Below are 66126 nucleotides of genomic sequence, written 5' to 3'. Positions count from 1 at the left end.
GGCATGCTATTATAGAGTGGCACCGCTACATAGCCAAGGACAAACAAGCGCGTGGCCTGGTCCCCGTCTGGCTTTAAGGCGGGATCTTAAAGATGTCATCATGGAATGAAAGAGTGTGGCCTGGTTCACACCCTCTACTGAGGCCACGTTTAGTGAGCCAATCAGGAGAGAAGCTGGATTATATGAAGAAGACTCCAGCATCAGGATCGGAGGAAGGCTTGTGAACAACCTGCAATACGCAGGTGACCCAACCTGGCTTGCTGAAAAGTGAGGAGGACTTGGAGCACTTGCTGATGAAGATCGAGGATGGCAGCCTTCAGTGTGGATGATGACTCAATGCAAAGAAGACCAAAGTCCTGACAATGACCGGTAGATAATCTCATGATAAATGGAGAAATGTTGAAGTTTTCAAAGATTTTGTCTCGCTTGGGTCTGTGGTAGTCATATAATTGCTTGTCAATTTCAGAGGATTAAGAGTAAAGGGATGGAATGAATCTAGCCTGTCAATCAGGTCATAGTCATGGAGGTCCCTGTGCGGGCATGGCCTTGTCCTGAGAATTCTGGGAAATCTGGTATTTCCTCTTTGGAGATGGGAGACAAGCCCTTTCTCTGCTCACTGCCTGGGAGACATTGCAGTTGACAAGACACATGGAGCTACCCAGTGCCCTGAGCTGGAGAAGCCACATGGAGACCTCTGCCGGCGCTGAGATGCTTACACTGCCACTGGATCCACAAGATTTCCCACCCTCTGGCCTGTGATCTTCCTGCATTCAGCGACATTGAATGTGCTTCGTGAGTCTGAAGAGGACTTTATAGATTGATATGGGACATATGGGCTAATCTTGGACTTATGCACTTGATCTGGGCTGCGCTGGGATGGTTTCTCAATATTCCATTGTTCTTGTGTATAAAACTCTTATTCACATATGAGTGTCTATGAATTTGTTTCTCTAGTCCATCCAGACTCACACAGGGTGCGTGATCTACGCTCATGGAAACAGCAGTCAAGAGATCAAATGGCACATTGCATTAGGTCAATGTGCTGCACGCGGCCTCTTTAAAGTGTTGAAAGCAAGGACGTCACTTTGAGGACTAAGGTGTGCCTGACCCAGGCCAGGGCGTTTTCAATGACCTCAGAGGCGTGTGAAAGTTGGACACTGAATCAGAGTGAAGATCTGACGTGTTTGAAGTATGGTGCTGGGGGCCCCCCAAAACCCAAACAGATCTGCCTTGGAGGAAGGACAGTGGAATGCTCCTTGGGGGCAAGGCTGGCGAGACTTGTGCCTGGAGAAGGCCATTGAGAAGGACTGGCACGGTGGCTTCAGTGATGGGCTCAAACCTAGGCACTATTGTGAGGATGGCACAGGACAGGGTGGCATTTCGTGCTGCTGTGCACAGACAGGGATGCTATGAGTCAGAAGTGACCGATGACATGTAATAATAACGACAGGGAAGTCAGGTCTTACGTCCACCCAATTCCTCCTCAAACGAAGACTAGAGCCACAGGTGCAAGAAATCCAGAGTGATAATAATCTCACATATGGGTTATGGCTGAGAGGCCTATATGAATTGGCTACAACAGCTTGCAAGAACACACCCACAAAGCCACCAGCCATTTCAGCTCCTAAGGCATCTTCACAAGGTGCCTGGAGGCTTTGGGGGTGGGGGTTGTTTAATGGACTATTTCCCTTAGTGACAATCATGGCCCTGCGAGCTGTGGTGCAGGTCCAGGGCCCAGCCCGGTTCCCTCCTGGCCTGCCTTCTGTTCATCTCTGCCTCAGTCTGAGATTTGGTGGTGTCCAGAACAGGCTGATCGCCCTTGAAGATAGGCTGATCTACCTTGTCTCCCTCATTCCTCAGCCCCGACTGCCAGGCTGGAGATGCAAGTCCCTCACTGGTCTGATTTGGCAATTGGTAGATTGGCCCTCTAGGTAGGGAAAAGAGGCAGCTGGTGAACCAGGCCCGGAGGAGGATTTTCAGGGAGGGGGGAGATGTTGAGTGAGTTTAGGAAGTGAAGAACACTAGTGGCGGGCGGGAGGAAGAAGGGATTTAGCTGTGTCACCAACTGGCTGCCAGGTGAGATGGCTTGTCCCCTATCCCCGTCTCAGTTTCTGTATCAATAAAATAGATCAATAAACCATGAATGGAAAATCAATCACTTTGACTACATTAAAATGAGAAACCCAAATCAGGTCAGTTTTCATACCAGAGGGGCCCAATCATCCTATCAGAAAGATACCCTTATTAGAAACAAGAATCACTTTGTAAGAAGCACTTTACACATTTCTAGGCTTTCTAGTTTTATAATTATGTTTAAGGATGCTCCAAATAGCAATCATATCGCTTAACATTTTTAGTTATTTATTTATTGTGGGGGCTTGACATTTTCAAACTTGTGCTGAGCATCTCAGATCCTATCTAGACTGTTCGGGTCTTGCTGGCGATGCAGGTTCTGCTGAGTGAGAACCTCTAGTCTTTGTGCGTGGAGGCTGTGGAAGCGAAGGAAATGGGGGCAGAGAAGAGGGCAAGAGGGAAACACAACAGGGTAAGAACAAGTGGGGAGTCAGTCTGTAACCTCCCTTGTCCATCTGTTCACCGGTCATCATCCATCCATCTATCCATCCACCCGGCGCCTACTAGTCAATCTGTCCACCATAGATATCAGTTCTTCTATCTGGCTGTTCATCATCAGATCAATTCATCTATGTCTTCCATCCATCCATCCATCCATCCATCCATCCATCCATCCATCTGCCTCTTAATCCATGCACCCAGCCATTAATCCATTCATAGACTTCCATCCATCTACCTCTTCCACCCCCTCCACTTATCTATCCATCCATTCATCCACCTCTTCTTCCACTCCATTCCTTCATCCTTCTCCACCATATATCTATCCACCATACATCCATCCGCTCATCAATCCATACATCTACCCAACTTTTCACCTATTCATCTTCCCACCTGTGCAGCTCCCATTCCAGAAAACAACATATTCACTGACTGCTGGCATCAGGCCCTCCACCAAGCCCAGGGGTTGGCATGTTCTTCAGATGCCTGTGATGTGACAGGCTCCTCCCTCTGAGCAGCTCCGTGCGGGATAGTGTGGCAACTCAGAATTGGGTACAAACAGTGCCCAGGACTGTGCACATGCAGCGGAGAGGGCTCAGTGTTAGTGTGGTGGCTGGAGGAGGCCTTCTAGAACAGGCTGCGCTTGAGGGGAGCTTTGAAAGAGAAAGCAGTTTTAGACAGAGAGAGAGGTGAGAAGGGTGTTCTGAGAAGAAAGAGGTGGGCAAAGGCAGGGGCAGAACCAGAGAGCCGGGAGCCATCGCTTGGTTGAGGTGGAAGCAGGGTGCCAGTGGTGGCCCCAGCTGTGAGCTCCCAGGCTCCCTAGGGCCAGCGCCCAGGCAGCCATTCCTGGCCCTGCCCCTAAGCCTGACTTCCAGCAGGCACTGGGAGAGCCCAAGGTTCATGCCAGGTCATTGATTCCATGACCAGTTTGTGATGAGATACATAAGTGGTACTATATGTTTAGAGACATTGATATCAATTGGATGACTCAATTGAGTTATTCTCAATTGTATTTCTGTTAAATAATCATTTTAAAAACCGAGGCTTATCTTTTCCCCTTCGATTTCTACTGTGAATTCATCCTGATGGTATTGTACATGCATGTCTGTCGTGGTAGATGGAAAATAAAGTACAAACAAAAATGGGCCCTTCGTTTAAAGAGTGTGAGACACGGTGGCTTCTAACACAGCTCGACCCACATGCTATTGGCCAAGGTAACTTCAGGGCCACGTGTCTGTGGAGGGAGCAAGGCAAGCCTATTGTCCCCCCTTTCTAGGGTGACAGGCTCCACATTCTCCCAGAATGTCAATGGCAGGGCTGAGATTTGAACCCAGGGCTGATACCACATCAGAGAGTTTCCCCTGAGCTTCTGCACAGGCTGGTTGAGCTAGGTGACAGGGTGGGGACAGGGGGTCAAAGAGAGAAAGAGCAAAGGAGGGGTGGCAGCTGGGGACCAGGACCTGTCCTACCGTGCCCAGTGGTGCTCACTCAGGGCATTGGCACAGGGCAGTCGGGCATCCCGAGGAGAGCAGCCGGAGCGTCAGTCTGGCTCTCCCAGGCAGTTCTGGGAGAAGCCAGACCCAACCCCTGGGACTTTGGAAGAGACATAGGGTGAATCTAGGTCCAGGTGCAGCCTTTCTGAACCCCTCTTTTCGCCTCCTTCAGTATCCCCAATCAACCTGCCCTGAGGCCAGGGATTACTCCAAGTCCCAGGGATTTGTGTGTCCAGAGCCTGCTCAAAACAGCCAGTAAAACCTCTGGTCTCCACCAGGCCCTCGGCGGACATCAGAACACCCTCCATCACTCCCTCGCCTCTTGTCTCTCGGGGAGGCCAGAGGAACGGAAGTTATCATCTGTCCATGTCACCAGTGATGGAACAGGCTCAGAGGAGCCAGGTCACCTGCCCGAGACCACAGCACACGTCATCCGTGTCTCTGATTCCAGAATCTGTACTCTCACCGCCATTGAGTCAACTCCATCATGGCGAGTCTGCAGGACAGACAACTGCCGCTGTGAGTTTTTCCTAGACTGAATCATTACGGGAGTTGAAAGCCTGTCATTCGTCCTTCGAGTGGCTGGTGGTTTGGAACTGCTGACCTTGAAGTTAGCAGCTCCCTACTCCACCAGGGCTCCTTACGTTCTGATTAGCAAGGCTACATGGAAAGAACCCTGCTTGGTTCGGTAGAGGGGCAGCGAAAGAGAGGAAGGCCTTCGAGGAGACAGATCGACGCCACGATGGGCCCAAGCTCAGGAAGGGTCGTGAGGAGGGTGCAGGACCGGGCGGTGTTTTGTTCTGTTGCTGTGGGTCGGAACCAACTGACTGGCACCTAACAACAGCTGGTGGTGTGGCGGGTTAAGCCTTTGGCTGCTCAGGGAAGGCTCGGCAGTTCCATCTACTGGTCACTCTGGGGGAGAAAGAGGCGGCTGTCTGCTCTGGTCAAGATCTGCAGTGTCAGAAACCCCAGGGAACAGGTCTGCCCTGTCCCGTAGGTCACGATGAGTCCGAAGGGTTTCGATGGCTGTGCATTAGGTTGAACAGCAGAGAGGAAGCCATCTCTTTGGCAGGGCCGAGCCGGGCCAGGTGGTGGGCAGGCTCAGGTGTCAAGGAAGAAAGAAGGGGAGGGCAGCAAGATCCCCTGCCCACGATCCTCCCATCCCCAGCCCTCTGGCTGCTTCCTGCGCAGCCCTGGAATCCAGCACATCTGGGAGCGACCGGAAGGACTGTCAGGGCAGTGGGCCTTTCCCCACCTCTTCTGGTGGACAGGTATTTTTGGAGCACCACTTGACCAAAGCCATTTAAGCCCAAAATGTCGATATCTTCTGGTCCAAATTCACGTCTAGGAATTTGTTCTACAAAAGTATTTCCAGAAGAGTCCAAAGGTGTCCAGGATGTTCCCTGAAGTAGCGTAGTGTCCATCCTGCTGAAACACAACCCGGCCCCCCAGTGCTTATTACACTGAAAAGGAGCTGAGTAGGCTTCACCGGTCCCGACAGTGGAATCCTATGTAACTATGAACAGAGCCTCGTCTGTAAAATGCGGATGGCCCTGCCACTGCTTCTGAGGGAGGATGAAGTCGGCCAATAGCATGAAGTGTTTAGGTGGTGAATGTTATTAGCCACGGTCATCTTTCTAGGTATGGATCCAGAGAAAGGAACCGAAATGCCAAACTGACTCACAGCGCCCCTAGAGGACAGGGTAGAACTGTTATTGTGGGTTTCTTCTGTTATTATGGGAGTAGAAAGCCTCCTTTTTCGCCCTCAAAGCGGCTGGTGGGTTCAAACTGCTGACCTTGTAATGAGCAACCCAACTCCTAGCCCACTCCCCACCAGGGTTCCTTACAGAGAAAGAGCAAAGATGAAGAAAAAAAAAGAAATTGCAAATTTCATTTTAAAAAGAAAACGCAATTAAAAAAAAAAAGAACATTGCTGAATCGTACGCCCAGCGTGAGACCATTTAGGTGGAACGTGAGGACAAGAACGATTCGTGCCTGTGATGAGAATTGTATGAGCCCCTAATAAATTGTTAAAATTAAAAAAAAAAAAAAGAACGATTCGTGCAGGAGCAGATGAACGCGTGGACATCGCACGGTTACATTGGTGACCTTTGGGGGTAAGAGATCAGATGAACTTGCCTTGGAAACTTGTGTACATTTTAATAAGCTATAATATCTGCAGATTACTTTTGAAATCAGAAGAGAAAAAAAAACCCTCCCCCCCAAAGGGAAGAGGAAATACAGGTGGATTCACCCTCTAGTGACTTCTCTCTGCCTACGGACCAGGGACGTGGACAGCCCACTGTCCCGCAGACTGTGTTGGAACGCAGATTGTTGCAGATGCAGTTAGGTTAAAATTTAACGCCTTATCATCGGATCCATTTTAAATTCATTCTAGTTTTTAATATTTTTCTGCTTTCTTTTCAATTAAGGGTTTTTATCTGTTTTACTTTGTTCTTCTTGGCCATCTTTATTTAAAGATGCTTTTCTGACTCTGAAACCCAGGAGCGGTCAATCTACAGAGGCAGGGACTGGATGAATGGTTCCTTGGGGGGACGGCAGGGGGTAGAATGGGGAGCTCATAACGATGAGTCCAAGAATGAAGACAATGTTTCAGTTTGGTTGTGGTGACAACTGTACAACTCGGCTTGATGTGATGGAACTACTGAATTGTATGATGAGTGAGGGGGTGGGGGGGTCAAGAAAATAAGAGGAGCTGATGATTTTGTTACCATCCTGGCTGCAAGGGGAGCTTCCAGATGAAGACGGACAACACTGAAAGCCTGGCCACTTACCCCCACCCCCCATTAGCCAAGGAGCCCCTAAGGAGGAAGAGGGCCCCTTGCCTGGCAGCACCTCCTGCCTGGCAGCACTGCTTGCTTGGCTAGAAGGTGGCAGTGCAGCCAAGGGCGGGTCCAGGAGACGCCTCCTGTCGATGTTACCATGAACTAGAGCTGACTTGACGGCCAACGGCCACAAGCACAGCAGCTGCAGGTGGGAGCCGGTCCCCCCTTGAGGAGGACTCCCAAGTCAGAGATCAAAGCTGGTCAAAGACATCCCCCCACAGAAGGGTTTCAAGAAAGGGATGATTCAACCAGGGTGCAGTATAGCACCCACGAAGCACCCTTCATTCCTCTAATTCCTGAATGCTGCCGCCCCTCCACTACCATGACCCACTTCTACCTTACAAATCCAGCTAGACTGGAGTGCGCACAATGGTACAGATCAGAGCTCTCGGCACATGGAATTCAGGACAGATAAAACCCTCAGGAACAGCAGTGGGAGGAGCCATATCATGAGGGTAGGGGGATGGAGGGGGTGGAGGGTGGGGAGAAAGGGGGAACCCATCACAAGGCTGCCAACATAGCACCCCCTCCAAGGGGGACGAATAACAGAAAGGTGGGAAAAGGGAGACAATGAGCAGTGTGAGACATGAAAAACAACAACAATATATAATTGATCAAGGATCCACGAAGGAGGGAGGGAGGGTGGGAGGAAGGGGAATCAAAGAGTTGCTGATAGCAAGGGCTCAAGTAGAAGGAAAATGTTTTGGAAGTGTTGATGGCAACCGAGGTATACATGTGCTTATGCCAAATTGAATGATGGATTGTCATAAGGTTTGTTAAGCGCCCCCCAATAAAACGACTAATAATTTTTTTTAACTGGCCAAAGAATAGACCAGGCTCTCTATGTGGCTGAGTAGACCAGAGCCTGTCCATCAGCGGTCCCTCTGGGGGTGGAGGCCCTGCCACTTGTCCTCACAGGACCTCAAGTGCACCCCTCTAGCACAGGCACCTCTGGGTGTGCCGTGGACAGCCAATGACAGCCAGAGGCCGGTGTTTCGCCAAGATGGCTGTCATGCCAAAAGTCTTCCATACAAGCGACGCCAGCCAATGGTGGCCCTTTACCAAGCACCCTCAGTGTGCCAGGCTTGGCACATAGGGCATCACTGAGCCATCCCCCACCCCCCCCCTCGTCACAGTGGTGCTCACGACCCCCCCTCTGGAGCACTTTTGGCTCAGAGTGTTGTGTGCTTGTGTTTCCACACGGTGGGCACCTGCTGAGAGGCAGGACAGTCACTCCATGTTGCCCATGTCATGAACCCCACTCAGTCCGCTGGCAGAGCCCAAGTGTGTCTGTCTACTGAGCTGCTCAGAGGACTCAAAGGCTGACCCACGACTCTTCTCCTCTCACAGAGTCCAGGCTGGGACAAGGTGACAGGCATGACACTCGAGGCTGAGCTGAAGAGCAGATACCAGGACGCAGGGGCAGCTGGCCCCGAGTGGACACTCTTTGGGTACCTGCTGAATCAACGGGTGACCCGTAAGTCCCACCCCCTGGGCTCTCTGGGAGGGGATTCGAGGATTAGGGTCCCTGCTGGGGGCTCTTCTCTGTGACATGGGAAACTGGACATGTCAGAACAAGAATGAGGAAGGCAAAACCTCATGTGACTCAGATGGGAAAATGGGGGCTTGGGTTGCCCCGCTGGGGTCTCCCGAGAGAAGGAAGCAGAAGAGGTGAAACAGACAAGGCCGTGACCGTCTGTCTGTTCCCCAGAGGAGCACACGGAGGCCCACAGGGCAAGAGCTTGTGTGCTCCCGGGGATCCCAACGTGCTAGGCTGGGGTCTGTGGGTACTTCCGGAGAGCTGGTCATGCGAGAGTAGGCTTGGGGGGGCTCCTGGGGGGTAGAATAACTGTCAAGGGCATGGGTCCAGCTGTATCCTTCTTCCTTGGATCCCCTGGGCAGGTTTTAATCGCCAACCTTGAGGTCAGTTGTCAAGTACTAACGGTTTGCACCACCCAGGGCGCTGGGCTGATCATAAAACTCACTAAAACAAACAAGTAAAATGAAATAAACTCACTGCCATTAACTAGAGACGAACTCACAGCGGTGGAACTGCCCTGTGAGTTTCTGAGATTGAAACTCTTTTTTGGAAGTAGAAAGCCTCCTCTTTCTCCTGAGGAGCGGCTGATGGTTTTGAACTGCTGACCTTGCGGTTAGCAGCCCAACATGTAACTACTATGCCACCGAGTCTCCTAATAGATCCCTGATAAATGTGAGTTTCCTTCCCAGGCTTCCTCCCGCACAACCTGTTCTTCCAAAGTGCCTCCCTTCCCGGCCATCACTCTGGCTATGACATGTGTTAGAGATAGACCCACAGAGGTGACATGTAGGACCCAGGAGAGGGGACAGCCACCTCCACCGGGGGACTGAGGATGGAGAACACACTCACTTACTGCCACTGAGTCGATGCCAACCCATAGTCACCCTGGAGGCGGTGCCCGATGAGGGGACAAGAGGGGATCTTAGGTGAGATGAAGGTGGATGTGGTTTACCAGACCACAGACCTTGGTTGGGGGTGTCGGGGGGGGGGGGTTGTTACTGTGCTCAGAGCATCCTAACCCACTGCCATCAAGTCGATCTTTCCCAAGTCACAGCGGCCGCTCGAGGACAGAGCACCGCTCTCCTGAGGGGTCTCATGACTCTAAATCATGGATGAGGCAGACAGCCATAGCTTTCTCCCACCGAGTGACGAGTGGATTTGAACCACCGATTTTGCTCATAGCAACCCAACCCCTACCGAAGCACCCTGGTGTCCCATTTTAACTTGCCCCATCTCCAAACCAGTGACCCAGGCGTACACATGTGCCTGCCACCGAGGGAGGCCAGGCCCAGAGAAGGGACGTGATGCCCAAGGTTGCCCACCCAGGCCCATAGAGGCACCCGGGGGGCCCCCAAGCCCAGCGCAGGCCTCCTCTCCAAGACACAAAGCGGGGGTGGGGGTGGGGGCAGAAGCTGGAAGCAAGTCCTGGTCTTGCCCGGGTAAGAACACCTGGTCTTTCCCGGGTAAGAACGCCTGGTCTTGCCCGGGTAAGACCACAGGAAGTGTTCTTCCTCTCTGGCCCTGATCTGTATACAGGCCGAGTGCACTGGGCTTCCCAGCTCCACCCTGGCATTGGGCGTCTCCTTGGCCCATCTCAGGTGCTTCCAGAAAAAGGCCCTCCCCTCCAGCACCCTGGCCCCTCCTGGTCCACAGCGGTCCCCAGACCACCTTTCAACCCTCTGCCCAGCCAGGGCCCCCAGGGGTCAGAGGGGAGCTGTCAGTGGATTAGGGGGGGTGGGCTCTGGGTCAAGACTCCCTGGGGTCTGAGCATGCCTCCTCACCCCAGAGGAGCTGAGACTGAGTGAGGGGTGGCAGGGGGACACGTGCACGCACACACACACACACACACACACACAGTATTAACTCCATCTGCCTAGCTCCCACTGGCTCGCAGAGCCTGTGTCCCGCAGGGGCAGATTAGCTCCCTTTGGGCTGGCATATGTACCCCCCCTCCCCGCCCCTGCCCTCTCCATCCCGTATCCCCAGACCCTCACCTGGACTCGGCGCTGCGGGTGGGCTCCGCTGGGCGACAGGGCCCTGATGCTCTCCAGTCACGTTCCCACGCCGGCCACACAGGACTCCGGCTGCCTTAAGCTGCGGACTGGTGTGAAAACGGCAGAGCTCAGGCCCCGCCCGCCCATTCCCTGGCCGTCCTTTGCCCCTTGACCCTGTGCCTCCTTCTCTCCTTGGCACGTGGGTGGCGGCTGCTCAGCCGGCTGGCGGCTGGTGGCGCAGCCTTGGCCCAGGCCGTGGGCTCAAGCGCCTGCCAATCCTGGCCTGGGACCCACTCATGCCCGCTCACCTTTAACCCCTCTGCCCCCACCCTCCGGGGGCTGGGTGGGGGGGTGGGGTGGGGCGTCCCCAAACCAGCAGTGGGCTGGGTTCGGGAAGGGAGGAACGTCAGCAGGGGCTGGGTTCCCTCATAGAGCTGAGGGCCCTCTTCAAATCTCATCCTAGCGGCTAGCCCCTGAGTTCCTGGGCTCCCTTGAGACCACCCCACTGGCTCACCGAACCCCACTCATCCCCTGGTAGTCAGCCAACCCCGGCGCCCACCCCCACAGCAGTACTACTCATCCCCTGATGGCCAGCCCCCAGCCCCGCACACTCACTGGTGGTCAGCAGGGGCTTCCTCCGACAGTTAGAGACTGATTTCCCACCCTGCCCTCCACTTTCCCAAAACAGTCTGTTTCCTGCGGCTTCTTCCGACCTGCCCCACCTCTTACCAGACCCCCTGCAGGGTAGTCCCCCTCCCTTGGACCCTCATCTTGCTTTCCACAAGTGCCTACTCCCCTCAGAAGATTTTCTTCAACCTTAGCCCCAATTCCCTCCAGGAACCCCTTTTTCCGAACCCCCTTTCCAGAGTCTGACTCACAAGTCTCAGCCATCTCTCAGACCCTCTCTGTTCTTGACCTAGCTTCCAGTTCTGGACCCAGTTTGCCCCTGCTGTGCCTCCTAACCTCCCCCCCCAACACCCCCCACTGCCTCCAGGAACCCCCTCCAGCGCCTCTCAGTGCTGCATCCTAACACCCCCCCCCCGACTCTTACAGTTGCCCTCAGACACGCTGGGACACCCACAACACAGCCACCCCGGGTGAGGAAGGACAGGGTTTGTCCAACGCTGGCTGCAGTCCACACACCACATTCACAACACCCAGCAGTGATGTTTCTGCCCCTCCCCTCGGGGTTTCACCTGGGAAGAGGAATTCAGGCCCCTCGAGACTGGCTGCCAGCCCCGAGGGGCTGTGTGAGGTACAGCAGAAGGAAGAACTGCCACAGCTAGCTACCTAGCATAGGGCAGACGGTCCGGTCCCGGGTGGCCTTCCTTTGAGTGTACTGCCAGAGGCAGGCAGTAGAGTAGCCATGGGACCCCTGCCCAGGGCAATACTCAGGACCCTCTGCTGCCAGCGAGGGGGATGCCCAGGGGGTCTAGACAGGAAGTGTCTGGACTTTCACATGTCATAAGTCTCTGGAAACCAAGTCTGTCTGCAGAGGAGGGAAGGGACACGCAGGATCAAAAAAGGCGGCATAGTCCTTCAGCAAGCCTCAAGCTTAAGCAGAACTGGTCTGCAAGGCAGAGGGCTACCTGAAGCCAAGACAGGAGAGGGATGGAGCTGCAGGATAAACTGGGGACTCATCAGAGCTCCTGGGGTCTGGAGGTCAAGTTGAAAAGGAATGACAATGGAAGAGGTCATGGAGGACCTCAACTGTCAAACAAAGAAAGGCAGACTTCACATGGGGAAGACAGGGCGCCATCCAAGAGCATCCAGCAAGGTCAAGGCCTTCGGATTTGTGGGGGCTTCTCAGCCCCCACAAGGGGAAACATTTCAGGGACGGCATCTGCTCTGGGCCAGGATGGTGACACCGATTGAGAGGGTGATGGAGGACTTGCAGAGCTTGAAGGAACTGCTGGTGTTGATTCTGGAGCTCCAGAGGACTGAGGCATGGCTCAGCTCTGGATCCAGCCTCAGAACAACCCAGAGCCCGGTAACTTGCTTGTAAATGTTAGCAGAATGGCACAGGAAGGATTTGGGGACAAGAAGGAGCCTTCAGGGATGGGAAAGATGGAGGAGTGAACGAAAGCTCTCCTGGGTTGAAGCTAAGCACCTGGTGGGAAGCATTTGAAGCACTAGCTGAGGAAGATCAAGGATTGTAACCTTCAGTGTGGATTATGACTCAATGCAAAGAAGACCCAAATCCTCCCAACTGGACCCATAGGTACCATCATGATCAATGGAGAACAGATTGAAGTTGTCAAGGATTGGGTCTTGCTTGGATCAATGCTCATGGAAGCAGCAGTCAAGAGAACAGAAGATGCATTGTCTTTGGTCAATCTTCCGCACAAGACCTCGTCAGAGTGGTGAACAGCAAAGCTGTGACTTTGAGGACTCAGGTGTGCCTGACCCAAGCCACGGTGTCTCCTACGCATGTGATAGTTGGACACTGAATACGCAAGGCCGGAGAAGAATCCACAAGGAAGGCTGGAGAAGAAGCATTTGAATTGTGGTTCTGGTGAAGAATCTTGAAACGTAGCCGTCCGTCAACTGTCAAAAGGACTAATCAACCTCTCTTGGAGGAAGTACAGCCAGCGTGCTCTTTGGAGGCAAGGACAGTGAGACTTCATCTCACTTGCTTTGGACATGGTGTCAGGAGAAGCCCAGTCCCTGGAGAGGGACCTCATTCTCGGGAAAGTCGAAGGGCAGCAGAAGAGAGGAAACCTCTCAATGAGATGGATTGACAGGCCTGCAAGCGCAGACACAACTGTGAGCATGCGCAGGACCCGGGAGTGTTTCGTTCTGTTGTACGTAGGATTACTACGGGTTGTAACTGACTCAACGACACCTCACAACAACAGCACCTGGCAGGAAGCTGCCCCTCTAAGCCAAATAAAGGGATAGCAGGGAAGACTGCACAACTGTGGGACACTGGGAGTGGAAGGAGTTACCCGGGAAGGGGCGGTCCAGGTGCTCGTGTGGCAGATGGCATTGGAGAGCACTTGGCTGCTGTCTTGAGCCTGGATTGATGCGTATGAGCATGATCACGATGTGGCAGGAGCACTTCCCCTCGCAGGAAGACACGTTGGCAGAAGCTAGCGCCTTCTCTTGTTACAAAAGGTTCAAAGGCAGCAAATAAACAAACCAACAATCTACTATTCAGACATCGATGTAAAAGATCATACAACCATGGTTTTAACTAAAGAAGGGAACGCCACACGTTTTTGGAAGGCTAAAATGGAAAAGACTGACCATTCTAAGTGTTGATGGGATGTGGGACAACTGGAACCCTCAGACACGACTGGTGGGGGTTTTGTTCAAACAGGTCTTCAGAAATGATTTCTTAACAATGTTCAACATATACCTACCGTATAACCCAGCCATGCCATTCCTAGGCATTTACCCAAGAGAATTAGACGGCCATGTCCACGTAATGACTGACATGCACACAGATGTTTGCAGCAGCTGGATCTGTAAGACTCCAAATAGAAGCAAGCTGAATGCCCATCAACAGCCGAACGGGTAGACAGTTCTTGGCATATCGATACTACTTGGCGATAAAACGTACTATACAGACAACAGGTGGGAGAACATGTTGAAAGATCAAAACAATCATGTGGCGTGAAAGAGTCCAGAGGAAAAGGGAGTGGACGCTGGTGTGATCCATTGGTAGAAAGCAGAGCAGTGGCTGGCTGAGGATGCGGGGAGGAAGGTCGGTGGGAGCTGGAGGGAACGGTTACAAAAGCCATAAAGAGACTTGATGCGGTGGTGGATATATTCATTGTCTTGGTTTCATGGGCGTAATCCTGTGCCCAAACTCCCGAAATTGAACAATTTAAATATGTGCGGTTTATTATACATCGGTTACAGTTTAATAAAGCTACTTTTAAAGGGAATGATCACCCCTACATTCAGGAATGTGCTTGGTTACTTTAAGCAGGGTCCGATCAGAGCTTGCAGAGGAACACCGGGGTAGAGGAAGAGGAATTTCTAGGGCTGGGTCATGGCGTACATTGGTGCTCATTATAAATACATACATAAACAGTCACATGTGGGCTAATTATACGTTTATTTTTAACAAAGAATTATGATTAATCGACTAGTATATGCCTGCGGTCCGGGTTTGTTGGGGAAGGAGGAAGGGAACTAGGGCAACAGGATCTCCGTGGGCAAAAGAGTAAATCGGACCCTTACCTCACACCATATATAAAAAAGAGTGCAGAATGGACCCAAGACTTAAATCGAAGACCTAAACCGTGTCGCTGAGAAGAAAATTCTCAGAAGAAAACATAGGAATACACATCTTTGTAACCTAGGGTTAGGGAATTGTTCGTTAGATAACACATCTAAAAGACTGCAAGTGAAAGAAAGAAAATTGATATATTGGATCTCATTAAAATGTAGTGTGTCTGGAGAGCAAATGTTTTGAGAATGATGAGGGCAACGAATGTGCAAATGTGCTTTGCACAATGGATGTATGTATGGATTGTGATAAGAGTTGTATGAGCCCATAATAAAATGATTTTTTAATGTAAAAAAAATGTAGTGTGTCTGACTCTCTGTTCTCCATCATCTTGTGACTGTGGTTGTCTTCTGTCCTTGACATTTCTTCTCATAAGACTTTCAGGATCAAGAGATTCCTGACCAAGAAACAAAAGCAGAATCACCCCATTTCCCAATGAGTTCAAATGAAAACTGGTCATAAGATGAAGCGCAAAAAAAAAAAAAAAAAAAAGATCAAGCACAATTTCAAGAGCAGGCATTGGAGAAGGACCAGGCTGGGTCTGATAGAAGGCCTCTGTGTGGTAGAACACGGCATGTACCTGGGTGCCCTAGATTCTGTTATGCTGAGTTCAAGACTCACCACCATCTGATCAATTGAACCCCTATTGACAAACATCTGATTTCTTCCTTGGCTTTTATGCTTCCACCCTTAGAGGTTGACATCTAATAAATATGTGAGATCTTTGGTTAAAATTACATTAAATTAAAATCATTTATCTTCAAAGGATACCATTAAGAAATAAAAAAAAATAACTAATCGAATGGGAAATATCTCTCTCTATATATAAATGATAAATATGATAAACTAGTTTCCAGAATACATTTAAAAAACTTTACAATTCAACAATAAAGGGCAAATAACTCGATGGAACAAAAATAAAGTAACAGACTCTGAATAAACATTTCTCTAAAGGCATACAAATGATCAGTACGCTCAAGAGAAGATGCCCAACTTTATTAGCCATCAGAGAAATGGAACTAAAATTCATAAGGCTTAAAATGACAACTTTATGTGTATTTTACCCCCCTCCACACACACACAACCTACCACTTCACACCCGCTAAAGTGATTATAATAAGAAATCATGTTGTTGTCAGGTGCCAGTCAATTGGCTCTGAATCCTATCTACGCTGTGTCCTCCCTGTCTAGTCCCACACCATCCTCACGATCATCGCTACGTTTGAGCCCGTTGTTGCAGCCACTGTCTCAATCCACTTCATGGAAGGTCTTCCTCTTTGCTGCCAGCCTACTAATTTACCACGCATGATGTCCTTCCCCAGGGACTTAGTCTCTCCTGACAACACGTTCAAAGTCTGTGAGACCAAGTCTTGCCGTCCTCACTTCTAAGGAGCTCTCTAGAAGGCTCCACTTCTTCCAAGCCAGAAGCCAGTCTACGCACTTTCAATATTCTTCTCCAGCACTTTAATTCAAATGCATCCATTCTGCTCTCGTCTTCTTTATCCAGTGTCCAACTTTCACCTGCATAGGAGGCGATGGAACGTACCTCACGCTTTGGGTCAGGCGCACCTGAGTCCTCAAAGTGACGTCCTGGCTCTTCTCTCTATAGAGAGGACAGAGGCTGCGGGTTTGCCCAACACAAACCCAAAGGACAGGTAACGGCAGATGTTGGCAAGAAAGCTGGGGCCCCAAAACATTACTGGTGGGAAAGTCACATGGTGCAGAGGCTTTGGGAAACATTCTAGAAGTTATCCAGAAGGTTGAACATAAAAAAAAAAAGTTCAACATAAAGTTAACCTACATCAAAGTCATTGCCGACTTGAGTTCATTCTGGCTCACAGAATAGCACTGCCCCGTAGAATTCACAAGGCACTCATGTGTCCTTTGGACATGTCGCCAGAAGAGACCCGTCCCTGCTGAAGGTCATCATGTTTGCTAGAGGGTTAGTGAGAAAGGAGAAGTCCCTGCCACGATGGACTGTCTCAGTGGCTGTGACCGTGAGCTCAGACATCGGGACAATTGCATGGTGAGGGTGGCGCAGGACAGGGCAGTGGTGTGTTCTGTTGTACGTAAGGTCACCGTGAGTCGGAACTGACTCCACTGCACCTGACTACAGCCACGGAGCTTTTGGTTAGCGGCTGAACCCTTAGCCACTGGGTCGGCGGAAATTCTGAATGCTCCCCTACGACTTAGCTAGTCCGCCTGTAGGTATCCACCCGCAAGAAATGAAAGCCTCTATTTCCATAGGTAAATCTATCGAGGTTGTAACTCAATTGATCGTTTCTTAGGGTTCTGGCAGGGGAGGTCGCGGGGGAAATGGGGAGCCACTAACAGTGAGGACAAGAATGAAGATTCCAAAATTGATTAAGGTGACAACTGCCCAACTCCTTTGAATATAATTAAGTCAATGAATTGTGCGATATGTGAATTATAAGCCATTAAAGTGCATAAATAAGACGCCTGTGTTTATCCAAAATGAGTACCCTCATTTTCATAGTAGCCTGATTCATAATAGCCCAAAGCGGAAACAACCCCACCACGATGAACGTGATGAACAAATAAGCACACTGTGGTATATCCATTCAGTGGACTATTACGTGGCCATGAAAAGAAATAAAATGAGAAGTTCTACAACATCTCCAAACAATATGAAGTATGAGAACGTGCGAGGGGGAAAGTCCGTTTTCTTTCCGCTCCATTTTGGCAAAGCTGTAAGGAGCCCTGGTGGCTTAGTAGAGTTGGCTGCTAACTGCAAGGTCAGCAGTTCAAAACCACAGGCTGCCCCTTGGGAGAAAGATGAGGCTTTCTACTCCCGGAAAGAGTTACAGTCTCCGGAAACTCACAGGGGCCGTTCTACCCTGTCCTAGGGGGGTCGCCATGGGTCACTGGGGTTGTTTGTGTGTGACTTGCAAATTGACCAGGGTCTCTGTGGTTGGGTGTTGTTGTTGCTGAATAAGATGCCATTGTATGGAGACGCGCCTGTTATCTTTCCCATTGCTGCCACAGTTGGGTTGCTTCCGGTTCTGTGGGTTTGCTGCTGTTCCTGTCCATGAGAATGCCTGTGTCTGAATTTGAGAATCCCTGGGTGTTCGTACTGGAGGGTGTTTGCTTCCATTGCTGCTGTGGCAAAACCACAGCACAACCAGAGCCCCAAACATCACAAACCTCTTGCCTCGTGGTCTTGGACGTCCCAAGTCCAAAGCGGGTCTCCATGGGGTGAAATCAATAGACGCTACGTAAGCATGCGCGACTTGGATAAATAACGGCTCCAGGCTTGCTCTCCACCCGAGCTACCCGTATCTTGATTTCAGCCTAATGAGACCGGCTCCTCCCTCTGGAAATCTCTCTCCCAGGTGGACATCGCTCTCTCTAGAGCACGGGGTGGGCAGGCAAACTGCGGCTGGCAAGCCACATGGGGCTCTTTTGGTTCGTCCATGTGACTCTGAAGTAAAATTGGAAAAAAAATTAAAGGATATTGTTCAGAAAATAGTGATTTCATTTGTGTGTGAAAATACATTTATGACTCTCGAATAATTTTTAAATTGTGAGGGACAGGATTGGCTCTTCCATCTCAAACGTTTGCTGGCCCCTGATCTCTCTCTCTTCTCAGATTCTCTGAATTTGACCGTCCAGTTTCCCACTATAAAAAAAGCCTTGTTGGGGGGCGGTGGGGGGAAGAGGAGCTGACACCAAGGGCTCAATAGAAAATGTCTAGAAAATAATGAAGGCAACATATGTACAAATGTGCTTGATACAATTGATGTATGGATTGTTGCAAGAGCTGTAAGAGCAACCAATAAAATGTTTTCTTTTTTTAAGAGCCTTTGGTTAAGTTGACTCAGCATCTTGTCCCCATCTGAAGATCCTTCATTTAATCCAGTTTGCAACGTTTCTTTGGCCACCTAAGGTTAAGGACCCGGACCTCTTTGGGGGGGCATTACTTTGTCTCAATATGTACACGTTTGAATGTACCCCTTTGTCAAACTGCTCTCCAGCATAAATCTTCTCTCCCCGCAGCACTGTGTAAAGCGGTGGTTCTCAACCTTCCTCATGCCGCGACCCTTTCATACAGTTCCGCGTGTTGCCCTGATCCCCCCTGACCCCCCAACCGTAACATTATTTTCGTTGCTACTTTATCACTGTCATTTTGCTACTGTGATGAATCCTCTGTAAGTATGTAAATAGCTGATAGGCAGGATGTATTTTCATTGTTACAAATTGAACATCATTAAAGCATCGTGATGAATCACAAAAACAGTATGCAATTATGTATCGCGAAATATTTCTAATGACAAATTAATTTTGTCTTGAAGCATGGTGTAGCATGGGTAACAGTCTTCATGCTGGGTACTCATAGGTGGGCGGTAGGTAGGTAGGTAGGTGGGTATCTGCATGTGGGCAGACCCGCCTGGAGACAGATAGAGGAGAGGTGTCTCCGTTCCTAAGACCATGTTTCCATCTGTGTTTTCCGATGGTCTTAAGTGATCCCTGTGAAGGGGTCATTTAACAAACCCCCCCAAAGGGGTCGCGACCCACCATTTGAGAAGGCTGGTCCCAGCCGCTCCCCATGACTTCGCCAACACTGGATGTTAGGTGACTTTTAAATGTTTGCCAACCCGAAGTGTGCTGTGTGGTCCAGACAGTGCAGGTCGCTGGTGGTGTCAAATGTGACCCAAAAGGGGACTTGACAGGTAGAAGGTGATTGGTAACCTTGATGGGATCAGAGCCCTTGAAGCTGTGGAAGGGGGGAGTTGGGCTGGGTTGAGGCACAGAGGGGGTGGTGAGGAAACATACTGGAGGGAGAGTGAGAAAGAAAGGGGCTGGTCTCAAGGCAGAAATGACAGGGGACAGAGACAAGCAGAGGGGTAACTGACAGGGTGGGGCAGGCCTTGGTGGGGAAGGCAGGCAGGTGAAAGTGAGGCCATTGCTGGGCTGGCCTTTGGAAGCAGTGAGACTGCCCTTCCCAGAGATGGAGCAGAGAACGAGAGAAAAAAACCAAAGGGGTAAGGCGGGAAAGGGAGCCAGCTTCCCCCTAAGGGAGAGGCTGAGGGGGAGCAGGGAGGGCTTATGAGGGGGTGTTATTCTGAGACAGTCAACAAGGGTTCACTGGAGGGGGATTGGTGAGAAAAGTGGGACAAGCTGCGGCAGGAATACCCACCCCCACTCCCCAGGACCACTTTTTTTAGGGGGTAAAAAGCCCTCAGTTCAAGGCTCAAGGGTACAAGGGGGTGGCATCCAGGGCGGCACGTGTTTAGGGGGTATCCCTGAAAGCTTGGTGGAAGCGGTGGCCCTGAGGACATAAGAGTGGGGCGAGGGCTTGATGGCACCGTGGGTTGTATTGGGCTGCTAACCAGAGGTTGGCGAGGGACACGTTATAGCTTTGGAAACCCTCTGCCAGAGACGGTGCCGGGAGGTGGCCTCACTCACAGTGCTCCTCAGGTGAAGGCATTCGGCTGAGCCAAAAGCTTGGCGGTTCGAATCCCTCCAGAGGTCCCTTGGAAGTTGCACCTGGCAACGGACTTCTGAATGACCAGGCCTTGAGGACCTTCTCGAGCAGAGCCCCCCTGATGCATGGGGTCTCGGGTAGCTGGGGTGGACTGGTCAGCCCGTAGGCCTGGAGGAGGCTGAGGAGGGGAAGCAGAGATTGCACAGCCAGGCAATCCAGAAAGAGGGTGGGACTCTGGGCAATGCAGAGCACGGTGGTTGTGGGTGCAGAAACTGGGAGCCCAGAGGTGAGGGGCAATACAACACAGCCTGGGGAGGTGGAGGGGGTCTCCCTGGAGGAAATGAGTCTTGGAGGGGAGAATCCAATTCCAGCTGTCAGTGGCCTTCACAATGCAGCAGCTGGCCCCATCTCGTCTCCCAGACTTCACCCTGCCCAATGTGCCCTGCTTAGATTGGGAGAGACCCTGCAGGGCCCTTTTGAACCCCAGGGTTATTGTTCATGGGCTTCTCTTTGGTTGGATGGTTTAGCCTTCAATTTCAGAACTCCTGTTCATCCTTCAAAACCCAGCTCAAGTGTCACCTCCTCTGGGAAGCCTTTCTGATTGCCCACGTCCCACCTCTCCGCCTTCAGTGCAGTTCGTGCAAAGCTGGTTCATTGCCCTTCGATGTTTTCCCTTAACCTCTGAGTGTCGGCTTTCTGAGATGGGGAGACCATGACACTGGGCAGGTCTAGGTGGGAAGATGAAGACATTGCCTATCCGGCGTCGCAGGGGGATCACAGAGGAAGCTGGGGTTCCGTGGTTCTGAGCCCCGGTGGCCTAGAGGGCTGTGCATTGAGCTGCCAGGTTAGCAGTTCGAACCCACCGACCACTCCGCGGGAAGACGAGGCTTTCTGCTGGCGTACAAAGTCCTAGCCTTGGGAACCCCTTGGGGGCGGATCTGCCCGGCCCCATAGAGTCCGAACGGACTCGATCGATCGTAGTGAGAGTTGAGTTCAGTTTTCTGTCTTGTGCGGGGGAGAACAGGGTGGTTTCATCCAAGAGAAACCCACGTCTCCCCGAAGGCGGGGACGATGCCCCTCCCCTCTCCCCTAGGACGGATGGAAAGAACTAGCATTGTCTACCACCCACCTGTAATGCGACTTGGGGGGAAGTGACATCATCTTTGTGAACCTGTTTCCTCTTCTCCAAAATATCAATAACCTTGCTTGGGCATTCCATCTCCTCTCCTTGGGCGCGCAGTAGCCGCCACCATCCCCCCATTTCACAGAAGAGAAAACTGAGGCTTGGGCAGGGCGCGGGGAGCCACTTGTCCAAGCGAGCCGCCGGGCAGGACCTCATGGCGCCCCAACTCCGAAACCTTGTGCGCGTCCGAGGGGGGCGGTGAGGACACGGGAAATCGCCCTGCACACTGTGCAGGCCTGAGGCGGGAGGCCTGGGCCGGGGGGCGTGGTGGAGGACGGCGGGGTAGAGGGGTGCGGAGAGAGACGGCCTCCGACCCCGAGATGGGCGCGGGCAGCCCCGTGCGCGCCGCGATCCGGCGGCGGGGGCCCGAGCCGGGGCGCCGCGCGGCTCAGCCTGGGCGCGGAGGGGTGCGGCCGGCCCCCTCCCCGCCCCGCCCCCCGCCCGGGCGCCGCGGCCCCTTTAAGAGCGGGCGGGGCGCCCCCTGGCGGCCGAGCGGCGCGCGCGCGGCCGGAGCCGGAGCCCGGAGCCCGAGCGGAGCCGGGGCGGAGCGGGCCGAGCGGGCCGAGCCAGCAGCCGAGCTGGGGGCGCGGGCGGGCGGCATGTACCGGGCCCGGGCGGCGCGGGCGGGGCCGGAGCCCGGCAGCCCGGGGCGCTTTGGGATCCTCAGCACCGGGCAGCTCCGGGACCTGCTTCAGGACGAGCCCAAGCTGGATCGGATCGTGCGGCTCAGCAGGAAGGTAGCGCGGGGGGCGCGGGCGGGGGGCGCGGGGGCCGGGCCGCGGCCTGGCGGGGCTGTGGGCCGGGCGCTGGGCCGCGCCGCGGGGCCGCCCGTGGGCGCGGGAGCCTGGCACGTACGAGTGGGCCCCGCGGAGCCGCCCCCGGGGGAGGGGCGCCCGGAGCCAGCCTGGGGCGGGTGGGGCGCGGGGCACCCGGGGAGGCGTCCGTGCACCCCCGGGATGGCCGTAAGGCGTGTTCCACGGCGGATGCTCCGGGGAGGTGTGTTCGGGGGGCTGGGGGTGGGGGCTGGGGAGGGGGGCCGGGGGAAGCTGTGTTGTGGGGGCCCTGGCTCGCACACCCACGTTCTGTAGGGCCACAAAGGGGAGGCGCCTTCCAGCGGGGCCTGTTTGACACCTGGGAGACGGTTGGAGGGGCGTCTGCATTGGGGGTGGGGGGTGGGGGTCGCCAGAGGGGGGCTTTGTGTCTGGCGCTGGGGCGGGTGTATTCCATAAACCACCGTGGGTAAAGTTGTCTATTTTATAGGAGATAGGCCAGGGCGGGCAGGCGGGCAGTGGGGGGCAGAAAGGAAAGTGTGTGTTTGGGGGAAGCCGACCTAGAGGGGCCGTGCACCCCGTAGGGGGCAGATGGAAGGTGCTGCATTCTCCAGAGGCCGTGAGGGCCCGCGGAGAATCAGCCCGGGGAGAGAGGCTCCAGGGTGGCGGGGCTGGGGCCTGCTGGCTGGGTGAGCTGAAAAGCAGAGAGCAGGTGCTGGCGGGGTAGGTGAATTAGAGAGGAGAAGGGGGTGTGTATTCCTGGGGGTGTGGGGAATCCCACTGGAGGGCAGACGAGGGCGTGGGAAGGGAGGAGAGGATGGCCCGAGGGGGTCTGATGCTGGGACAGACAGGGTGTGGACATGGTCACTCCTGGAGGGAGGGAGAGTGGGAGCAGGCGGTGGGAGTGTTTGTCTCACAAACACCTGAAGAAGAAACAAAGACCTCGCATAAGAGGGAAGCTACCCAAGCGTGGAAAATGGGACAGGGGAGGGAGGGGGCTCCTCGGGGACCTGAGCAGACATATTAATTGAAAAATTAAAAATTAACTAACATTTGTCCAGGCCTTCCTAGTTTTCCTCACTAAGTCTCACAGCAGGTAGGTGTTCGGAGGCCACTTTGTAGAGTAAACGGAGGCCCAGAGTGGCCAGCCTGGCATCTGGGCTTCTTGAAGGCCCCCCACCTGTTAGACTCCCACCCAGGGGTGCTCAGAGCCTTCCGCTGCCTTCAGCTTGGTCACAGGGTGGCTGGAAGTGCGGCTCTCAGCCCCTCTCTGCCCACAGTTCCAGGGCCTGCAGCTGGACCGGGAGGCATGCCTGGCCTCCAACTACTCGCTGGCCAAGGAGAACCTGGCTCTGCGGCCCCGCCTGGAGATGGGCCGGGCCGCCCTGGCCATCAAGTACCAGGAGCTGCGAGAGGTGGCAGAGAGCTGTGCAGACAAGCTGCAGCGACTGGGTGAGGGGACAGCCAGGATACCTGCCTGGTGGGGTGGGGTGGGATGGGGAGGGGTGGTCCATAGGCCATGTGGCCTAGCCGGTTGACCTGTGGGAAGTGCTACCCATGCAGGGTGGGACTTGGGTGGCCCTGTTCCCAGGCAAACTGGAGAGGTGTTACTCTGGGCTGCCTGTGAAGTGAATTGGGGAGTGGGCAGTAGGTAAACAGAACTTGATGGAAGAGGCATGAGGTGGGGAGGGGGGCTTGCTGAGCAGGAGGAGAAAGTGGGGTTTAATGCCCAAGAGCCTGGGGTATCCTAGGAGCTAGGCACTTGCTTTTCTGTTGCACTGGGACAGAAGTGGGGGCTGGGGGAGTACACAAAATGATTACATGGGCATTTGTGCAGATGGTAAAAGTGAGGCCCCAGGGTGAGCAAGGAAGCATAGATTCCTGAGAAGAATCATGGGGGGTGGGGAATGACCCCTGGGCACTGACTTAGCCTGGAGTCAGGCCCTGAGGCTAGACACTGTTCACTCCATCCCTCTGTGGCCCTCAGAGGACAGCATGCATCGCTGGAGTCCCCACTGTGCACTGGGATGGCTCCAGGCCGAACTGGGAGAAGCTGAGCAAGAAGCTGAGGTGAGGTGGCAGGTAGCTGGGCCTGGGGACAGGGGAAGGACACCCCTGAAAGCTCAGGAGCCTCCCAGGGACCTCCTGGTGACCACTGCCCACCTGGGGTTCCCCCGGACTCTCCTGAGAATACCTGAGTGCTGCTGGGCCAAGGACCTCTGCTAGAGGGGACAGGGGAAGAGGGGGCATGTGCCCTGGCCTTGGGGAGACCCTGTCTGTAACGTCCGTCTGGTCTGTGGGCCCTGGAGTCCTGACTGCAGGCCCTGCTGTGCACTTGAGCGTGGGGGTTACCATGGGGAGGGACTTGGGGAAAGGGCCAGTGTCTGGTGGGGTCCTGCCCCTCACAACCCCTGTCCCTCTGGCCCCCAGGAGCAGATGGAGCAGCTGCTGCTGGGTGAGCAGAGCCTGGAGGCCTTCCTGCCGGCCTTCCAGCGAGGCCGCGCTCTGGCCCACCTGCGGAGGACACAGGCGGAGAAGCTGCAGGAGCTGCTGCGCCGCAGGGAGCGGTCTGCCCAGCCAGCACCCCCGGCGGCTGCCGACCCCCCCAAGCCCTTCACTTCTGCAGCTGTCCTGCCCACCGGGGCCACCCGGGGGCCACCAGCAGTGCCCCGGAGCCTGCCTCCCTTGGACTCCCGGCCAGTGCTCCCTCTGAAGGGCTCCCCTGGGTGCCCCCTTGGCCCGGCCCCCCTGCTGAGCCCTCGGCCCTCGCAGCCAGAGCCCCCCCACCGGTAGGAACCAGGGTGTGGCCCCCCAGTGGGGGGCCCAGACAAACTTGATGTTGGCTCCTCCTCCTCCCCCACTGCCTGGGTCGGGGGAGGGGCGGGCCCCCTCCCCACGGCCTCAGGCAGGCCCTGGTCCTGGAGGCTGAGCTGGGGAGGAGGGTCACTTGGAAGATGCCCAGAGTGGGGGACTGGGTAGGGGGGAGGCAGGGTGTTGGGAAACACTGCCTTTCCTTTGGCCCTGGCTGGGGCCTCCGGGGTGACCGGCCAGCCCCATGAAAGGACTTGACTCTCCAGCGGGGTCTGGGGAGACGCCTGTCTCCCAGAGGGGCCCTCTTAGGGAGTCTGCCACCCCTCCCACCACTTCACCGGGCTCGCACAATACCAAGACCCGCAGGAGTACTTTCATCATGCCCTGAGCCTACCTTTCCAACTTTGGGGCCCACCTCATAGGAGCCAGGTGGGCAGGCCTCAGCATCGGGGCCAGGGACTCACTCTATGGTCCTGGGGCCTCGAGCCCCATTCATATACCAGACCCCGGGACAAGGTCGGCCAGGGGGCTTCTGGCCTGCACAGGTGAGAGTGGGCCATCCCCAGGAAAACCATTCTGTATTTTTCTGTCCCTGTCTCCTTAGAATGGAAGCTTTTTGAGGGCAGGTCCTTGTCTTTGTATGTTCTGTCCCCAGCCCCGCCTCCCCGGGGCCGTCAATAAATGTGATGGTGAGGATGTGATGCTGCCGCCTCCTCCCTGCCCCCTCCACTGGTCCCTCCGGGGGTCCCAGCCCCCACAACTCATGGGCACCCTCTGCTCCTCTCTGCCCATCTGCAGGCCAGCTGTCCTTCAGGCCCAGCTGGGCTCCTGGTTGCTGGCTGGCTTCAGGAAGCCACCTCTGATTGTCAACGAGGAGGGGCTTTCCTGGCTCTCAGCTCCCCAGTGCTTCGGCCAGAGGCACATTCTCCTCCAGTTGCTTCACCTGCCCTCACCTTCTCCCCCCCACCCCACCCCCCCAGTCACCTTTCAGCCCCAGTCAGGATGACGCCTGCTTTCTCTTGGCCTGCCAAATGCACACCCCACTGAGCGATGGATGGCAGGGGTGTTCTGGGCGGAAGGTCTCTATCTTTGGCTCAGTGCAACACAAAGTGGCCAGCGCCACCACTGGGTGTCTGCCAGGATGGGCGGGTGGGAACACGGCCAGGTCAGGTGAAGCTGGGTTGCCCGGGCAGCATGGAGGGGCCTGCTGAAAAGCAGGGGGAGTGGGGCTGTGAAGTTTCAGCGAAGTCATGTGCTAAGAGGGGGCCCAGCGTCGCTGGAGGGAGGAGGAGGCGGGCAGGGTAAGGACTTCAAGTCCTGTGCGGGGCGTGTTTATTGTACACACGTGTGGTCTCACCTGTGACTCGCTCTGGCGCACCGCCACTGAGTCCATTTATGCCTGCTGCTTAACTGCATGGTCAGCAGTTCGAACCCACCCGCCGCTCTGCAGGAGAGAGAACGACTTGGCTTTGGGCTCCTGTAAAGACCTACAGTCTCAGAAGCCTGCAGGGATCTTTCTTGCCTGTCCTCTGGGGTTGCTGAGTCAAATTGCTATCGGACTGTTTTCTGTAGAATCAGAGGCCCGTGCTAAGACCTGGTCCACAGGCGGCCAGCTCGGGCTCAAGCCGAGGCGCTTAAAAGCAGTGAAGCACGGGCCTGCGTTCGAACCCACCAGCTGCGCCATGGGTGAAAGAGATGACCGTCAGCTTAGTTAATGCTGATAGTGTTGGGAACTAGATGGCCGAGTTCTACTGTCCTCTCGGGTTGGCATGATTTGGCGTTTCCAGGGCAAAAGGGTAGGACACTCTTCCCTGTCCCTGAAGGTGTGTAAATGGTGTCTGAGTGACCGCTCAGAAGGCGGCAGGGGATGAGGACACGGGGAGGGGGGCAGGGGCGACGAGATATAAGCGATGACTGAAAGCATGGCTTTAGGGAGCCCTCCTGGCCCAGTCCATCAGATGTTCTCTGTGAACGTGCAGGTGGTGTTGCCAATCTGAGAACCTTCATCGCACACTGGCCATGGTTTGCTGGCCCTTTAGCTGCTAGAGGCTGAAGAACCACAGGACCACAGGTGGCCTACCTTGGATGACTCTAGGTTGGCCAACTTTGCTTGTTGGTGCCCTTCAGCTGCCCTGCCCTCTCATCCCTGCTCAACATCCAGGGACTTTTGTGGTGACTGAAAGGTGAGAGGTGGCCAAGGCTGGGCACACCTCCCGCTACTCTCAGCAATTTAAGGAGAAGCTTCCAGAAGGCAGAGGCGAATATCCAGAACCTGGTGCAGCCTCTCTTCCTTCGAGCAGGCCAGCAGCAGAGAAAGGAAAGATCCAAGCAGAGAGGGCACTGGGAAGGGAGAAGAGTGGTCATGGGAATCAGATGGGGTTCTTCCAAAGTACTCCCCAGCCCCTCCCTTTCCACCAAGAGCCCGGGATCAGTCAATTCTGGAGGGTCGGGATGGGATAGGGAGCTCTGGTGGCAATGGTAAGGTTGCCCATTGGGGTGCTGTGAGTCCAGCAGTTCAACGCCACCAGCCGCTTGGCAGGAGAAAGATGAGGCTTTCTGCTCTGGTCAAGATGTACAACTTGGGAAACTCTTAGGGGCAGTTGTTCCCTGACCTGGAGGGTTGATCGGAGTCAGAAGACTCGGTGGCAGTGAGTTTAGTTGTGGGGTTGCAGGGCCACTCGGTGGTCAGTGCTGGCCTGGGACGCGGAGGCATTCTGTACCAGAGGAGAGGCTTTGAGTTGGATGGTGAATGGGCTTCCTGAGCCACCCTGAGTGAAGATACATGCAATGTTCTGGGGAGAGCCCAGTCTGGGCCCTCCTGCCTGAAGCTTTCTAGAACTTCCTTGGCTCCCACGCTCTAGAATGCTTTTAGCTGGGCTTGTGTAAGAAGAAATGCCAAGGAGGGGCTACATCACATGGCCCGTTAGAAAGGGCCCACCTGTCACACACAGACCCACAGTACGTGCGCTCACAAAGCAGAGGCAAACTTTCCCGACAACCGATGCTCCCACGTTGTCGCTGCCCTTCAGTAACGTTTCAGACACACCTCCTAGGAATCCTGAGCTTCCCCATTTTCTTCTGCATCCTCACCCCCACCCCACCCCACTTTCAAATATGAAACCTGGAGAACATCAACTGTGTTCTTTTGGCCAGTCGAGGCTCACCAAGCCCGGCAGGCCTTAACCAGAGGCTTCAAGTTGGATGGTTCGTAAACCTGGTGAAACCACCCTGAGAGAAGGTACCTGGAGTGGGCTGGGGCACTGCAGTGGCAGGCAGTCTAGGCCCTGCTGCATGAACTTAGTTGGCTTCCAGGTTCTTGGGAATCCTCTTGGCTGAGTTGTGGGCTCAGGTCTCTACCAGTGAATCGTGTGGTGACAACAAAGCCCTGGTTACGAGCCTGACCCTGACCTCCACAGTTAGACGCTCTGGGCTTCCACAAGGAGCCCTCATGGCCTAATGGGTTATACAGGTTGGGCTGTAACCACAAGGTCACCGGTTTGGTTTATGACCACAAGGGGAAGTGTGTGTGTGCAGCTTTTAGCTTTAGTGGCTCAGTAGGTTATGTGTTGGCCTGCGAACTGCAATCCCAGCAGTTCAAAACCACCAGCCGCTCAGAGGGAGAAAGATGAGGCTCTCAGTTTCTACCCTGTTCTTCAGGGTCACTGAGTCGGAATGGACCCCATGGAAGTGCTTTATTTTGTCTAAGGATGGGGTTGTCTTCCTTCGTTGTCAGGAAGTGGGGAGAAGCTCCTGGAAGGCAAGGGGTTCATGTCCTGGGCCTGTACAACCTCCTCTCTGCAGGGCAGGCAAGCAGCAGAGGCTGGAACCAGATGAGACCCCTTGGCAGAGTTCCCCATTCCTCATTCTCCAAGAAGAGTGGCAGCTCGATTTTAGCGGGGTAGGGAGTGGGGCCACTCTGTTCAGCTCCAACCAGCCTAGAGCGCCCCTAGCTCGACCATCAGCCAGTCAGTTGTCACAGGCTCCTCAATTTAGTGGGCCTACCGCGTGGAGGGACGGTGAACGGTTTCATGGCTTGGGTCTGGAAAAAGGTGGGGGAAGATATTGCTAGGATTCACCTGTGAGTCATTTCAAACAGGATTCCCTGGAGTGTCATCCTGCTGGGTATAAAATGAGCCCTTTGAAAAGCAAGAGGAGGGATCTGATTTCCAGCAAGAGCAGCCAGGAACGGAGCAAGTCGTCTGGACCCAAGATCCCTGCATAGTGAACCAGGAGCCAACACACAGAAGGCAGACTTCCAACCCAACCCACGGACAGAGTGAAGCTTTTGTGCAGGAGGCTGGCTTGTGGAGTGGGGGCGGGGGACACTGGGCATTTAATTGGAAAGTTGGGCTTGCTTGCTGACCCACTGCAGTGGAACTGAGTGCTTGGGGTTGAAGCTTACAGCAGAGTGGTGTGCCCTTGGGCATTTATTAGCAGACCCGAACAAGCTTTGTAACATGTCCTGATAAACAACTGAGCACTTCTTGTTAGCATTCCAACTTGCTGACGTCCTTAAGAAACCCTTCCATTGTGAATTTTGTCTGTGAGTTGTGTGTAGGCACTGCAGTCAAGCTTTAAAACGCCAAGCTCACTGCCACTGACTCACTTTTGACTCACGGCGACCCTACAGGGCAGGGCTTTAACTGCCCCGTGTGGCTTCAAGGCTGGAACGCTCGGTGGGAGTCGAAAGTTTCATCTTTAAACTAGAAAGGTAAAACAGTGGATATTCACTACCCCCTTTTCAAAACATAATGAGTTAGTGCCCCTCTGGGAATGAAAAACATTTGTCCTCTAGCCCCTAATCCAGTAAAGCAGGTAGGTATCACCACCCTGAAGGGGCAGTATCACCCACTTGGAGACACATTTGAGTTAGATGGTTCATTACCTTCAGCCATCCTGTGAAGGTCTGTGTTCATGGGGAGTTCTGGGAGCTTGCAGGTGGCTTGTCTGAAACCTGGCACTCTGGAGGGGAAGTTCCTGAATGTGAGCTTCAATGAGAAAAGAAATCGGAGTGGTTTCTATGATTTTACAAACCCAAAAGGGAAAAGCTCCGATCCTGGACGCACCCCTGGAGAAAGCTTTTGCGCCAAGGTCCACTCCTTGGTTGGGAAGCAGGAGCTTCTGTGCACTTGGGGCAACACCCTCCCTCCTCCCAGCAGTTCGGGTTTCCAGAAAGGACAGGCTTCCCCACTTGGCTCCCAAAGAAGCAGCACAGTAACAGTCCTTGTGCTTTTTGAAAAGCACATCTCTCCCCTCCCCACAGACCAACGCTTGGTGAGCAGAGCAAACCCTCCAGTTTTCCAAATAGGAAACGTTAAATGCGCTTTTGAAAAAGTACATCCCCGCCCGCCCAAACCAAAGCTCAGAGGCAAGCAGGTGTGGACCCGAGTGGGCTCAAATCCTGTGTGGGCCCTATAAAGCTTCCCTAAGGGTCTGCCCTTGACCTTCATGACTAGTGATTTGAATGGCTTCCAAGGAACAAGTTGAATTAGCTCCGGGTTATCAAAACATATGCAAGGATTTTACACCAAAGATTGAGTGAGGGAACTAGCGTTATTCTATCAATGTGCTCTGTTTCGACCTGAGGCCAGGCTTTGTCCAGGCCCCTTGAACGATTTCCCATCTCACAGTGCTCTGCTCTGCCCAGTGCATAAGTGCTTGAGCACCCAATCACCGACAGCCAACCTGTTCCCATTGGCAGCGATGAAGGGTTCAGTCTTCCTTCTACAGGTGAGTGCACAAGGCCTCCTTAGAGTGTTGAAGAGCAAGGTGTCACTTTGAGGACTAAGGTGTTTGAGGGCTATGGTTATTTTCAATAGCCTCATATCCAATGTGAAAGTTAGACCCTGAATCAGGAAGACTGAAGTCGACGCATTTGAATTAGCCTCCAGGGGAAGAATGTTGAAAGTACCATGGACTGCCAAAGAAAGTACCATGGAAGCAGCAGAGTCAGAATGCTCCTTAGGAGCAAGGATGGTGAGATTTTTGTCTCATGCCGTAGACATGTTCTCAGGAGAGGCCAGTCCTTGGAAAAGGGCATCATGCTTGGTATAGCGTGGCCGTGAAAAGAGGAAGACTCTCAACAAGATGGACTGACACAGTGGCTGCAAACCATGGCCTGAAACAAGTACAATTGTGAGGATGAAGCAGGACTGGGTGGTGTTTGCTGTCTATAGGGTTTCACTGAGTCAGAACCAACTCCACAGCACAAAAAACCACAGGTGACGACCAACTGGTTAACTAACTCTAAACTCACTGGCATCGAGTCCATACGGACTCACACAGGCCTGGTGGGGCAGAGGAGAATTGCCCCTGTGAGTTTGGGAGCCTGTCGATCTTTCTGGGACCACAAAGCCTCACCTTTCTCCTGTGGGTCTGAATCATCTACCTCGTGCCTAGCGCATCTTTACTAATCAGGCACAGAGAAAAGAAAGCTGGGTCAGTTCTGGACAAGGAACCCAAGCTTCTTCCTTGAGCAAAAGCAAATCTCGCTTCCCACCAGAGACCTGCTGGCTCCCAACCCCACCCTTTCTGGCGGCCTTCTGCAGCTTTGCTTCAAGCCTAGGCTTGCGGGGTCTGTGACGGCCACACCCAGGATGGCTTGCTCTGGGTTTGTGTGGGGATGGGCTTGAGTTAGCATTGAGGCTGGCTGGTAAGAGGGTGACCAGGCCACTGGCATGCTGTCCCACAGATGAACCTGGACCTGCTGGCATCAGGTTCAAACCACTGAGCTCATAAGTGGGACAGGCCTCCGCTGCCACCATGCCCTCACAGACAGAGCCAATGATCAATTGATAGGCAAGAACACAGGGGCACTTGTACTTCCGAGCTTTGATTCCCCAGGCCACAGGAATGGCAAGACCTTTCGACACGGAAGTCTGACTCTAAGTCAAGTTGGTTAGAGGGACTCATAGAAAGCCAAGTGTCACACAACCCGAAAATTTTTCTTTTGGCTGCCAAACACTGGGTCGTATGGCATATTTCATGTTTACAACACAGGGGTGGACAAAAGGCGACAACTCTTGCTCAGGGCTTAGCAATGATGGCAAGGCAAGGATTCCGGAAGGTGACAACCTCAGGGAGGCAACCTTTGGCAGCAGGCACCTAGGGATTCCAGAAGGCCCGTCTCTGGTCCTTCACCACTGGCCCCCTTTGGAGTCTCTTTCAGAGGCCTCCTTCTCGGGCTCATGGGGAGAGGGACATCAGATCAATCGTTAGGCTTGGGGTGCGGGGCACGGGAGGAGGGTCGGGTGAGCAGTTCTTTGGGGGCCCCAGCAGAGGAAGACAATGGAAGGGAAAAGTTTCAAGGGCTGCTGGGCCACTTCTTTGGAACTGGTTCCCCTTCCCTCCGCTCCCCAGTTACATTCGGCAGCCGATGACGACGAGGATGGCAACGAACAGAAAGACGAAAGTCACGTCTCGGGTGTCGTCCCAGTGGAAGCCTTTCTGGGCCCGCTCCTTCTGCTTGTGGAGGGCCTCGCGCCGAGCCCGGAGGCGCCGCTCGCGCTCCAGTTGCTCTCCGTAGTGGGCCTGGTAGAAGGCGTCGAAGTTGAACATGGTGCGATTGGTCCCCGACGCCGCCTGCCCTGTGCTGTGGCCGCGGGAGGCGGATGCTTGGGAGCGGGGCGCGCCGGCAGCCTCGGTCGCGGCGGTCCTGGACGGCCGGGCGCCGGGGCCGCGCAGGTCCTCGTCGCTGAGCAGGCCGCGGTCATACTTACGGCGCAGGGTGGCACTGGCCAGCACCACGTAGGCCTGGGAGATGCGGGTGAAGCGCTCGGCAGCCTCGGCGCTGCCCGAGTTGCGGTCCGGGTGGTAGAGGAAGCTCTGCCGGTAGTAGGCCGCCTTGATCTGCGCCTGTGTGGCTGTGGCGGGAACGCCGAGCAGCTCATAGAGCGCTGTGCGGGAGTAGGGGCCGTCGCTGCGGGCCCGCGCGCATTCTCCCCGGCCTAGGCTCCATCCGGAATTCGAAGGCACTCCGGTGCCCAGCCGGCACCTCCATAACAACATCCGCGGCCACTTCCGATCACACTTAGCTGCCATCTTGGATGGTGAGGGCGGGCAGTGCCGGAAAAACCGGCCAATGGGAGACCCGAGTACTCCGCAGGGCGCCGTCCTGATAACCAATCGCGAAGAGAAGGCGGACGGAAGGGGCGGGGCGTGCGTCCTAGGAGGCGGGCGCCGGGCCGCTCGCCGCACAGCCGGGCTTCCGGTGACGTCAGGACACGGCGTGCTGTGGAGATCCAGGCATGGCTGGCCGCGGACGGAGGCCGGAGCACGGGGGGCCCCCGGAGCTGGTGAGGCCGCGCCCACCCCTCTCTTCTTTCGCCGGAATCCAGCGCTCCGAGTCCTCGCGTAACACTTCGTTCTCCCTTTTACCCCCACAGTTTTACAACGAGGACGAAGCCCGGAAATACGTTCGCAAGTGAGGAGAGCCCGCAGCTAGAGAGCGCGAGACGTCGCGTGGGGGGCCGGGGGTCGCGGGGCGGCCGGGGGTCAGAACGGCAGATTCCGAGGTCCCGGTTGCGGGCGGTGCTGAGAACGCTGGTCGAATTTAGCGGGGCTCCGGAGAGGGGAGGGACGGGAATCGATCCCTTTCTCCCACGGGCAAAGACAACTTGAAGGACATCCCCGAGTCTCCTGGGCCTCGGTGAGCACGGCATGGAAATGGGGTGACCATTCCTACTCCTGTAAGCGGCTTTCTAAACAAGTAACGCAATGCCGCGTTTGTCCGCGTGTGGCAAAGTGGGCCTCGCAGGCTGGGAAGGGGTCAAGTACGCGAGGGGGGAGAATATTCTTAACAGTGCTAATCGAGGGCTGCTAATATGATGTGCGACCCCGGGAGCCCTGGTGGCGTTGAGGACTAGCTGCTACTCTCAAGGTCCGCGGTTCAAGCCCACTCGCCACTCAGTAGGAGAAAATTGAGGCTGGAAAGAGTTAAAAGCCTTGGAAACCCAAAGGGGCAATTGTACCGGGCCTCGTTGGGCTACTGTGAGTCAGAATGGACGCTGCTAGTGAGTGTTTTTGTTTTCTTTTTTTTAAGCTATGGGCTAATTTCATGACAACCCCATGTGGTACATGAGAGGGCTTCGAGAGGCCTTCAAAAGGCTCCAGGAAAGTGGGCTTGACACTTAAAGATAAATGGAATTTTCCCATGAACTTTTTTGTGACACCTCACCCCCACCCCTCGAATTGCACATGGAATAATTAACTTTTGGACAATTACAAAGTCACTTAGCAAGGGGCTCTAGAACAGGATTTCCAAGCCTTCCCTTCCCAATATGGTGCAGAAAAGTCTACCCATTTTATCCCCTCTGTTGAAATTAAACCCCCCAAATCAAACTCCCCTTCATGGCATTGACTTCAACTCAGCGGCCATAGGGTAGAGCAGGCCTGTCACAGTGGGTTCTTGAAACAAAATCTTTACGGGAATGCAGAGCCTCATTGTTCTTCCTCTGACGCTGGTGGTTTTGAACCTCTGGCTTTGCTGGTTAGCAGCTCAGTGTTTAACTCAGTTTGCCATCGGGCCTCTTCCTGTTTAAATTTGATCAAGAAAAAATTTTAAAAGTGAATCCAGTCGTCGTGTATCATATGTGAGTTTTTCCCTATCTCTGTTGAGTATATGGCATTTTGGTAACTGTTCTCTGGGATTCTTAACCTTGATTTTGAGAAAGCCAATACAATCCGACCTCTGCCCAGTCAGGTGACCATCTGTCAGATTCTGAAAGGGGACGAATTGGAATTACTTGATAGGAAGAAGACAGAATATTTTGCTGACATTTTTTTGTGACTTACTTTGTGTTCAAGTAATATTTTGGACCCAGTGGGCTAAGTGAAATGTAAATGTTAATTTTAATTCACTATTAAGTATGATTAGGTTAAGTCAATGAACCTTTTTTCAAATTTAAGAATCTTTTTCTTCAAACGATGTGTGTCAACTTTTTTTGACTTTTGTTAGATTTTCATAGACAGCACTGTTTTTGTTGTGTCGAAGTCGTGCTGAGCCCTACATGTGAGGGCACTGGCCCTGGTGGTGCAGTGGTCAAGCGCCTGGCTGCTACCTGAAAGGTTGCTGGTCCGGATCCACCCAGTGGGCTCTCAGGTGAAAGACCTGACATTCTATTCCTGTCAAGAATATAGCCTAGGGACCCTACAGGCCAGTTTTCTGTCCTAAAGGGTCATTAAGAGTCAGCCGACTCTAGTGTGCAGAGATTGGTGGATGCCAAGGAGAGGAGGCCATTGTCAAGTAACAGGCGCACCAAAGTCTGGTAGAGCTGCAGATCCCCAATGTGGGCCATGAGTTTGCACCTTGTCCATCCACTTTGCAACTGGCATGGTAATCATTTGTGTTACAACCAAATAACAGGTGTGTGAACTTGGGGTCGCTTTTGAGTTTGTTGAGCCCAGATTAGAAGTCCCAAGTGAAGGGACCAGGAAAGGGTCTCTCAGGATGATTGGCCTGTTGGGTTTTGGGGGGAGTCTGGGTGGGAAGTAGCTGTGTGAAGCTCCTTCGCCCACCCCCACCCCTGTGCTAAATCCATCCCAGCTCCCGGATGATTGACATCCAGACTAAGATGGCTGGCCGGGCCCTGGAGCTGCTCTCACTGCCTGAGGACCAGCCCTGCTACCTTCTGGATATTGGGTGAGGTCTGGGGGCTGACTCAGCTGGGCCAGGGGTCAGGCAGGTGGTGGCCACTACACCCTGCTGAGTCCCTGTTGGGGTTGTTTCTTTCAGCTGCGGCTCTGGACTAAGTGGGGACTTTATCTCGGATGAGGGACACTATTGGGTGGGCCTGGACATCAGCACCGCCATGCTGAGTGAGTGCCTTCCAGGGGGCGTTGGACTGGGCTACCTTCAGGAGTCCGCTTGCCAGCTGTACCTTGACACCTCTTATTCAATGCAGATGCGGCCTTGGACCGAGACACAGAGGGAGACCTGCTTCTTGGGGACATGGGTCAGGGTATCCCCTTCAGACCAGGTTCCTTTGATGGCTGTATCAGGTGAGAGTCTTCACTTCCAGCTCTTTGGTCCTTCAGGTCAGGTTTTGTACACCGAGGCGTGACTACCTAGCACGGCCTAGTGTGTTTGAAAAGCATTTGTCCTCCCCAGTGAGGGTTTTGCACTGTCACGTTCAGGCTCTACAGATAGATATTCTTTGTCTGCTCTGGTGGCGTGGGGGTACGTGCTGGGCTGCTACTGGGAGGTCAGTCCTCTGCCTGAGAAACAGGAGGCTTTCTGCTCACAAGAGTTACAGTTGTGGAAACCCTCCAGGGCAGTTCTGCCCGTCCTTTCGGGTCTGTGTTTGGGGCTGCCCCAGCAGCCAGGGATATGTGGGGGCGGGGCCTCGGGGGGCTGGGGAAGCGTGTGTGTGGCCTTGTCCTTGACTGGGTCCTTTCCTTCTAGCATCTCTGCGGTGCAGTGGCTCTGCAGTGCCAACAAGAAGTCCGACAACCCCGCCAAGCGCCTCTACTGCTTTTTTTCCTCTCTCTATTCCGTCCTGGTGAGTCTGTGGCCTCCTCCCCACCTGGCCTGGCTGCAGGCTTGGGACGTAGGAGAGATGTCCCATGGGAAGGCCGTTGAGATGGGTCCTCTTCAGGTCAAACTTCATGTGGAGTCACAATTCCTGTATTCATTGTTGTAGAAATGGCATGGCGGGGCCCAGCTGATGGCCGCTTCCAATTCCATAAAGTGGGAAGAAGGTCAAGATCAATATTCTAGGGCCTATTTCCATGTGAGAGAGGTGGGGAGACGGGGAAGGGGAGGCAGACACTGGAAGTGCAGACAGTGATTGGTGATCTTGGGAAGAGAGGTGTCTGTCTTCAGGTCCTGGCCCTGAGGGACAGGGATAGGCAGTACTGCTTCTCTTACAGGCCCGGGGCTCCCGTGCTGCCCTGCAGCTCTACCCGGAGAACTCGGAGCAGGTGAGCCCCAACTTCCGGAGGTGATCACAGGAGGCCCAGAGATGGGAGGGGGTGTAGAGTGATTTTGTGGCCCTGCTCCTTCCCTATTGGTCCTCCTGCTGTGGGGAGGGAGGGGCAGTTCCCTGTGCTGATGGGGGAGAGGGGCAAATGGACCCCTGAGAAAAGGGCCTTGTGGCCCATGGTAACCCATTTTTGGACTGGTGTCCCTTGAGGAAAGGAGCCCTGGTGACACTGCCATGGAAGTCGGTGGTTCAAACCCACCAGCTGCTCTGCAGGAGAAAGGTGGGCTGTCTGTACCCATAGGACTTACAGCCTAGGACACCTTCCATCCAGTCACTGAGCTAGAATTAACTTGATGGCAGTGGGTTTGGGGTTTTTTTGAAGTGTGGGCGTAGGAGGGTCCTACAAGGTGTACAGGTGGCACAAAGGATAGTGCTGGTTGCCATGACTAGGGAGGAGGGGCTAGGGTGTGGGCCATCCAAGTGGTCTGTTCTGTGAAGTGTGATGGATGAGAAAGTGCAGACTCAAAAGACAAGTGGCCTGTAACGACCAGTAATGTTCTAGTGTCCCAACTCCAGCTGCCGTCACTTGTAGAGTCTCTCCCTGAACTTAAAAGGATTCCAACTGTTGATTCCTTGGATTAGAGAGCGACAATGAAGCGGACTGGGGCTTTACCTGTGCTTTCCTCGGCCTGGCTGTTGAGGCCTCCAGAGTGGCTTGGTCTGTTGACCAGACCCTCTGTCCTCCCAGGCCAGGTTCCGCCTGCGAACGGGCCAGTTGCTTCCCGCTTGAGTGGAGGCGAAGCTGTCTGAGGTTTGTCCTCCCCCATCTGACACCCTGTTTGTCTCCTTGCAGTTGGAGCTGATCACGACCCAGGCCACCAAGGCTGGCTTCACAGGGGGCGTTGTGGTAGACTACCCCAACAGCGCCAAAGCCAAGAAGTGAGGCTGGGGCCTAGGCTGGCTGGTGGGGGGGGGGGGGGGCAGGAATCATGGGGCTAGAGGCTACTGCTGAGTGGCCCCAGGAAAGGGGCTGGGCTGGGTCATCGGGACACTTTGGGGTTGGGTTCTTGTTTGTGGGAGTGAGGTGGGCAGGACTTCACTGGCCTCTTTGCTTCTTCTAGGTTCTACCTTTGTCTTTTTTCTGGGCCTTCGAGCATGCTGCCACAGGTGAGGGGTCTGGGTGGTGTCTGGAGTCCAGATTGGGGGCTTAGTCTGAGGGTCATGCTGGGAGATTACTGCAATCGTGCCTGAGCCCTCTGCTCTCCGGGTCTTGGGGTGGAGTTGGGCCCTGGTCCTGCCCTTCCGGGGCAGGTAAGTGGAGCAGCCTCTGGAAGGATCTAAGGGCACTTTGGTTCTTGTAGGGACTGAGTGGCCAGGAAGATGAAGTCGCAAACAGGCAGTCCATGTTCACCAACGAGAGGTAAAGCCCTTGCTTGGCAGCTGGGGTCACTGCAGCCAGGTCTGTTTCTGGGGCAGAGGAGGCTGGCGCTGGCAGGGCTGCTTCAGCACAAGGTATGTGGGTTTCTGTGCCACACGATGCCTGGTGGTACTAGAACTAGAGTCCTTTCCTTTTGGACTGTGCCTGGTGCAGCCTCAGGCCAGGCCCTTCTCGGGGCTGTAGGTGATCAGGAAGCCTGGCACCAGTCGTCCTGCCCCGTGTGACAGGCTGTCCTTCATTCTATCCTCTGCTGTATCCCCATCTTGGCGTTCCTTGTCAAGCCCATCAGCACGCAAACACACTGCCGCTTCTCTTGATTTTAGACCCCAGCTTCACCCACCTACCACGTCGTCTATTACTGCTTTTTGCAGCTGCCGTCCTTGGTCCTGCTGTGGCTCCCTCCCCCTCGTCTTCTTCCCCTGTGCACAGCACCCTTGCCACAGTCACCAGCAGCCTCTTTCTGGCCAAATCTGCTTGTCTCAGTCTATCTCTCAAGTGGCCCACAACTCCCTTCCTGTACTTTACCTTCAGGCTCTCCTCCCTCACCCCATCCCCACCCTCCACCTGACTGTTTCCTCCTAGGGCTGTTCCTTCCCCACCTGCTCTGTGAAGAACGCCCCACCCCCACTTGCCATCCATTCACCATCCACTGTCCGTACACTGGCTTTCCCAAGAGCGTCTCTGCGTCTCTCCAGAGCTTCCTCCCTGTTCTTCACTGACTCCATCCTCCCTGTCCTGTCTTCCATCTCATATCCCGAGTCTAGTTGTGGTCCTTTCCCCGCTTCACGTAGCTCACGTTGGTCACTTGGGGTCCCTCGCCTTTCCCTGTTTCAGCCTTGGCATCTTGCCAACTCACTCTTCTGCACAGCTGCAAGACTTCTCTCTCCTGTTCTTACGAAGTCTGATTCGGTCAAAGCACCCATCTTCTGGGAGGAGCCCTGTGACGGGGAGTGGGTTACCCATTGGACCACCAGCTGCACCTCGAGAGAAAGGGTGGGGCTTTCTAGTCCCGTCAAGAGGGATCGTCTCGGAACCCCTCGCGCAGGTCGGCTGTCCTAGGAGCCAGCCTGTGGCATGGTTGCTGAGCCCGCATCGACTTCTCGGCAGTGAGCTAGAGCCCTGTGCTTTCCTGGTTTTCTCAGCACCTGTAACCGCTCCGAACCACGCTTCTCCACTTACTTGGTTTTCCTCTCTGTCCCCAACTGGGACACGCTCTTGGGGCCATCCACAGTCATGCCTGTAATAGGATCCGCACACAAGGTCGGAAAGATGGAAACGATGTAATTCAGATGGCCCTGAGCGAAAGCTGAAAGTGGACCAGGCAGAGGTGGCATGAATCTTGCAGGGTTCCCAGTGGTGAAAGTCCCAGCCTGTGCCTTTTGTCCTCTGCAGGTTTGAGCTGGCTAGTCCCTGAGAATCCTTGGTGGTGCAGTGGTTAAGCATCAGCTGCCACACCAGTCAGTGGCTGCAGGAGGGATCCCTGGCGGTGGGCTGACAGGACAGCTCCAGAGACCAAGCGGGTCGGTGCTACTCTGTCGTTTATCTGAGTCGAAATCTCTACTTGAGGGGCCCCTAATAGTGACGCCATCACTCCCCGGTCCTCCAAGGGCATTAGCTCTCCCAGTCCATTTCCTGTGGGTAGCTCTGTACTGTTTCTAGATGTCTCTCCCCGGGGCCTATCACCTGCTGCCCCTTGCTTCCCAGAGAGCAGTCCTCTCTTTGCACAGAGGCAATACAAGGTGCTTACCCTCCCTCGGGCACCCTAGGGTCCCTCCTACCCTCACACTGGCGCCGGCAGACGGCATGGCCGGGTGAGTTTTAGAACCTGGGAGCATATGTTCTTCACTTAAGACCACCGCTGGGCGTAGCAGTGAGGAACATGGAGACCCTCTGGGAGGGCTCAGTCGCCACCCAGCAACTCCTGACCTCCTGTCCGCTTTTCAAGGCCTCAGATTGTAAGGGGGGAGGAAGCCCATTGCTGGAAAGGACCGGCGGTTCTTTCAAGTAAACAAGCAGGTTTTATAAAGGTTTCAAACCTGACCTTGGTTTGTCTCCACTTTTGGGGGGGCACATCTAGGTGGCTGTTGTCTTTGGATTTTTTAATCTCGGTCATCCGGCCTTCAGCCTCCTACTCCTCGAAACTTCTGGAAAGTCCACTCTCCCTAGTCCTCCAATCCAAAGACCTGCCATTTGGCCTCCCTGGTTCAGGCTCTGCGGGGGACAGAGGATGGACCTCAGTGTTCCCAGGCACCTCCTCTCTCCTGCTGCTCATTTCCCCTCCTTCCTGCTCTTGGGCTCACATCACTGACAGGCCCCCTCCTCCCCCAGTTTCTTGGATGAATACTCAGGTTGCACTCCAGCCTTGCCTTTTACCTCTGCTTGCTTGCTTCCTATCTGGCTGAGTCTGTTCCAGTGGTATTTGCTGGCTGGTGGGGCCCCCACCACTTCTTGGGGCAGCTTCCAGGGTCTTCTGGGTTACCCCAGCACTCTTCTCTCTGGGCCTGTTATGAGTCCCCTTGTTCCTTGCTTAAGCTGGAACCTCTTGTTGCCCCACTAGAGTCAAAATCACATTGTGTCCTTCCTTAGGCACAACTGACTCCCTGCCTTGTCCCCAGGACCAGCAGGCCCCTTGCTGGACTAATGCCCTCTGAGAACGGGCCTGACCCCCACTCTGGCCTTAGCCCTGCTACTTTCTGTGCCCAGGACTCCCTGAGCATGCCGTCCCTCCCAGAACTCATTTTTTTTGTGTGGCTCCTGCTGGGAACAGCCTTCCTCACTTTAACTCAATTGGCTCCTTAGCCGCCGATTCCCCCGCCTCCTCCAGCTGCTCTGTCCCCCAGCATTCAATTGGACTAGCGAGAGGGCACCCTCCCAATACTCGGCTGGGACTCTTCAAGCCAGTTGGGGGGTGCCCAGGGCCAAGACTCCTGGCAAGCAGCCCTTGATGTTGTCACCTAATGCTGGAAATAGTCGCTGCCAGATGGGATGTGGTGTGGGGACCTCAGTGCCCCAGCCCTAGGCCTCTCCTCCTTATGGCTTTGGGGGTCTCTTTCCCCTTTGGCCAGAAGAGGCGGCCCAGATGAGCCTGGAGGGTCACCGTCGGGGCCGCACTGAGTGAGGCGGCTTCGTTTTCCTGCCTCAGACAGTCGCCATCAGGGAACCCTGACGTGCTCGGCACCGGGCAGGCAGTGTGGCCCTACAGGCCAAGGTCCAGTGGCTTTCCTGGGCCACTTCCTTGCCCACTGGGGACACCCCAGGTGACACCTGCTGCCTGTTGCTTTGGCCCCAGCAGCTGTCACAGTGAAGGCGGGGTGTCCAGCGGGAGCTTTTCTGACTGAAGAGAAGCGGTGGGGTGGAGGCCACTTATGGAGCGCAGCCATGGCACCAGGTGTCTCCCACACAGGGTCACCGCGCGCAGGTCTTTGAAGCGAGGGTTGGTGAAGAACACCCGGGACTGGGTGCTGGAGAAGAAGGAGCGCCGAAGGCGGCAGGGCAAGTGAGTACCTGTAGGGGGGTGGAAACATGATGTGGCTGCACAGGGTGCCCTGTCAGCTGTAGCCCCCAAGGCCCTTTGTGCCTTTTTTCTGAGACTCTCCTATTGTTCTCCTAGGGAGGTACGGCCCGACACCCAGTACACCGGCCGCAAGCGCAAGCCCCGTTTCTGAGCCAAGCGCTGTCGCCTCAACACAGTCACTGTCACCGGGGTGACCTCACCATCCCGTTCCACTGGCCTCTGGGAAGCTTGTTCCACCGAAGTACCGACTTCATCAGTTGATAGAGTAGTGTTGTAAAAAGTTGTAAAGTTTTTTTTAAAGTTGTAAAGTTTTCAAACTTCTTTTCAAGAAAGGGTTCTGTGAACATCTTATTTTGTTCTACAAGCAATAAGCCACATTCTGTGGGGCTCTTCAGCAGTTCCGGCTCGGCAGGCCCCCACAAGCTCTCTGCGTTCCCGGTGGTGGGGCTGACTCAGCAGGCAGAGTGCGTCTGAAGGACTTGAAGGTTTGGAAGCATTCGGATTTGTGAGGTGCACAGCAGGGCGGCATGTAGCTGAGAGGGAGGAGGGGTGGTGGTCAGGCTTCAGTGTAGCAGAGATAGATGCCCAGCACTGAGGCCTCTCTGTCAGGCTCGGGGTCTCTGGTCGGATGGGACTGCCTAGCACTCAGGGCGGGCCTTGCAGTGAGCTCTGCGGGGTGTTGTGTGTTTGTGGGGGGGGGGCGTCTTGCTGGCTGAGAGGAGCTCTCGTGTTTGCTTGAGATGCTAGGGAAAGGGGCCATGCTAGACAGACCTGGCCCCAAGTTGACATGGGCCCCAAAGCAGGATGAAGGGCTGGTGTTGCCTGGCAAGGGCTTCCCGCCCATCCCTCAAGAAGCCAAAGGTCAAAGGGGAGACCTTGGAGGCCATGGTGGGGACTACTCATTGATGAGAATCGAATTGTTGAATAAAAATGGACTCAGTAAGCCGTCACTCCATAATTTCCAGAGTGGGCCGGAGTGGGGGACTCGGAGGTTACCAGCATGAGCTGGTAGAGGGGGTGCTCACCTGAACCCCTTCCCCTTATCACCACACACCTGCCCTTCCCCAGGTTGTGACAGGCTGACATGAAGGAGCCCAGAGCAGAGTCCAATACAGATACAAATGTTTATTCTACATAAAAATGTCACAAAATGGGCAGCTGGTTGTACCAAGACCTTTGGTGAGGGAGAGGGGCCGCTGTGGAAGAAGGCAACACGGACAGGGGTCAAGGCAGGAGTGAAGCCGAGGGAGGGCCTGGCAGGCGGGCCACCCCCTGCGTGCGTGCGTGCGTGCACATGCGCACTCCTTGCCTGTCGGGGAAGGGGCTGGGAGTCAGGGCAGCCATTTCTGGCTGGAAAAAAGCCACAGGATGGGGGAAGAGGGGGTTCCTCCCTGGCTGGCTACAGAATACTGACACCCACATGGCACACGATGGGACAGCAAGGATAAGTGACTGCAGGCCCAACGTGACCACCCCTGGCTTCCCAGCACAACGGAGCAGACACCACTATGCCACACATGCAACATGGCTCCAGGGCCTGAGCCTCCCTGCCAAGGTCAGTGGCTGGGCCGACTCTTCCCAAGACCTGGGTTGGGGCCAGGGGTGTGCATGAGGCTTTGCCCCCAGGCAGGGGAAGGAATTAAGCAGGACATGGGTAGAAGCCGTGGTACCTCAGCCCCCCCGGCAGTGGTCAGCTATCAAAGGCTCAGAGCTGGGCTGTCTCTCCCCTAACCTGAAAAGCAGCACCTTATGGCCAGCTTGTCCCTTTCCCTCCAAGGACTCGGCTTGGGGGAGGGGGCCAGGGGAACAGCTGGAGCGGCCAGAGGACAGGGGAGCTGGGCATGGCAGTTGAGGCCAGACTGGTCTCGAGAGAGAAACCCAGGGTCCACAGAGGGCAGGCCCTGTCGCCCTGACCCTGTCCCCAGCCTGGTTGCCCCTGCCTCTTCTGTACAGACACAGTCACAAGATCATGCACACGACACGGCTCGGGACAGGGCAGAAGGCCGGCCCCAGCAGGGGGGTGCAGGTGCTCCGAGCCAGAGATGGGGGGGTGGGGAGGGAGGCTCCTGGTGGACTGTTGGCAGGACGTGGCAGTGGGTAGTTTCTATCCAAAGATGCCCCCAAAGGTGGAGGCGATGACGATGCCTAGGACCACGCAGCAGACGATGATCATGATCTTCTTCTGCAGAGAACCGGGCAGGGGAGGCTCAGACGGGGCCTGAGAGGAGGCAGCCTAGAACTGTCTGGGGCACGGCTTACAAGGAACAAGGGAGGCAGAGGTGAAGGCTCTGGTGGGGGCTTGGGGATGAAGGTCCAAAGGCAGAGTGGGGAGGGCTGGGGGGGAGGGGCTTGGGGCCTGGCTGCTAGGGAAGGGTCCACTGACCCGGCGGGCCTTGCTCTGGTACTTGACGGCCTTTTTGGTATCGGACACAGCCCTCTCCACGTAGTCTACCGCGTGTTCCACGTTGTACTCGATCCTGTCAATCATTTCCCCCTGCGGCCAGGGGACCCAGGGCCCGCCTCAGGAGCAGGTCTCCAGGAAAACCTTGAGTTGTGGAGGAGAGGGTGGGGAGGGTGGTGGTGAGTGCATGGGGGTCTTCTCACCTGTGCCCCTCAGATCATGCTCCTGGACAGGGTTCAGAGGGCACCTCAGGCTCGAAGCATAGCTTCCCTCTCTCTCAACAGGACAGTCACAGGCCAACTGGCCATGCAGGCTCAGTCCCAGGGTTGGGGGCCATGCAGAGACCCCTGTAGGGTGCCAGGCAGAGAAGGGCAGGGGCAGGTGGGCTAGAGTCACCCTGGCCTGGCCAGAGTTCAGGGTGACTATGCTGAGCATCCCTCCATCCTCCAGGGCAGATGGCTTCTGTTTCCACAGCCTGCGACCTTTAGCCTTGGACGAGCTATCTCCTTGTGTCCTCCATGCCCCCATCCGATTTGATTCTGTCCAGCCCAGCCCAGCGTAGCCCAATGGGTCCTGCAGTCTGGTCCCGTGCTGCCCCCCAGAGGCCACATGGTGACACTGCTCTGACAACTTCTTGACAAATGCCTGTGCTCTCCAAGTCCACCGATACCACTGCTGTTCATGTCCTGGTGGTCTCCCCAAGGCCAACCTACTCACCGACTCAGGTCACATCATCCCCACACTTTACACCCTCCAACCCACAAGAGAATCCCAAAATACTCCCCCCCCCCCACTGCCTGCCCCATCTACCTCATCACCCCCTCTCCTTCCACCTCTGTGCCCTGACCTCACAGACTGCTTGGTCCTCAGATAAGCTCTGGTCGCTCTGCCTAGGGCCAGCTCTTCACTCTTCCCCCAGCCTCAGTTCAGATGTCACCTCCTCAGAGACCACCCCATCTAAAGTGCCTGTCGCTGGTCACTCCATCTGTCCCTGGACCACAGCAGCAGCATCTCCAACGACCTACCAACTCTAGACATGAGGACCAAGAAACATAAGCCTTCCCCCGGCGACTCGGGAGAGAACCCCTGCTCTAAGGCACTGTCAATTCTGGGATCCCCGGCTCCACTAGAGTACTCCAGGCATAACACTCATCCATCCAAATCATAGTCAGAAAAAGATGCAGCGGGCACTAGACAGGGCCTGGGGGAGGGCCACGCAGAGCCATGCAGTGCTGGGACCTGGCAGGTGAGCATGCAGGGTGGGGGTAGTCAAGGCAGGTCTGCAGGCAGGCAGGGGCTGTAGGCTGTTGGTCGGTTACCTGCAGACTTGGTCCCTCCCAGGTCAGAGCAGCGTGTGGGGCAAAAGGAGCAGGGCTCAATGCGGGCCCGGGGGGCGCTGGGGGCCGGGGTGTGGTGGGGTGGGGCCTGGGAGCATACCTGGCTCTCCACCAGCATGGCCATGTCCACAAACATGTCGTGCAGTTCTCGGATGCTGGTCTCTAGCTTGATGATCTCACTGTGCCGCGTCTCGATCTCGCTCAGCGCCTGCTTGGAGATGCTGGAGTCCATGATAATCTAGAGGGCGTGTCAGTGGGTTGAGACCTGTGGTCGGGGCCTGGGGGTAGGGACCAGGGCTAGGGGAGGCAGAAGGCCAGCAGGGGAGAAGCTAGCATGGGCAGGGGCCTGAGCAGAATCGTCCAGCCAAAGGCCACTTCCCCCTTTCCACCTGGCCTCCAAATTTCCTAAACTGCAAGGTTGGGCTAAGGAGCCCAGGCGGAGTCGTGGTGATGCCCTGGGCTGTGATCCGCAGGGTCAGCAGTTTGAAACCACCAGCCCGCTCATTGGGAGGAAGACGGGGCTTTCTACTCCTGTAAAGAGTTACAGTCCAGGAAACTCACAGGGACAGTTGTTTCCTGCCCTACTGCTTCCCTATGAGTCGCCATTGACGAGATGGCAGTGCGTTGGCTTGAAGGAAGGGCTGACGTTGCTGCCCACCTGTGCTTGCCTCGTCGTGGCACCTGGTTCCACAGGTGACTGGCTGTTCCCCTGTCCCCATAGACCCGAAGTTTCACCCTCCTCCAATCCTGAAATTAACTGTCCACGGTCTCCTCTCATCCTGGCCCTCTGTACCCACACTCATGGGCCCAGCAGAGGACCAGGCTCTACCGTGCCCTTCAGGCTGGTGGGAGGGGCCAGCAGGGCCATGGTCCAATGAGAAGGCAGAAGGCCTGTGCCAACATTGGTGTCACTGCAGCCTGGCTCCCCTCCCCCGGGGGAGGGGGCCTCAGTGCACACACCTGCCCGGAGGTGGCAGGTGACTGATCCCTGCCGGGCTCGTGGCCAGTGGCAGGGGTCCAGACTCACCCCTGAGGCAAAGATGGCTGGGTTCCCGCTCTCTAGCATGTCCTCCAGCTCCTCACTGGTGGTGGTCCGGCCAGCTGCAAGGAAGGGTCCGTCACCTGAGCCTGGTGCTCCCTGGTCCACAGGCCGGCGGCCCCGCCCCGCCCATCCCACCGGGCCCGCCCCCTTCCTACTGATCTCCAGCTGCCTCTGGATGCGGCCCTTGCAGCGCTCGCGATAGTCAGACTGCGTGGCGTTGTACTCGGACATGACCTCCACAAACTTCCGGGACAGTGTGGAGTGCTGGGGGCACGACACGGGGGGTTGTGGTCAGACCTGGCCAGCAGGCAGTTGGGCTCCGGAGGCCCCGCCCCCAGGGGTCCCGGCGTGCACCTGCGTCTTCCGGATCCTCAGGTCGGCGGACGAGCGGTTCAGACCCTCCTCCTGTTCGATGCTCTGCTCGATGCCTGCGCCAGCAGAGGGGGGGCTGGGCCACGGCCGTGCCACCACCCCCCGCCCCTCGAGCGGGTGATGGGGTCACCCCGGGCACACGCCCCTGTGTGTGTGAGCCCCTACAGTGGGCTCAGCCCATCCTGTGCCTCTGGTCACTCTCTGCCCTAACCAGGGGACAGTTCCCAAGTGGGGAGGGCCAGGGGGCCTCCCCTGCAGAACATGGCACTTTGCCTGGATGTGCCTGGGTGCTCAAACCGTATGGGCAGGCTTCTAGAGCGCACAGGCAGGCTGGCCCACTCCACAACCTGGGGCACAAACCCAGCTCGGCCCGCGCCTGCCCACAGGCTGGTGGGGGAGAACAGGAGGGTGAGGGGGCTTGGAAAAGGGTGTGGAAATGGGGTGAAAATCTCTCAGAACATCCCCACACATGCTTAGAAGCCCCCTCGTATGATAGCACCGCCTGGCCCTTGGGCTTACAGGAAGTGGGCCTGCAGTGTCCCTGCGACCCCCAACAGCCCAGACTCACTCTTCAACTTGGAACGGACTTTGTTTGCCGTCTTCTTAATGTCCACCATGAGTTCTTCCAGCTCCTCCTTGGTCTCTGGAGCGGTGGGGGGTGGGGGAGAGGGGGCAGGGTCGACACCGGGTTCCCCTACCACCTGGTGTGAAAGCCCCACCCAGGGGTGCACCCCGATTTCCCAGGCTAAGGCTCCAGCTGCCCCTCCACCCTGGGCCAGGGTCCACCCCCACAGCAGCAGCCTCACCCACTCCCTCCCCTGCTGGCTCCCCCACCTGCAGTAACAGACGGGCCTGACTTTAAGGCAGGAATAATTGCGGAGCAGCTGGGGATGCTGGAGTGGGCCAGTGCACACTTGGCACTTGCCTGAGGTGGGGGTGGGAGGGCGCGGGCTCACCTAGCCAGCTCACCTGGTGCCTCGGCAGGTGGAGCATCTCACCAGATTGGGGGGGGGGTCAGGTGCCTCCCCTGAGCCCGCATTCCCAGGGTCAGAGAACCCCAATCCTCTGAGTGCTGCTGCCCTGGGGGTCCCCCCACCGCTGCCCCTGCCCTCCCCCCTGGGTGCCTAGCTCTGTGGGGGCCAGTGGCTCAGTGCCCAGTGGATGGAAGGGGGCAGGGACACCTGGCCTTGATGGGAGCTGAAGGGGACAAGGGTGAGGGCACCGGGTTTCTGGTCCTTGTTCCAGATGGCACCATTGCCCTCAAACAAGCTGGGGGCACCTGGCCTGGCCCATCCTTCCAGAGGGGCTGGCTGGCAAAGTGGGGCAAGCTGGCTGTTCTTCAGTGCGGCGGGCATATCCCTGCCCCCTCCCCTCCCAGGGTCTGGGGTGAGCTCCTGGTCATCCTCATGCCAACTCTTGGCCTGCTTGCATCTCGGTGGTTGGCCCCCATTAAGGAGTGGGGGGCAGTGAAGATGGGGGCCCCCTTCCAAATGGAATGTTTGAGGGGGGTTTGGGGGCTCCAAGGAGCGGAGGAGGGTGCCTCATTTGGAGAAACAAAGGGAAACTCGGTTACCAGCTGCTCGGATGCCTCAGCCTCTTTTACTGGTACCCAAAATAGACCAGCCCAACGGCAGCCCCCAGAGGAGGCAGAGCCAGCCTTGGTCCGGGAGAGCCCCTCTCTACCGCTCCCTGCCACCCGCCTGTCAGTCAGCTCTGCCTCTGCCCTAGAGCTCCCTGTGGCAGTGACTGGCAGTGACCCTCTGTGGAGCAAGTCCTGACTGCCCAGCTCTGGGCAAGTGATGCTGGACCGGCCCCTTCACTGGACACCCCAGGGGAGAAGTGTGAAGCAGGCCCTCCCTGCTATGGATGCTCCAGTCCCCTCTGAGGCAAGCCCACAGGGACACACCAGGCCACGGCTGGCTGTGCCACCTGCCCAGCCCTGGGGAGTGGCAGTCTCACACCTGCACTCTGACCCTGCCTCAGGCAGGCCCTCTCCTCCTCACCCCTCCCAGGACCTGGTACTGGGCTCCAGGGGGTCCCTTGGGCATCACCTCAGAGCCTGGGAAGAGTCTTTCTGGATTCCTGAGACTCCCAGGGGCCTAGGGGTCGGGGAGTCATGGAGGAGGCAGGGTTAGAGGCGAGGATCAACCCCCACCCTGAGCTCTGGCAAGGAACAGCGTTGGGGGGCAGGAAATGGGGTCCCAGGTCCTCCCTCTAGAACACCTGTGTGGTCCCCATCGGGCCCCACACACTAAACCAAAACCAAACCCACTGCGGTCGGTCCGAGTCCAAGTCACAGTGACCCCACCTCACGGGACAGAGCAGAGTTCCCCAGGCTGTAAGTCATGGGAACAGACAGCCTCATCCGGCCTGCCCCCCGCCCCCAGTGGCTGAAAACCAAACTACTGCAATTGAGTGCTCCCAGTGACCCCAGGGTGCAGGGTAGAACTGCCCCTGTGGGTTTCTGAGACCGGAACAGTTTCCGGGAGTAGAAAGCCCATCTTTCTCTTCCCGTGACGATCAGGTTTGAACCGCTGAGCTTTCAGTTCGCAGCCCAGTGCTTAGCCTGAGGCACCACCAGAGTCCTTCCCCATAGAGGGTGCCTTTTCAAAAAGCTGGAGAGGCAGGAACCTGACCCGGGGGTGGGAGGTGGCTGAGCCTCCCAGGAGCCAGTTTCTGTCTCACGGATTAAGGATGAGCTGCCCCGCTCCCTGCCCCCACGGTGCTGTCAGCCTGGCCCTTGTTGGTGTGGTCATCAACAACTCAACAGGAATGGTGACAGCCAGGCCAGGAGGACCTGTCTGGGGACAGAGTGGAACCCGGACACACCCCAGTGCCCTGAATACCCTGCACGAGGTGCCCAGAGCCCTGAGATTGCCCCGCTCCGGAGTGCCAAGGTGGCCAGGTGCCAGGGCTGCAGGCTCCTTCCGGAAGCTCTGCTTGCCTAGCTGGCCGGCCCTCCCACAGCGCTGACGCCTCAGAGCCGCCATCTGCTCCCCGGGGAGGCGAGGGAGAGGGAGGGGCCATGTGGAGATACTGCCAGCCGCCTGGGCCACCCTCCTTCCTCCCAGACTGCAGCTGGTCAGCCCCACCCTCACCTAAGTGCCCCAGTGGCCCTGGGCACTGGGAGCTGGGCTTCTCCCCTGCACCCACTTACTCTCGTCTGGGTTAGGGGAGGCCAGGATAGCGCTGTGCTTCCGCTTCACCTCCTCCACATTCTCCGAGATCTTGTCAATGAAGCCCCGGATCTCCTCCACCTGGGGGGGCGGAGGGGGGGCGCACAGCCAGTGGTCAGGAGGGGCACTGGGAGAGGCCAAGCTGCAGGGGAGGCTGCCCCACGCACCCTCTGGGAAGCAGGGGAGGTGTAGAGGGGAATTCCGATCCTCTGAACTCAGTGTCCAAAGATAAAAACTGAAAACCAAACTCCCTGCCACAGAGTGGACTCTGCAGGACAGGGTAGAACAGGCCCTGCGGGTGTCTGAGATGGTCCCTGTGGATGGGAGTAGAAAGCCTCATCTTTCTCCGGAGGTGTGGAGGGGCAACTAGAGGTTTCGAACCACTGATCCTGTGGTTAGCGGTCCAATGTGTAACCATTCCACCACTGGGGCTCTTGGAGCTGGGTCTCTTCGCCCTCAAAGTGGGCTCATTCGCCTGTACCCACCCCCTGGGCTGCTGAGCCTGGGGTCCACCTGCTATCAGAGACCTGACCTGAGGCTGGCTCTCAGGTGGCCAGTGTGGATGGAGGGCTGGTCTGACTCCCACCTGTTCGAAAAACTCGTCCATGAAGCGGTCTCGGTCCACGGTGACGGTGACATCGTCGTCATCATCGCTGTCTTTGGCCTGCACAGGGGGTGGGCGTGAGTGGACCTCTGGGGCTCGCTACACCCGAGCAGAGGCACAGTGACATGGGGTGTGGTCACACACAGGCAGGATGCAGCTCCAGACCCCAACCCTTCCCCACTCCTGCAGCCTCCAGCAGGGCCGGGCCAGGCCAACGGTGCCCCAGCTCCAGGCTCCTGGCCTCCACCCGAGGAGCCTCTTCTGCCCCCCAGCCTGGAATGTCTTCCCCCAACCACTGCCTCTGCCCCACAGGACCAGGGAGTCTCCTGTCTGAGCTTGATGGGGGCCCTCCATCATTCCAGGGTGAAGCTGGGGCTCTCTCCGACTGGGCACGCTGACCTGGGGCTTGGTGCCCTTGGCCTGCAGACCATGAACCTGCCATTGCCCAAGGGTTGGGGGTATGTCCTGAGCAGAGTCTGCACCTCTAGTCCCTTGCTCCCCCAAGCCTTGCTGGAGACGGTAGGCGCTGAGCCAGGCCCCGCAGGTCTGGGTAGGATAGAGTTCTTGCTAGGAGGCCTCTGCCACCACCGCTTCTGCCCCACTGTCCACAGGCCCTTGGGCCTGCTCCTGCTCAGTTCTCTGTCAACCTCTGTCTCTGCTCCTCCTGTCCAGTCTTGTGGTATAGTGGTTTACACGTGGGGCTTCTAACCACAAGGCCAGCACTTCCTCCTCTCGAGCAGGACAGGTAATGACAGTTCTGACTGCCTGGCTGGCGTTGACACACACACACACCATCCATCCATCCATCCATCCATCCATCCATCCCCTATCTACTCACCTCTCTCTCCTGTCAAGGCTGAGGGCTGAGGGAGGGGAGGGCGGGCAAGTAGGAACTGAGGGGCCACTGCCATTGACAGCAGAGCGGCTTCCCTCCCAGTCCCTGTCTGCTCGTCTAGGAAATGGGCACAGGGACGCCTGGCTGCGGGGAGGGGAACACAGCATTTTCTGGGTCGCCGGAACCCTGCCAAAATGGGGGGTAGAGAGCTGTGGAGGCGGTGGAGGGGGGGACTCTCATCAACAGATCACACACACCCCTCCCCAGCGCTAAATAAATCTTCACTCCCACTCCTCACAAGAGCCTGTGCCCACCCCCACGCCCCACTGTCGACCCCCCCCCCATATAGGCTCTGGAAGCTGCTTCACCTGTAGCTGTGCCAGGCCCCTGTACTGGGTCGAGGGGCACCCTGGAGAAACTAAGGCAGCATGTGCCCTCAGGAGCACCTTTCCCCAGGGGTCTCCCCCTCGCCTCAACCTTCCGAGTCCTGAATCCTGGTCTCTGCTCTCCTGGTGCCGGGGGTCACAGTGAAAGATGCCCTGTCCAGCTCCCTTTCCTCAAGGTCAGGATGTGGCTGGCTCAGATGAAAGACAAAGACACCTGAATCCCATTAACAGGAGTCACTGCCAGTCCCTGCCAGTCCTGAGAAGCCTCTTGGGGTCACCTCAAGCCCCAGCCTGCCCCACTGTGAAATGAGGTAGGATCTCCTCAAGGTAGCCAGATCACTGAAGGTTGCACTGGGTGCTTCTTATAGGAGAGGGTGGGCAGGGTCTGGGGTACCTCTCCTCTTTCTTCCCCAGAGGAACTGGTGGATTTGAACTGCCGACTTCACAGGTCCAATCAAACATCTAACGCACAACGCCATTGGGGCTCCTTCCCCGAAAGCAAAGCCAAGCAGCCACCCTGTGGAGCATTTCTGAGACTGGATCTTTCTGTGAGCAGACAGCCTCGTCTTCCTCCCTGGGGCCAACTGGTGGGTTTGAACTGCTGACCTGCAAGTAAGCAGCCCAGCGCCTAACCCACAGGGCCACCACGGTTCCTTTCAGATCCTTAACTGCAGGGACCCTTCACTGTAGCCTCTGAGTTTGCCCACAGGAAGCATACCAGGACAAGTTGAGAAGTATCCCTACAAAATCAAAGAAACCTTTTTTCAACAAAACTGTCAGCTAGCCCCAGACCCCAAAGCCAACCAGAGTGCTTTGGGTCTGACCACGCAGCCTTGGACAAACCTGTTGTGGATCTACACAAAACCTAGAGGGGAGATGCTTTCTCCGATCCCCCACCTCCCCACATCTTCTTCCTCAGGGCCTCCTTCCCTCCACCCCCTACCCCAGCCTGATGCCACATTGCACCAGCCCCCCACCATCTCCCTGACCCCACAACCCGCTGCCCATCCACCCTGCTTGTCCCTCTGTCCAGAAAGCCGATTCCCTGAAGTGGGCATCCCCTCATTTCTGAATGCCACCTGCTGCTGGAGGACCCCCCAGCTACTCCCCAAGTCAGCAGCTGATGACCCCAGCACCTTCACACGGAAGGCATTCCTGTTGGAGCCTGACCAACAGGCCCTGCTGTCCCCCAGGCCTTGGCTCCCAGCCTGTACTGGCCACCTGGTGCCCAGCTTTCCAGGGCAGCTCTGCCTTGCTGGGCACCCCTGAGGCTAGAAAATCCTTTTTGTTGGTGGCTTGGCCATGGGCTTAGGCACCGGATGGTACCCTCTCTCCCCGGCTGGCATCCCTGTCGGAGCCTTAAAACAGCACCCCCAGCCTCCCTGGCTTATCGTCTGAGGACCGGCCTTCTCTCCCCTTCAGCTCTCTCCTGCCACCCCTCCCACTGCCCTTGGGTCCATTCTGACTCATAGGACAGAGCACAACTGTCCCCTAGGGTTTCCATGGATGTAAATCTAGCCCTTGCAACCTTGGGAGCCGACCTCTCCACCTTGAACTTAGCTGAACCATCAGACACCCCGCTCCCCCAGGCCACTGTTTAACTGATCTTTTCTTTTTTAAAAAAATAAGTCATTGAGGGCTCTTACAACTCTTATAACGATCCACACACCAATTGTATCAAGCACATTTGTACATAAGTTGCCATCAATTTCAAAACATTTTCTTTCTGATCTTTTTTTATTAATTTTTTTATGAAGGCACCTGGATGAGCTTAGAGGAACCTCAGTGGCGTAGTGGTTACAAATTGGACCTGCCAAGTCAGCAGTTCAAAACCACCAGGAGCTTTGAGGAGAAAGACGAGGCTTTCTGCTCCCATAAAGCGTGACGGGCTTGACAACCCGCAGGGGCAGTTCTGTCCCATCCTATAAGGTCGCTGTGAGTCCCATCGACTCGATGGCAGTGAGTTTGGTTTTGGTTGACGAGATGAAGACTGGTGTCAATACTGAGAGAACTTGTCCCTAGCCATCCACTGATCACATACAGGTTTAAACATATTTCGTCGAGGATAAACCTGTGCATGTAGGAAGTGGACCTGCCATAGCAACACATCTTGACTTACCCTTATTAAACAGAATCTGCTGAAGACTTCAGTCTGAGTAGTTTCCAGGAGCTGACCCATCCCCTCCCTCTTTCTTCGTGGTTTGCCTCTATTAATATAGCCCGTGACCACCTAAAGCAATCATGAAGCACTTCCTGCTAGAGGAAGCCCTAGCCCTTCCCCATGACCACGTCTCCTGTGAGAATTGGATGGTCGCTGCCACCTCAGCCAGCCACATCCAGGCCCTGAGGCTCTTGTTCAGAGAAAGGTGTTCTGTCTTCGTCGGTTCTTAGCGGGCACCTTAGAAAGGATCCAGATGCAAGATGCCACGTCTCCCCCTCCCCCTTCCCCTAACCAAGCACACTCCCAACCAAAGAGAAACTGGTGACACCGTCAGTCTGGCGAGTGGCCTTCCGGGGGCCCGGTCTGGCCACTGAGCCTGGTACGTGTCACCCGTGAAGAGGGAACAGTACCGGCTAAGTGGCGAGGGCCCCAGCTCTCTGAAATGGATGTGGGGACAAGGGTGGCTTCAAGGGTGGCTTCAAGGGTGACACCTGCCCATCCAAATCAAGCTCTATCTTTCTCCCTCGCTCCCACCGGCTCTGAACCCCCAGCCCTCTGTGGCAGCCTGGAGCCCCTTAAGCCAGAATCTGGGGCTCCACTCTTTTTGCCCCCTTCTCTCACATCCAGCCAGCGTCTAAGGAGCTGCTTTTTCTTCCCAATTTGGTGGGTCTCAATCCTGGCGGGGGAGGGGAGGCTTGTCTCAGCCACTGAGGGGGAGGGGGGTTGGTTTGTGCCCAAACACCAAAACACAAAAACTCTTGGGGCGGAATACGAATGAATGGGAATGGTGTGAGCGTGAACATGTGTGTAAGTTTCTTCAAAGGCCTCAGTGTGTGTGTGTGTGTGTGTGTGTGTGTGTGTGTGTGTGTGTCTGTGCGCGTGCATGCGTGCGTGTGAGCTGTCTATCCCCTCCCCTCCCCAGCCTGCTCAGTCGATCAGGGATGGGAATCCGGGTGGCTGTATCCTTCCGGTAGAAGACCCTGCTAGACCCTCTGTGGATGGATGTGGCTAGGTGGTCTCTCTTGGCAGGGGCTCCGGGATTCCAGGACACCTTCCCAGTAGCTAGTCGGGGGCCTCCGAGGGGCAGGGTGGCCAGGAGCCTGCAGGCTGGTCTCTGGGGATGGCGGCTGGCCAGGAAGCAGGTGATTCACCCGGGTCCTCGAAGCCTGGCAGCGCAGGAGTGGCTGCTGCCTGCCTCCAGGCCTGGCTATTATTATTTTTTAATCCCTTCCTCTTCTTAATGACTACTCAAGGTCAATATCTCCAGTGCAGAGAGGCCCAGAGCTGAGTTGGGAGGTGGGGGGCAGGGGCGTGAGGCCATGCAGGGGCTCCTGGAAAAGAGGGGCCCTCTGGTCCCAGGCCCCACCCTCTGCCACCTCCGGCACCGCCGTCCCAGGTGGCCGCTCTCCTTAGCAGGGCCCCAGAGCAGCTCAGGCAGAGGCCGGCTTTGCTTGCGGAGGCTCCGTGTCGTGTCACCGGGGGGAGGCCTGGTCCTTTCTGGGGTTCCACAAGGGGCTGGACTAGGTGATCTCTGGGGGCCCCACCCCCACCGGAACAAGTGCCCACCCATGGTTTAGTCTGGGCAGGGCCAGAACGGAGGGAGGCAGGCCCGAGTGAGCCGGGCTGACACTCTCGCTCCTGTCATACTGGCTCCACGTGGGAGACCAGGAAATGGGCTTGCAGAGGCCACGGACCCACCCTTAGGTCCCTGGGTTTCCAGCATCCTGCTACCCCAGAGCAAGAGAGAAGGGGAATTTGTAGACAGGAAAAAAAAAGAGAGAGGTTGGCGGGTGCTCCCTGCGGGCTACCAAGCTGATCCTGGAGGTTCTGGTGAGGGGGCCTGTCAGGGGCTTCAGGAGGCCCGAGTCTGGCCCCCATTATTCTCCTGGGTCCTCCCCAGTTTTCTTCTCAGGGCACTGGGGGCCCCAGGTACTGTAGATACACATGCTCTGGGCCCTGGCGTGTGTGTGCGTGCATGCCTCGAGTGTGTATGAACTCCAGAGAAACCACGGGGGTCTGAGTTGAGAGAAAGGGGCAGCTGAATTCGAGGGGCACAGCTGCCAGGGGACACCCTTCTCAAGGTCTCCCTCGGGTCCCACCCAGGGCTGCCTTTCCCAGCTGAACCCCAGCAAGGACTTGTCCTTGCTGATCTATGAGGGCCTGTCCCCAGTGTGGGGGCTCCCATGCTGGCCTCCTGGGGACCCCGAGATCCCCACACCCTCTGGTCTGCAGAAGCGAGTCCTTGAGGTGGGGGGGGGGGAGGCGCCTGCAGCCGGCTGGAGCGCTGGGGAATGCGCCAGCTCCTTCCCCGAGTGTGACTTTTATAAATAAGCTCTCTTCGCCTTCCTTCCAAATGTGGTGGTGCTGGGTGGGGATGAGAAAGGAGGAGGAGGAGGAGGAGGGGAAGGAGGGGGAGGAGGAAGAGGAGGGAGGACAGGAGGGAGGGAGGGCAGGAGGGATGGGGTACACAGCAGATCCTAGCACCCCATCTGCCCAGGATGCCCCAGTCAATGGATTCCTGCAGGTCTGGGTCGCAGGGTTCTGATTACTGGGGTTCAAGGTTTCCCTCAAAGGTAGAGTCCATCAGGAGACCTGGGACCCACTCTTCTTCTCCCCAGATGCTGGGCTTGAGGGTTTCTGGTTTCTACTTCACAAACGGGAGGCTCGGGCCCAAGAGGGGAAGAGATTTGTGGGAATGATAGCCGCCTCCTTCAACCCCCTGTGCACAGCCCTGAGTACAGCCTCCAGGGTCTCCCAATTGCTTCTGATGATTCAGAGGGACCACCAGGCCACAGCCAAGACCAGTGCATGCTCACGTGCATGTGTGCTTGTGTGTACAGGGACACGTGAGCATGCAGCCAGGGGCACGGGTGTAGGGTGCATCCCCACACCTAGTGCAAAAAGGCCTGGGTTCCAGCTCCTCACAGCCCGGTCCCAACCAAGGCAGTCTGCCCATCTTCAGGGACTACAGAGAACCCCTTTCTGCCCCCCACTTCCGGCCACCCCTGTGACTCAGTTTCCCCCTTGGAAGTAGAGAATGAGAGGTAAATGAGCCAGAGGCCCTCCGTTGCATATAACACAGCCCACTGGTCCCCGCAAACCACCGTCCGACCAACCAGATCCCCAAACAACAGCCAATGACCACACCAGTCATTCATCAAGATACAGGCTTTCTGACTCAACCGACCACAAAGCACAGGAAAGTTGAGGGAAAGCACACGGGCTGGGGGTGGGGTGGGGGTGCTGTTTAGAGACTGTATACGACTTGAGGGGCTGTGTTCTTCCGCTGAAACCTCGAGGGGTTTGCCCCAGGTGCTGGGCCAGGAATCACACAGCCCTGAGGGGAGGGCGGGGGTGCCTTGCTGGAGAAGCAGGAGGGCAAGGGAGGAGGGCACACATCCAAGCCACCCAGGAAACAGGTCCAGTCAAATGGAGGAGACCTCGGCTCAAACTCAGGGGCCTCTGGGCAGAGGGGACCCACCATAGGCCTAGAGCCCGACGAGGGAATGAAAACCAAGGTTTCCAGCATCCAAAAGGGTGGGTGGGGGGCGTCAGGGGAGCAGTTGGTCTGAGGGTACCAGAGAACTGTGGGTGGGGTCTGTTAACAGAGGGGTGGAGGTAGAAGCTGACTGCCAGTCAACTTGGTACTTGGTCTACACTCTACAGCAGGGGTTCTCCACCTTCCTCATGCTGCCACCCTTTCATACAGTCCCTCATGTTGCTGTGACCCCCCAACCAGAACATTATTTTCATTATCGCTGTCATTTTGCTACTGTGATGAATTGGGCGACCCCTGTGAAAGGGTCATCCCATCCCCCCAAAGGGGTCGCGACCCACAGGTTGAGAACCACTGCTCTAGAATCTTGATTTCCATCTCACTGGAATACAGGTGCGCTTTGATTCCTTCACTGCCCCCCCACCCCCACCTAGTTAGGCATCCGTAAGGGCGGAGGTCAAGGGAAGAAACCTGAGGGGGTGGAGAGGCAGGGGCTAGGGGTCTCCGGGCTGGGCCTGGGTGGGCTCTGACCCAGAACCTTGGTGCCCCCTCCTACTCCCCTGAGACTCCGCCCCAGGAGTCACGCCCCAGGGGCCTCCGTGACTGGGGGAAAAACAGATGCTGGTCAGAGTCAGGCAGCTGAATCCTTTAAGGGCCAAGCAATGCGGGCACAGCCGCCTGGAAGCCAGGACGATGGGCGAGGGCGGGTCTGGCCCCTCTTGACCCGGGCAGGCAGGAAATTGGGACGCCACGGGGCGGCCAGCCACAGGTGGTGGGAGCCACAGGTGGTGGGGGCGGCGGGGCGCCTCAGGAGAAGCTGCAGGCGGTGGAGCCTGCCCCCACCTGAAGGCTCCGGTTCCACCCCGCCCGTGCCCACCCCGTTCCTGCTGCACCCTCTGCCCAGTCGGGAAAAGGGATCGGGGTGGGGATGGGGGTCATCGGACTCAGATGAGACCTGCTTTGTGGGTCAGGGAGCGGTCAGGTTTCCGTTCAGTTCTGCCACCGAACCCTAATAATCTCCGCCCCCCCAAAAAAAACAAACAACAGGGGACCCAAAAAGTTTATCCAGGACCCTGGAATCCCTCAACCAGCTTCCACAAGTCAGCAGGGTCGAGCTCCTGCGAGCCCGGGACCCCGAGGGGCTCGGAGGGGCGGGACCCCAGGGGTCGGGGTCCCCGGAGCCCCCCAGCGCCCCGCTCGGGACCTCGAGGGTCGCTGTCCTGACGGACGCCACCCCGGGGAGGAAGCCGCCCGCAGGCCCGACGCGGGCGGCGCGGAGCCGCACGGGCCGGACTCACCGTGCGGAGCTCCTGGGTTCGGTCCTTCATGCTCGCGGGAGTGGCGGAGGCGCCGGCTGCAGCCTGCGAGCCCCGCATGCGCGGCGGCCACCCCGCGGCTGCGCAGCGCCGGCCCGGCCCCGCCCCGGCCCCCGGGACCCCGGCCCGGCCCCGCCCACCCACCCCCCCGCAGGCCCCGCTCGGGTCGGGACCCGGAACTGCCGCCCCAGGGTCCCCACCAACCGCGAGGTCCCTGCCCGGGATCCGGCCTCAGAGCTCCTCGCCCCCTCCCCTGCCCCGACCTCCCGTGGACCCTGGACCCCCACCCGCCGAGTTCCTCCCACCCCTGGGGACTTGGACCCCTTTTTGGGATTTGATTGCCTGGGTCCTCTAGGCTCCCCTGTCCCTAAAGCCACAAATCTCGCCAGTGTTCTAGCTTCAGCCCCATCCCTCCCCTGAGGCCCCCATGATGGTCTCACCCAGAAATGCCCTTGTACCCCTGCGGTTGCTCTGCCTGGGTCTGCTGCTGGTGGCTACCCCCCCACCCCCGCCCGCTACAGAAAACCTGCCCTCCTCCCGGAGGGAAGTTTCATAGCCCCCTCCCTCCCCTTCCGCGGTGCCCACCACTCCTGCACCCAGCCCAGGGCTGGCACCATTCTCTTGATGGCCCCCTCCAGCCAGGGGCCAGCTTTCTCTGGCACCAAAGCTGAACTTGTAACGGAAAAAGGGAGGCGGGGTGTCATTTTCAAATATCTTGACAGAGCAGCCGCCCCCCCGCCCCCTATGCCCACTCTGACAGCTACTTCCTCCGGTGCCCTGGCCCTGGGCCTGAAGACCCCAAGCGAAGCCCTCCATCTTCTCTTCCCCAAGGCAATCGAGGTGGCTGGTGGTGGGCTGGCTCTGGGCCAGCCCCCTGCTGGCCAGCGTGTGCACCTGACACTCCTCCCAGACTGTGGGCACAGGTTAGCTGGCTGGCAGGCGGGCTGGGGGACGTGTGCCAGCCATCCCTCATCCCTCCTTCCCTGGAAAGCCTGGCTGCGCTGTGCCTCTCTGGCAGCAACGACAGCCACGCCCCTTCCAGATGTCCGCCGCGCAGGCTTTGGCGGTGCGGCATTTGAGAGGCAGGAAAGCAGGGCTTTCCTACAGAAGGCACTTGTCGAGGGTCACAAGGAGCCAGCAGCAGGGAAGGTGCACATGGCCCCTTGCTCTTTCCTGTGTGCAGTGGGACGCCTCCTGTCCCTGGGGGGAGACCCACTCCTGCCCTCCCCTCACACTGGTTTAGAGAAGAGCCACATCAACAACATATACAAGCATGAATGTGTGCCCTCCACTTGAACTCTGCTTTCCCGACCAAAAACGAACATAAAAAAAACTTCCTTATAGTCCATGCCAGCTCAGTGACCCTACAGAACAGGATAGAACTGTCCCCCTGGGTTTCCCGGGAACAGGGAGCCTCATCTTTTTCCTGAGGCCCAGATCCACAGATCAAACGCACCCTGAGGTGCCTCGGAAGACGGGTGTGGCCATCTGCTTCTGAAAGATTGAATACCCCGTGTGGAGCAGTTCTATGCTGCCTAAGTGGGGTCACCATGGACCACGGAGGTAGAGGCAGGAGGAGTCCAAGCAGGATTAGCATATGCAAAACTGTGAGACTGGCTCCAGCCCCAGACAGGTAGAGAACTAGCAAGGAGCTGGAGATGGCTGGGACTGGGTGGGTGAACAGAGTCTGCAGAGGAGGGTGAAGTCCGAGAGGTGGAGGGGGGCAGGCTGTGCAGAGCTTTGTCAGTGACCGTGTGGCCTTTGTCATCCACGTTGCGTGGGCTGGAAGCCATGGGAGGCTTCTGAGCAGAGAGGAACCTGCCGTCTTGGGCTTGTTGCTGGCTTTAAGGAGAGACGGAAGAGGGGGGGGGGTGCACGGGACCATCAGAGCCGATTGCAGCCTGCAGGCGAGAGATGATGGCGGCTGGGAGACATGGTCCTATGCTGAAAGGTAGGACCCACGGTGTTTGTTGATAGATGGGGCGGGGAGGGAGTCAAGGATGCCTGGGGTGGAGCCTCTTCACCTGAGCAGTGGGAGAGGGTGGGAGCTGGTGCTGCGATTTGAGAAGATGGCAGAGGACTGCAGGAGGGACTGGGGCTTGCTAAGTTTGAGCTGGCCCGTAGACATCCCAATGGGGAGGGCAAGGTTACCTCTGTCCCTGTGAGGCTGGCTGGCATTCAGGAGACAGGTCCAGGCTGGAAGCTCTCACAGAGTCGATTGCTCCCTCCCTGGCATAGAGGCCATTCTGACTCACAGCGGCTCTGTAGAACAGAGAACCACCCCTGTGGCTTTCCAAAGCTGTCCTCATGGGACCGGAAAGCCTCGTTGTAGCCTCAGAAACTCACAGAGACAGTGCTACTCTGTTCTATAGGGTCCTTATGAGTCAGACTGGACTCCATGGCAGTGAGGACTGCTTCCTGCTGGGCACCCAAAAGCTTCATAACGTCCCAGCCCCGTTCTTTGATGTGGACAATTGATGTATTCTCAGTTGGAACGAGTGTGTTGCAAACCCCATCACCCCTCCAGCTAAAGGCGCCTGGGGGACATTGGTCCCCACTCCTCCCCATGCTTGTTCAGGGCACTGAGGTTGTCCCATTGCCCTGGAAAGGACTCCTGGTACTTCTCTTGGCTCCCCCACCCCTGCTTTGCCATCTGGTCCTGCCTCACAGGTAGACCCTGACCTTCTGTCTGCCCAGTGCTGCCCCAACATCCCACCCACAGTCCCTTCCACCCACTGCCTTTCAAGCATGTGCACATGACTTTGCCTGGGGCACTCTCCTCCCCTTGAACTTGGCCAGTGGTTCCTAGTCTCCTATCTCAGATGCTCCCTAAGAAATCATCCCTGACCACCCAGGATGCTCTTTGTGCTCCTGCTGCGGGGAGCCACAAGGACCTTGCCAGTATGTTCTGTGTAGTATCCGTCTCCGGGCTGTGCTGGGAGCCCCCACAGGGCAGGGATCTGGGTTGTGGCCTTCTTCGAGGTTGACCTAGAAAGTGCACCTGGCAGTGAGGAAACGAAGGCTGCACGCTTGGAGGAGCAGCGTCCCTCCACGTTCTGGGGGGAAGCCTGAGCCGTTGGGAGCCCCGCAAAGTTCTTAGGTGGTTTGGAGTTTCCATCCTATCTATAGAGGCGGATGGTGGGTAGAAGGCCAGGTGTGGACCTTCGGCCTCCAGGAGCCTTGATGTTGGGAACTGCTGCCACCTGCTGACCCAGGCAGGCATTGCCTCGCCGACTCCCTTGTGAGTCACCTGTTTCCTGGGGTAGGAGTAGTGAAAGTGTCTTTCAGAAACCCTCAGGCTGATGGAGAGGCAGGTAGACAATGACAAGACCGGGAAGTGATGGGGGAATACAAGGACGGGAGGGGGAGGATGAGAGTGTTGTTGTTAGGGGCCGCCAAGTCTTAGGGACCCACGCGCAACACAAGGAAACATTGCCTGGTCTTGCGCCACCTTCGCCATCGTTGCGGCCACTGTGCCCATCCATCTTGTCTTCCACTTTTTCGCTGCCCCTCCACTTTACCAAGCGTGATGTCCTCCTCCAGGGACCGGACTCATCTTATAACGTGTCCAAAGCAGGCGGGACGACCTCTCTCCATCCTTGCCTCTAAGGAGAACACTCGCTGTTCAAGATATATTTGTTGATCCTTTAGCCGGTCCACGATACTTTCAATATTCCTGGCCAGCACCACAATTCTAGGAGCCTTGGTGGCACCGCAGATTACACTCTGGGGCTGCTACCATGAGGTCGGCAGTTTGAAACCATCAGCCGCTCAAGGGGGACAGAATGGGGCTTCTCTGCTCCCGTAAAGAGTTAGTCTCAGGAACCCGCAGGGGGCAGTTCTACCCTGTCCTATAGGGTCGTTGTGAGTCTGAATGAATTCCATGAGAGTGTGACGAGGAAGAGGAGGAGGTTACGGGGTTCCGTAATACTGCTCCTAGGGGGTGGATGGTGGGAGGGGCAGCTGCCTCGGCCTGTAGTGCTGAGCGTCTCCCATGGCCACTTCCTTGGGTCTGCTCGGTGCTCCTGGGCAGTCTGGACTGGCTCTTTGCTGTACAAAGGTCTAGCCACTGTGTGGGATGCCTTCTTTAACCCTTATAGTGACCAGGTGGGGCTGTCAATTAAGTGTTGGACTGCCAATGGCAAGGGGTGATGGGTGTTCAAACCCAGGAGCTGCTCCTCAGGAGAAAGCTGAGGCTGCCTTTTCCCATAAATCCTCAGGAGCCTGCGGAAGGTCGCTAGGGGGTTGGAGTTGACTTGATGGCAGTGAATTGCATTTGGATGAGCTGGAAGCAGCTGTTCAGCGGAGCCCTCTGTGATGTCCACGTCACAGATAAATGAGGGATGGTGGACATGGACTCGAACACGGTCAGAGGGTGTGTATGATGCTTCAAATACACGACTCGGGGGTCTGGTCAAACGTGGATGCTGATTCATGTATCCGGGGTGGAATGTTAGCTCTCAGCACACAGTGAGACTGGAATGGACCCCATCTAAGCACTGCTTCTATTCCGCCATCAGATACTGCCCAGGACTGCTTCAATGTCCGGCCCACTGTCCCTTATTGTGTGGTCCTCATCCAGCTCAGGGCTGGAGAGCCTGGTTCTGCCATCCTGGGAGAGCAGGAGGAGGGAGAGGTGGGCCCTCAGGACATGAGTCCTTCTTAGTGCCTAGTCTTTGGGACAGAATTCTCAGTAAGCCTGCATGTCCTCCTTTCCCCAATGAGATTAACCACAAAACCACACTCACTGCCTTTGAGTCGACTCGGACTCATAGCAACCCTGTGGGTCAGAGTAAACTGTCCCTGTGGGCTTCTGAGACTAATTTTAAAAAATCATTTTATTGGGGACTCATACAGCTCTTATCACAATCCATACATCCATCCACCGTGCCAAGCACATTTGTACATAGGCTGCCATCATTGTCCTCAAAACGTTTTCATGGTATCAGCTCATTCCCCCAGTCCCCCACCCTCCCTCCCTTATATTAACCCTTGATAATTTATAAAGTATTTTTTTTCATGTCTTACACTGACTGCTGTCTCCCTTCACCCATTTTTCTGTTAGTCACCCCTGAGATTGGTTCCCCTTTTCTCCCCCCACTTTCCCCAAAGACTTTAACTTTTTTAATGGGAGTAGAAAGCTCTATTTATCTCCCTTGGAGCAGCTGGTGGTTTCAAACTGTTGACCTTGCGATCATAGCCCAACTCGTAACCACTGTGCACAGGACTTCTCTGATGAAGATTAGAAAGGGTGGGGGCGGGGAAGGCCATATTCTGATGTGACCTTTTAGGGGACCAGCTTAACTGCTTAACTCTAAGGATGATATTCATGTAGCTCAGTGGTTCTCAACCTTCCTCATGCCGCTACGCTACCCTTTCAGACAGTTCCTCATGTGGTGGCGACCTCCAACCAGAACATTATTTTCATTGTTATTTCATGTAATTTTGCTATTGTTATGAATCATCATGCCAATACCTGATAGGCAGGATATATTTTCATTGTTACAAATTAAACATCATTAAAGCATTGTGATTCATTGCAAAAACAAGATGTAATTCTATATTGTGAAATATTTATTTCTAATGACAAATAAATGAAACTTTGTCTTGAAGCATGGTGTAGCCTGGCTAAGTCTTCATGCCGGGTCCTCATAGGTGGGTATATCTGCATGTGGGCGGGCCCGCCTGGAGTCTGATAGAGGAGCAGTGTCTCAGTTCCTAAGACCATCAGAAATCTGTGTTTTCCGATGGTCTTAGGCGACCCCTGTGAAAGGGTCATTCAACCCCCAAAGGGGTTGCGACCCGCAGGTTGAGAAACACTGATGTAGCTGGTTCCAAGACACACTGAAAAATAATTTGGGAAAAATCACCAATGTAGGAATGTTGTTTTTCTATGCCCTCCCTCCCAATTTGTGAAAGTTCATTCAAACCCCTCTCGCACCTAGCAGCCTCTCAATGTCACCAACGTGTCACTGTCATCGTGTGTCACTTCCTCATTCCCGATCACAGTTTGAGCACGTCATCTTTATTTTTGCCTGGAAACACAGCACTTCCTTATGTGTGTGTGTGAAAATTCATTTTTATTCAAAGAAAATACACACTCATTCTACTTGTGTGTTGTTGCAAACACTCATTGCACTTGAAGCCGCTAATATTTGGGGGGGGGGAGAATTGAAAACAATCACTTAATCATCTTATTTTGACTAAGACCATGACATGGTGGCTTAGAGAGAGAGAGAAGCACTATTTACTCAGATTCTGTTCTTAAAAACCCTGTGGAACTTTGCTGTCTGAAGCACAGAAAGCACGAGGTTCCTGAGAACATCTCCGTGGGGCCATCAGAGAGAAACAAGACCGTCATCATCCAAGGGGTTGTGTGCATTCAACTTGGAAGCTGGGACCGCTCCCCTTAGTGTTTGCTCAGGAGCATAGGGTTTCTGAACTTATTTGGCCTTCCGACCCCTTGTTGGGAAATTTTTCTTGCTCAGCTGTCTGCTTTGGCAATGAAAAACGTTCGCCTTTTAACCCATCTTCCAGGATACAGTGTAGGTATCTGCTCTTGGAGCCTCACTGTGTGCTCCCTGCGCCCACTGGGGGTCTGCATGGCCTGGTTTGGGGAATCAGTGGTGGGGGACGGACTGCTTAGCGGGGAGTCTTGACCCAGTGATTGTTGTTGGAACTGGTGTTTCTGCCTGGTGAACAGGACATCTCTGGCACGGATGCATATCGCCATTGCTGTCTTAGGACTTTGGGACATTCTGAAAGGAGTCTGGATTTTGTTCATTCACTTTAGAAATGAAGCATGTCGAATGAAATTCCCATCTGCACCAGTCAGTGTCTGGAAATGCAGCACTGTTGGTCAAACATGGCTTCCTAGACAGACGGGCCTGGGGACGAGAGGGGTGGCCTTGTGCCCCCAGTGCCCGGGAGCCTTTCCTGATGGGTCTGATGCTCACAGCCCTGCCAGGGGGTCCTGGCGGCGTAGTGACTACGAGGCGGGCTGCTAACGACAAGCTCGGCGGTTCAAAACCTGCCAGAGCGGGTCTCGGGAACCCCCCTGGGCAGCCCTGCCCCATCGACTAGGAGTCAGAATGGACTGGACGCCAGTTGGGCTCTGGGTTACTGTCCTGCCAGCGACTCTGTGAGAACTTGGGGTTCAGCACCAGCCTCCCTGCGCACGGAGGCAGAGATGCTCCCGCCAATGGTGGGAGCCCGGGAGCCCGCTCTGCAGGG

The 66126-nt window shown here is 56.0% G+C and overlaps 4 protein-coding genes and 1 non-coding gene across 9 annotated transcripts; 3 read left to right on the top strand and 2 right to left on the bottom strand.

Moving 5' to 3' along the window:
- The first annotated feature begins 21839 nt into the window (after window positions 1–21839).
- VPS37D (VPS37D subunit of ESCRT-I) lies at window positions 21840–25585 on the top strand. Its single transcript, XM_075528495.1, has 4 exons — window positions 21840–22050; window positions 23364–23535; window positions 24071–24153; window positions 24514–25585. The coding sequence occupies exons 1-4, from the start codon at window positions 21913–21915 to the stop codon at window positions 24874–24876; spliced, it is 756 nt and encodes a 251-aa protein (XP_075384610.1). The 5' UTR covers window positions 21840–21912; the 3' UTR covers window positions 24877–25585.
- A 6250-nt stretch (window positions 25586–31835) lies between these two features.
- Window positions 31836–32968, bottom strand: DNAJC30 (DnaJ heat shock protein family (Hsp40) member C30). Its single transcript, XM_075564865.1, has one exon. It carries the CDS (start codon window positions 32932–32934, stop codon window positions 32254–32256), a length of 681 nt encoding a protein of 226 aa, XP_075420980.1. The 5' UTR covers window positions 32935–32968; the 3' UTR covers window positions 31836–32253.
- Window positions 32969–33037: 69 nt separating this feature from the next.
- On the top strand, window positions 33038–43785 carry BUD23 (BUD23 rRNA methyltransferase and ribosome maturation factor). 3 transcript variants are annotated; one of them, XM_075564860.1, is made up of 12 exons: window positions 33038–33188; window positions 33279–33316; window positions 35438–35533; window positions 35627–35709; window positions 35796–35892; window positions 36296–36392; window positions 36763–36813; window positions 37669–37754; window positions 37937–37982; window positions 38177–38235; window positions 41657–41749; window positions 41864–43782. In XM_075564860.1, exons 1-12 carry the CDS (start codon window positions 33141–33143, stop codon window positions 41916–41918), a joined length of 849 nt encoding a protein of 282 aa, XP_075420975.1. In that variant the 5' UTR covers window positions 33038–33140; the 3' UTR covers window positions 41919–43782. The 3 variants fall into 3 exon arrangements, 2 of the variants coding, with proteins under 2 accessions (XP_075420975.1, XP_075420976.1); XR_012787273.1 differs by lacking the exon at window positions 41864–43782 and having other exon boundaries at window positions 38177–38327; XM_075564861.1 differs by lacking the exons at window positions 33038–33188; window positions 33279–33316 and adding an exon at window positions 33418–33541 and having other exon boundaries at window positions 41864–43785.
- Window positions 41272–41401, top strand: LOC142423709 (small Cajal body-specific RNA 20). Its single transcript, XR_012779310.1, has one exon.
- Window positions 42878–58945, bottom strand: STX1A (syntaxin 1A). Of its 3 annotated transcripts, XM_075564863.1 has the most exons (10): window positions 58876–58945; window positions 50682–50759; window positions 50077–50176; window positions 47488–47562; window positions 46902–46975; window positions 46703–46811; window positions 46533–46606; window positions 45606–45743; window positions 44151–44261; window positions 42878–43949 (listed from the first exon to the last, which is right to left on the bottom strand). In XM_075564863.1, the coding sequence occupies exons 1-10, from the start codon at window positions 58903–58905 to the stop codon at window positions 43872–43874; spliced, it is 867 nt and encodes a 288-aa protein (XP_075420978.1). In that variant the 5' UTR covers window positions 58906–58945; the 3' UTR covers window positions 42878–43871. The 3 variants fall into 3 exon arrangements, with proteins under 3 accessions (XP_075420978.1, XP_075420979.1, XP_075420977.1); XM_075564864.1 differs by having other exon boundaries at window positions 42878–44215; XM_075564862.1 differs by lacking the exon at window positions 42878–43949 and having other exon boundaries at window positions 44053–44312.
- Between the last annotated feature and the right edge of the window lie 7181 nt (window positions 58946–66126).

The sequence above is a fragment of the Tenrec ecaudatus genome, chromosome 12, assembly GCF_050624435.1.
Source record: "Tenrec ecaudatus isolate mTenEca1 chromosome 12, mTenEca1.hap1, whole genome shotgun sequence".
In the NCBI taxonomy this organism is placed as follows: Eukaryota; Metazoa; Chordata; class Mammalia; order Afrosoricida; family Tenrecidae; genus Tenrec; species Tenrec ecaudatus.
Note: the sequence above shows the minus strand (reverse complement) of the source record. Positions and strands in the feature narration are given on the sequence as shown.

What these genes read in the sequence shown, in the direction of transcription:
- VPS37D (XM_075528495.1), top strand. Translation starts at nt 21,913, where the DNA reads ATGTACCGGGCCCGGGCGGCGCGGGCGGGGCCGGAGCCCGGCAGCCCG. An exon ending in TCGTGCGGCTCAGCAGGAAG is followed by an intron (nt 22,051 to 23,363) that starts GTAGCGCGGGGG and finishes CTCTGCCCACAG; the next exon opens with TTCCAGGGCCTGCAGCTGGA. An exon ending in AGACAAGCTGCAGCGACTGG is followed by an intron (nt 23,536 to 24,070) that starts GTGAGGGGACAG and finishes TGTGGCCCTCAG; the next exon opens with AGGACAGCATGCATCGCTGG.
- DNAJC30 (XM_075564865.1), bottom strand. Translation starts at nt 32,934, where the DNA reads ATGGCAGCTAAGTGTGATCGGAAGTGGCCGCGGATGTTGTTATGGAGG.
- BUD23 (XM_075564860.1), top strand. Translation starts at nt 33,141, where the DNA reads ATGGCTGGCCGCGGACGGAGGCCGGAGCACGGGGGGCCCCCGGAGCTG. An exon ending in ACGGGGGGCCCCCGGAGCTG is followed by an intron (nt 33,189 to 33,278) that starts GTGAGGCCGCGC and finishes TTACCCCCACAG; the next exon opens with TTTTACAACGAGGACGAAGC. An exon ending in CGCCGAAGGCGGCAGGGCAA is followed by an intron (nt 41,750 to 41,863) that starts GTGAGTACCTGT and finishes TTGTTCTCCTAG; the next exon opens with GGAGGTACGGCCCGACACCC.
- STX1A (XM_075564864.1), bottom strand. Translation starts at nt 58,905, where the DNA reads ATGAAGGACCGAACCCAGGAGCTCCGCACG. An exon ending in TGGACGAGTTTTTCGAACAG is followed by an intron (nt 50,177 to 50,681) that starts GTGGGAGTCAGA and finishes CCGCCCCCCCAG; the next exon opens with GTGGAGGAGATCCGGGGCTT. An exon ending in TGAGGATCCGGAAGACGCAG is followed by an intron (nt 46,812 to 46,901) that starts GTGCACGCCGGG and finishes TCGTGCCCCCAG; the next exon opens with CACTCCACACTGTCCCGGAA.